Below are 59560 nucleotides of genomic sequence, written 5' to 3'. Positions count from 1 at the left end.
CACTCCCAAGTCCTTCTCCTCAGGGCTGCTCTCAATCCATTCTCCACCCAGCCTGTATTTGTGCTTGGGATTGCCCTGTCTCATGTGCAGGACCTTGCATTTAGCCTGGTTGAACTTCATGAGGTTTGCATTGTCCCACCTCTCCAGCCTGTCAAGGTCCCTCTGGATGGCATCCCTGCCCTCCAGCCTGTCAACCACACCATACAGCTTACTGTCGTCAGCGAACTTGCTGAGGGTGCACTCTATCCCACAGGGGATTCTACGAACCAGAAGATATGGAATGTTACTTCTAAAGCCCATGTCCCTTAATTAATAATAAAACACTTGAAAAATGGACTAAAACTAATACTATCATAATTAGGGACTTTGTTCATGTTATTTGTTTTACGTGCCTGATAACTCAGTGCTGCTATGACTCAGCAATGCTATTAAAAAAATGCTAGTAACAGATATTATGACCTGAGATAAATTATCCTCTCCAGGGAGGCTTAAAGCTGTGTAAAGCCAAGGTCTGGTAGGAAACTAAAATCAAGAACTGAAGCAATGTGAAACTCCTAAAACTAGACTGATAAACCTTGACAGCATTGGTAGTCAAGTCTAGCTCTCAAGTTCAGCCACATATTAGATAAAATGTATTACTTCCCATGAACAATAGTCTGCAACAAGAGATGTTTTCTGCCCTGATAAGTGAAGATACGTCATCAAGCTTCCAACAGTCTTCAGATTGCATCAGTGGTATTTGGGCAAAAAAAATCTCATTACTCCATGGGAGCTGATTATTTTAAATAAAGTACTGAAACTTGTCAAAATATACGGTGTCACTTTTTGGGAAGTAAATTAAACAAAGCTTAAAATGGATGAGGGTGAGTCACTGACAGAAATTTATTTTTCCTGAATTTCTAGTTTTTGCGACACCTCTCTGTTATCAGCTACAAACAATATATTCTGGTTCTGATTGCACAAGGAAAACAGTGGATGTTATAAAGGTAGGCTTGCAGGAGTGGCCTGTAACTGAGATTAAAGTTTAATCTACATTAGTCTAATACAAAGAGTAAGCATACTGAGCAAAGGACTGAATATGCTCTTCTCTGAAAGAACCTGCTTGGATGAGAAATACAGAGAGCAGCTGTTCGAACCTGACGCTTTAGTTCACAGGTGAAGTTCTGCTAATGGCTTGACATGGAAGATCTGGGTTATGGATTTGAAACCCTCATGACTTAAAGTGGTTCTGAGTGCATAAAGAAGAAATTAAGATCTGGACAAGAGTAGCTTTTTAGATGAAAAAATAACCCAAACAAAATAAATTGTCCAGTTTATGAGAGAGGAGATAAAGATGTTGTGCTCTCCTCTCTGAAGGAAGGCAAATTTGGAGGGTTTGTTGGGGGATAAAGGTATGTGTGGGGGGTTTTGTTTTGTTTTGTTTTGTTTTTCTTTAATGTCTTATCCTTTTGTTTTGACAGAAAAAAAAAAGAATGTTGTTGCTTTTTGCTTTTTGCTTTTCTTTGTCTTTTTCTTTAAACTTAGGTTTCTGTGTCACTTGTTGGCTGGGACACAGCCATCCTTACACATGACCTAGTCTTCCATTAGGGATTGCACAAGCTGTCTCTTGGCAGTGTCTCACGTACGACAAAAATAAATGAACATGGAGGTACATACAACATTTGTGATACATCATCAGGGTGAATGCAATGTGTAGCTGCCCCCCAGAGAGCATTAACCATCTATTATTGCAGGTGTCAAGGAAAGGTAAGTCGTTTATCTACAGCAATAAGTGACAATGATTGCATGCTTAGCCCTGTTCTGCACCATAACTTGTTCCCTTACCCTGCCAGCAGCACTGACTGCATGAATGCACCCAACCTCAGCACAACTAAAGGCGCAGTGTCCCCTCTCCAAGCCCTGTTTCCCCAGCAGAGAAAGCAGCCCTAAGAGGAGACTTCCTGACTTGGCATTTCTATCAGCAAGAGAGTGAAAGATGAAGGTGGGATCAGGGCAGCATAAGTGTTGTGAATGCTTAGGGGAAGAATGTCTTGGGAGCAGCTTGAAAGTGCTGGGATTTTGTGGACTGCTGGGATTTTGCGATTGGGAGTACTGGGATTTTGTTGACCTCCCTGTTCTGGTTTTGTTTAGTGAGGGGGGGGCCTAAGGTGGTAGCTTCCGTAGGAAACTGCTAGAAGTTGCTCCCCTTTGTTCAGTGGACTCGGCCGGGCCTAGGGCAGACCTGCTGCTGGCCAAGGCCGAGCCGATTGGTAGCAGAATGTCCCGTGATAACGCCTCTGCGATAACGTATTGAAGAAAGGGAAAACAGAAAAAAAAAAAAAGAGAAGATGTGAAGAACCTGAGCGGGGGCAGAGAGGGGCAGACGTGAGTCTTGTGGGTTTTGCAGGCCTCACTCGCCAGGCAGCCATCTGGGCCTGACTCGGCCCAACCTGGCTGCAAGAAGTGGAGAGGAGGTGAGATGTGAAGAGAACCTGAGAGGCATCTGCCTGCTTGTTGTGAAGAATTTTTCTTCTGAGAGGAATGGCTGCAGACGCCAAGGTCAGTGAAGGAGGAAGGGGAGGAGTAATGTTGCTCCTGGCAGAGATTCCCCTGCAGCCTGTGGTGACGACCATGGTGGGGCAGGCTGTCCTCCTGCAGCCCATGGAGGTCCACGGAGGGGCAGAGATCCACCTGCAGCCTGTGGAGGACCCCACGCCAGAGCAGGTGGAGGCCTGAAGGAGGCTGGGGCCCGTGGAGGGCCTGCTGGGGCAGCTGTTCTGGAGGGACTGCACCCCGTGGAAGAGATGACCCACAGTGGAGCAGTTTCACGAAGGACTGTGGCTCGTGGGAGGGACCCCACAATGGAGCAGGGGAGGAATGTGAGAAGTTCTTCCCCCGAGGAGGAAGCAGCGGCGTAAAACAACGCATGATGAACTGACTGTAACCCCCATTCCCTCTTCCCCGCTGTGCCGCTCGGGAGGAGGAAGGTAGTAGAGATAATGTTAAGCCTGGGAAGAGGGACGAGTGGGGGGAGGTTATCTTGTTCTTTGTCTCATCATCCTGCTGTTTTTAGTAATAAATGCATAGTTTTCCCCAAGTCGAGTCTGTTTTGCCCGTAACAGTAACTTTAAGGAGTTTCTCCCTGTCCTTATCTCAAACCTTGAGCCGTTTTTCTTATATTATCTCTCCCTATTCTCTCGGAGGTTGGGGATGTGAGAGAGAGACTGCATAGTCTGGTTCCAATCGGGGCTGAACTACGACACCTCCCTCAGCCATTACTCTGTTATACAAGGCAATTGCCTCCTTTGGTGACACCTGCAGACAGTCCTGGTTATTAGGTTAACTGATACAGTTGTGGGAAAAACTACAAGCTTCCAGGCACTCAATGTTTCCTTTTAATGGTTTTCCTTTTTACTGCCTGCTTTTACACTTCAGGAAACAAACTGGTCTTCAGAATTATTTGGAAGCATTAAAATGTATTTTGTCTCCTGTGGCCTTAAAAATGACAGTATGATATATCTGTTGCTTCATATTCTCTCCTCTTCTCAATCTAAACCCACCAAGAGAAAGAGGAAGAGAATATGGGTGAAATATTTCAGTCACTGGCTATGTAATTTTTACTTTCCATTATCAAATTCTCAATGCTTTCCAGACCTGTAGTGTCAGACAGATAAATAAAAGACACGTGGGATATCAGTATCAGTTCTAGCTAACTGCAGTAACTTGACACAAAAAAAAACCAGAAAAGAAAGGTATAACATCATACAGCACTGCAGCTGTAAATGGAGATGTGACACAATGGGGAAGAGATTGGTGTTCAGGGGTGTAGGACAGAGATGAAGAGACAAAAAGACCACCTAAAAAAAAATCCAACAGAGAAACAATGACACCGACACCAGACCTTCTGATAAAACCAACAAGCTACCGTTGGCATGTGGTACTGGACATCATAAAACCACTCTACACTGAGTGTACTGCAGTTGCTTACTTGCAATTTAAAAATAAATCACAATGAAAAAGCAGTAATTGTCAAACACTTATCACATGAACCAAGTTAAACCAGTCATGTGATAGCCGGGGGACAGGCTAAAGAGTTGGTTGGGATTTCTGCCAGTGCCTGTTATTTAAGTGATATTTTTTAACAATGGCCCTGTATTTCTCAAGCTGCTAAGCAGTAAGCCCCTTGTAAGGAAATAAAAAAGAAGCATGCACTTAAGCACGAGATTTCTTAACTGGATATGGTAAGGATACACAAGAAGCAGTTAACAGCCCTCAGTGAGATGCTGTAAAGTTTATTTCTTTATGTCGCCTTGCTTTTCAGCTTTGTTTGGCATCTACAAGGCATAAGTTTTCCTATCCATATTGGAGACATAACTGACCGGAGAGAAACCCAGTGCACAGGAGGAAGGAAACCAGACTGGAAATCGTCTGGAAAAATAGGGAATGAAGAGTGACAGATGTGCACGTGCAGAGGGTAACAAACAAAGGCAGATTTGGAGCGGAGGTAGTCAACTGCAGGAAATTACTTATCAGTAGCAGACATAAGCTTTTTCTCCTGTTTTTTTGACCTATAGAAGGATGACTTTTGCAAACCTGTGAAGTCACATGAAATTCACCTCATACATTGTTTCTCCACATACCCAGGAGTAGGGGAACACGTACTTCTAACTGGCAAGGTGCCACGGCTTCTGTGCTGCTCCATGACCTGCCATCTGGCTGAACGTGGTGCCTGCAGATCACAGCATAGAAAACAGCCAGACACCGTGCTGAGCCTCCAGTAGGAACATACCCAACCTCTGAGTCCCTACATATCAAGCAGTCCTGATAAGTGACACACTCACCAAATGCACTGCAAGACTGCCGTTCTGGTTTCAGTCCACAGATTCTCCCAAAATCTGGAAAAAAAAAATATCTGTTGAGGAATGTCGGACAAGGGGGTAGGGATTCCTCTCACACTTGCAGCTGCAATGTAAAACCCTGGACTTACAGACATCAAGCTGTGGAGCTTAGTGGCAGGCCCTGGTTTTCTGCATATGCTTGTCTTAGCAGGTAAAGTTCCTACAGAAATAAATTATCCTCCTCAACAACAACAACAACAAAACAAGGAGGAGAGGTACTGCCTCCTTGTGCACTCTTTATGGAATTATATTATGAGCTAGCACACAAAGCTATTACTCTGAACAAGTTGGGAATGTAGGCAATTTCTCTCTGTACACAGAGAAAAAGAAATCTGCTCACTGTAGCCCCTAACTTCATATATGCATGCGAGTGCAGAACTGCCAGAGTACTTGATCAGAATAGATATCCAAGGCATTGGTAGACAGATGGGCGTTTGATTTCCCTGTGCTCTCCAGGAATTGAGAAGCAAGCTCTCCTCCGTGTTTTGATTCAGCACAAGTGACTTTTTCAGGTTTCTCTACAGTTGATTACTTTTATCTCTGATCTTCTATTACTATTCTTCTTTAAACTTTATTTTTTCCAGAAGTGCTCACAGATAAGTCAAAAAAGGTTGCAGACAGATGAGTTCAGGTGTATTTTTATACTTTTTATATCTAGTTGTTTTTTCTAGCAAGTTAACTGATGACATCCATCTTCATTTCCTCACATCTGCGTCACTCAGAGAAGTGAAAAAGTTACAACCTGACATTTCAGAATCTTGAAATATTCTTTGTTTTATGCAGGTATGACCATCCTTGGAGCAGAGAATAGGTATTAATGCTTGGCTTTGGAGGTCAATGATCAGCTTTTCCATGTTACCTCCTTGAACTCTATTAATTATTTATTAATTATTCTGAGATTTTTAAAATCAGTATTTCAGCTTAGTAAATTAGTTTATTAAGTGACAATTTGATTACATGGTCGTGTTACTGATGCACATAGGAGCAGATTTTCCCAGAAGGACTAAGTGGATTAAAGTTCCTTGCATTTACATCACTCAACGAGGCATACATAGTGGCTCTGCTTAAATAAGAGCTCTTTGGTACTGAGCCTGAATTAATGCCTCACCATGCTGAGCAGATGGGTAAAATATTTGAGAGGGCAATAAAACTTCACCTGCATACAGGTCAACTAGTATGCCTCAAGAACAAAGAAAGGAGCCATGGGGCTGAATGTGCTGTTGACACCATCTGGATGTAATACTTTAGACCCTAAAAAGCAGCTTTTTAAATTGTCTCTCAAGCTTTAATGATATGAATCCCATCACCTCACACTAGTGCAAAGGCACTTAAACCACAGCTAAAGATGTTTGTAAGCTAATCTTTCTGACTGCACTGAAATGGGTTTGAAGCCCTTTCCCTGTCAGCCCTACCTGAGAAGCAGTTCAAGAAGATGCTGCCATGTAGCTACTGAAGGCAGCAACTCAGCTGAGGCGCAATAGCTGACTGTAAGAGAAAGCTTAGTCCTGTCCAAGGCAAAGCCAGACAGGTTAATTAAGCTGTATGTAATGATGGTGTAAGATATTCTTTAACTGGAACGCTCATAGCTGCTAACAGCCCACCTGGCCTGGCAGGTGGACACTAGCAAGTGGCAGCATCTATGAATGCCTTGGTGGGCTGCTGTCACAAACCCCGCTCTGCTAGGCGAGCAGTTGGGCACACACGTAAGGCTGAAACAGTCAGGCAGACAGCAGCAAGGAGGACGAGGACATTTTTTCTCTGCGGGCTCCGCAGAAGCGCAGCACAGGGCAGAGAGAGCAGGCTGAGCACATTTGGATGTCTCCAACACTGGGCTCCATGGCCAAAGCCCAAGACCACAGGTAGGCTTTCCCTATGCATGTTTCTGACTTTCTAGCAATGATACATTATAAACATTTATTTAGGACGCAGAAGCAGCACATGAAATTTTCACCAGAGCTTTAGGCAACCGTTATCCAGCCCAAGGTGTGTGTGGCCTGCAGGCTGGAGGAAGCCTGTCAGGTGCCCGGGGGGATGCGGTAGCTGAAGGCCCCCCCGGGGTGGTCTGCCCGGCTCTGAGGACAGCGCGGGGAGCCTCCCAGGCTGAGCGGCGAGGGGGCCGCGGGGGTCCGCCCCACACCGGGCAGCGCAGGTCCCGCTCGAGTCACAATCGGCGGCGGGGAACTCTTCTGTGAGGCCTCGCTTTCCACCCGGACGCCGCCGATGAGGACCGCCCCCACTCCCGCCGTTGCCTGGTAACTCCGGTTAACGAGGCGAGGTGCGGCGGCGAAAGCGGCCCGGTGCGGCAGCGCGCCGGCGGGCAGGGGCGGCGTGCCGCGATGCTGGACCCGGACAGCGGGCTCTCCCTCGCTATAGCGCGGATCGTGCAGCGGCTGAAGGGCTCCAGCCTCCACTCCCAGCTGGAGCGACAGGCCCGGGTGAGCCCCGACTTGGCGCTGTGCCCACGGACCCGCCTCCCTTCTCCCCCCCTCGCTCCCCCCGGCGCTTTGTTCCCGGCCGTCGGCCCGGCCCAGACAGTGCCGCCTCCGCCGGGGCAGGGGGGCTGGGCCCGGGCCTGGGCCTGGGCCTGGGCGTGGGCTTGGGCGTGGGCCTGCGGCTCCCTTTCCTCCCTCCCCGTCTGGGCCGGAGAGCGGTCTGCTTGGTTTCTAGAGCTGTGTGTATAGTTTCTTCCCTTGGGACTGAAGGATTTCGCAGTGAATATGTAGACTATCCTCTTGAAATCTCACTGCTTCGAATAGTTCCCAAAATGAATCGCTTTGTCTTTTAATCTCCAATTTATAAAGCTTTAATTCCCTCCCCCACCTCCTCCTGTAGAGTGCCCCTGAGAAAATGAGGATTTGGTGAAAGGAGGTGAAAATAAATGCAAAACGCATATGGAAGTACATTTTTGTATCTGGGAAAACAATTGCTTTTTTTTTTTAATGTTTAGTAACTTATTTGCACTTCAAACCAGATTTTCATATTTGAGCTGAACTTCATTTAGGATATTTCCTATTAAAATTGTGTCAATTTTCATGATCATGATAACATAGTACTGGTGCTATAATGATTACTTTGTGTCACTGAAATATTTTGGGTTGGGTTTTATAAAACCTTGAGGTTTGGTTTTGTTTTGGCTTGGTTTTTTTTTTGTAAACAGTGCTTAAAATTTTAAATTTTTTTTTTAGGATAGAATGTCCATTATCTGACTTAGTTTTGTTAGGTTTTTAGATGAAACATTTTTTTTTCTGAATGTCTCAAAAGCTTTCCATAGCAAGTGACATCACTGTATGCTTTTTTTTTTCTTTTTCCCTTCTTTTTAAACATCTATTATCTTGGTTTCTAAATGCAATTTTAAACATACATCTGCTTTGCTCCTCTTGACTGACTGTTCTCTAAATATGTGAGTAAGCAAATGTGCATGACTTGAAGAGGGTTGGAATTATAAAAGAATATAGACTTTGAGTTCTACTAAGTGTGGGGGGGATTCAGCATCCCAAGAAGATGGCCTGACATGGTGTGGAGAGTCAAATTCAAGACCTTGTCCTCAACAAAGGAAGTTATGGGATTTAACAACTCCATTACTGATTATAATAAAACATGTACATGCTCACCTCTGCTTTCATTCTTTTGTCATTGTCTCCTGTAAGGCCTGATTTCAGAGTCATCTGACACCGTGCACGTTTGCTTTGAAATGTGAGAAAGATTGTTGTGAGGAGTTGGGGTGTTTAAATGCTGCTGGTGGATAGTTGTTTTGTGCAGCCATTTTGTAGAGGTGGACACTGAGGACCTTAGCAGTGCCCTTCCACGGTGGTGTCTGATGTTTAAAAGGGCAGTGAAATGCGTAAATCCCTCCCTGAGTATAGCATATCAGTGCAAGCTGAAACTCTGTGTAGTCTGAAAGCGTAGAGGCAACCTGTAAAATTAATAAAACAGTGTAATGACCACAGCCAAATCTGTAGTGATAGCTTCGCTGAACACTGGTGTAGTACAGATTTCTTGAAGAAGAAAAGAACTTAGTGTATATATAGGTCAGAAGATTATTCTAGTCATATGAAGTGCTAAGAGGAAAGAAAATAAACAGGACAATGATATTCAGGTTGATTCTTAAGTAGATGTTTGAAGTAGGAAATGAAATCAGAGCTGTAATTCAGCGTAGGTGTGAAAGACTGGAAAGTCTTTAGATGCACTAACCAGAGGATTCCTCAGTGTAGAGGATGCATCTTTTGGAGCTTGTACTTGAAATTAGTAGGGCCAAATGTGCACTCTGTTTGTCAGGAATCTGTATGTTCTCCTTGATCTGGAATTTTTAAATTGGTCTTGCATGCATTTATGTTTTTTCATGTCCAGTATAGACTTGTTTTACTTATAATGCTTGTATAGGCATGGTATCGCTATGCTATGCAGTTGCAGAGTCCCTGTCAGTGAGCAAGTGCCTTGTCTTTGCTCCATCCCTTAGCAGCTATACAGAATTCTGAAGATTTCTGAATTTTTACCACTCTCTGTAGTAAGATATTACTTGATTTCCCTCCTATTAGACGGAATATTTCTGAAGTTGCGTTATAAATACGAAATCTTTGCTGTTGCTATGCGTCACACCTGAATTCCAGTTTATCAGTAGGATGTGGCATGTTTTATGTCTGCTGGTTAACAGTCAGTTTGTGAACAATACTTAGTCTGCACTGGTTGCAGTATTGATCTACAGATGGTCTCATTTTAGGCAATTTTAAGCTGGTTTTGGGGACGTGTACTGTTTTTTGAAAAATCTTTTGAGGCAGTGCATCAGAATAAAACTCACTTACTGTTTTGGATATTTATACTACGGTTATACTTTACCTTTACGAAGATTGCTCTTTATGTGTCAGTGTAGAAAACTATGTTGCTGATACTCATTCCTCACAAATATTTACCATCTCTGTAAACATGAGAGTCAGAATGGATCCAAAGGTCCATTATAGTATTGCCTGAAATTTTTGAGAGGTTATGTAGCCTCACAAACAGTACTTTAACTATTAACAAAAACTCTGTTTTGTAATTTAATCTCTGCTTTTAATGTTTAGAAAGGAGACCTCAAAATGAACAGTTTCTTTTATGAGCTAATAGAATTTTGGAGAAAACACAATATCCGGCCATTATTTGTGAGGACTGATAGAGTAGCCCTGTGGGTATGAACTGATCACGCCAGCACTATGCTTGACTGTCACTAGCAGCCTGACCTAGTGTCAAGGACTGTGATACACAATCTCTTTGAAATAAGTTTGGCATGGGCACCACATGATTTGCTGTCACAGCTTTAGCTCTGTGGGTACCAAGACAATCATATTTTTTGTCCTGAGGACTGAAGTAGAGGTAGTCATATGCTTGTTAGTGATGATTTGGAAAATAAATGTTATTGTTGATTGATTGATTGATTTTGTAGGTTTAGTTTTGGTATGTTGATAATGCGCCTGCAGTTAATACAAAGAGATTAATGCAGGAAAGAGTGTGAATGTGCCTGTCATTTGCTTTGGAATTTCTTCTGAGCATACTTTTTAGTGGGTTTGAAAGGAAAGAGTGACAGGTACAAAGAGCCAAAATATTAGATAGTAGCTTTTCAACAAGTAGAATTGCTGCTGGGGTTATTGGAGTACTGGAGGAGAAATGTGATCTCAGTTTCTCAGGCACAACTTTCACTCTTTGAGTTTGTAACCAGATTTGTTTGCTTTTGTCTTTTTTTTTCTCTTCCCTTTCTGAAATGTAAATGGAAAAACTGAGACGTGGACATCTTCAATCACAAAAATGCAGTTTGAAAACAAATTTTTATGTGAAAACTTGCTAAAATTTAGTTTCAGGAAAATCTTTTGTCAGTGAACTGACAAAAGTGACCAAAAAAACTGTTATAAAAATAGAACAGTTCAAAGACATGAAAAAAGTGCTACTTTTTAGCACGCTTTCATTTGCAGACAATTCAGAAACTTTGGTTTTCATAATGTTTAAAGAAAGACAGGTTTTAATTAATTAAGACTAATCAATCTTAATTTTTGTCCTCTCCATATGTCTAATAGAAATCAGTCTGAGTTGCCTGAATCCTCTAGTTGCCAGGGGCAAATAACAAGTAAAGTTAGGAAAAAAAAAAACACAACAAGAACCAAACAAAAGCTTCAGTAGTTTATTCCTAAAGAACTTTTCTAAAAAAAAAGAGTAAAAGTGGTAACCTGAGTAAGAATCAGCCCTGACACCCTATCCCACTCCACTCTGATAATTAAGTCTGGGAGTGGGGTAAGATTTTAGGAAGTACCTGAAGGTATGAACAAGGTGTGGAGAGGAAATATTCTAGGATATGTCACAATCAGAATGATTGTCCAGAGGAGAGGACTCTGCCGTCACTCTTTGAACAGACCTGTGACTAGCACCAGAAAGGTTTACAGAAAATATTAATCAAAGTGAGAGGTAAGGGTCTTCACAAGACTTTAAATAGGGCAAAGAAGGAGAGGAGCTTGCTTTGGGAGCGCTAGGAACGTTGCAGCTGGGATATTGCCCTACTCTGTGCTTCTAAAAGGAGTACAGGTAAACATCTTTGAATAATTTATGTGGAGTGAATGGTTTGCAAGAAATCTGAGGGTATTATTTTAATGACATTTTTCTCCAACAGTTAAAAAAAGAAATTTATACTAATCCCTACTTAAGTAAAAGATCAAATTAAGAAGGAGAATGTTTCTGTGAAATGTAGCATTTATTTAATAAAACTTAGCAAATAAACGTAGGCTCATGAGTCATCATAGATAATTAATGATTTCCTTTTCGTGCATTGTATTTGACAAAGGGCTTACTATCCCCTCCTGACAGAGCTTGTGCTTTGGTTTAAATGCTTCAGCAGTAACATTTGGAGTGCAGCGAATTTTAAATTCAATGCAGTTTTGAATACATTGAACAGATTATGGAGTTCAGAAACAATGCAAGCTTGGTTTGCGGATTATTATTTTTTTTAGTAATGTAGGTTATGTGTTTCACATTGTATACATTGCATGTGTATATTTTATTTGTGGCACTAATTTTATGTTCAAATAAAACCTAGAAAAATTATTAAAACATCGAAATTATATTATTAAAAATGTATCCTCCATATCTTATGGGAGAACATAACATTTGAATCTGTTTATTCCTGTATAAGGCTAATTAAAGTTCTCTGTTTCAACTGCTAGGTTGTTTTTACTTGTATAAGAAAGTTCACAATACTTTTTCCCTTAGTGTAATTATTGTGGAAATGTAGAACAGTTGGAAAATTGTCAATGTAATCAGGGTTTTATACTTACTGAAATTTGTTTAGTTATGCTCAGAATGATTCCTCTTTCTGTTACAGAAATGTATAAACCAAAACCAGTCACTCCCTTAAATTTGTAGGATTTTAAGTGTTTATAGAGTGTTTACGTTGAAATTGTTGTGGTTGTACTTGAAGTGGTTTTTAACAAGTCGGCTTGATCCTGATAAAATGTAGTTATGGCAGAATGGAGTATGTGAGAAAAGGTGAATATTAGCTTTCATTGCATTTACTTCTGCTAATGTTGGACTATATTTGGTGTAGTGTTTTATTGTAATTTGGGAAATAATTGCAATAAAAGCTAAAAACGTTGTGTGCTTATGCAAAACTGTAGTGAATAATAATAAATGCTCTGAGATTGTACAAACTTGTCTAAAGCAAAAAGACTTTGAAGAGAAATTATGGTGGATAGCCTTTAAAAATATTTAGATTATGTAAAGTTATTTGCAGAACTGTTTGCAGCAGGATAAAAATATGTGTTCATCTGATGCAGTTCCACATTTCAGTATAGTTGGATCACTTCTCCGCAGTGTTTATTCTTGTTGAGAAAAGCGATGGTTTAACGCTGGAGTTATGCTGGAACACTTTGTTCTGGGAAGCCTCCTCTTTGTAGTGTGTTGCTGGTCCTCTGGCTATTTTCCTATACTTCAAGTGCTGTGCCTTGATGGCTGATCTGTCCTCTTGCATGAACCATGCTGCTCCAGTCATGATGACTGAACGCCATTTACAAATTTAGATGCTAATTTGCAAATAGATTTGTCTCTTTGTGGTCAGTTGTTTTACGAATCAATTTAGCATGCCCACCAACTTTTTCCACCAAGCACTGTGCTATCCTTTTGCTTGCTTTCAGCCAGATCAATGTCAAGTATCTGGATTTTCTTCCATCTTGGCATCCAAATAGAGAAAGTGTAATACATTTAGAGTGTGATGGTGACTGCCCAGATCTCAGCAAGATACCTTACCGAAATCAAAGGCAAAGAAGATGTGCACAGAACATAAATACAAAGGATTCCTAATGATACCTTAGCCACCTTTCAGAAGGTTTGGCAAAAATTTGAAAGTCCCCAAACTATCCTTTCTCTTCTGTACAGCTGAAGGACAAGAGAGTGCCAACAAATGCTGTAATGATAGCTTGTTTTATGAAGGATCAGTTGCTTCTTGATTTGCAAGAAGCTGACAAAGACTGTAGATAAACTTGGACACCCAACACCTGAACCCCGGTGGCCTATCCATAAGAATATGCACAATGCCACTTATATTGGAAGAGAAACTGGTAGGTGTTAACATTTGATGAAGTCATTTGTTATTGCTTGCTGAATTATGCTGCATTCATCCCTGTCTTTTTTCAGGACTCTGTGTTGGCCTGACTGAGGCTCTGAATAGCATGATTCCTTCTCTTGTCTGGCTGTCACTCTGTGCCTTCGTGGGTCGTTCCCCTGTATTGCTCACACTCCTTTACCTTGCTTCTGATAGCCTCCTCATAGTACCAGATGTTTATCGAAAGGAAGATGCCTGTTCATCACGATACGTGTGTTGAATTTGGCAAGCCTATAGTTCAAGCTGGGTATATGCTGCGTTTTGGTCGTGCAGGAAATTAATTCAGTTCATCAATACAAATTTCAACAAGGTGGTTTTTTTTCCAAGAAACCTTAGCCAGGCATTTTTATCTGATGAAATCATAGTCATGCTTTTATATAAATAAAAATTTGTTAACGTATTTTTGATTCTACCAAAAAAACATAGTGGATGAAAATGCAAATAATACTTAGGCAATACATTGTGTCAAGTGGTTTGCAACAAAGAAACCCTATCAAAATACTTAAATGTTTTTTGCAAAGTAATGCAACACAAAAATAAGTTAGACCTGTTAGTCCAACAGGAAAATAAAAGTATATGGGAGACCCGATCTAGTAATTTTGGAACATCAGCTCTGCTAAGTCTCCTTGACTCCTCAATTTAGTGCCCATAACCACCCGTGTAAATTCCAAAAAGGTATCATTCTGTTAAGTTGCAGCAAAGCAATTCTGAAGGGATTTCCTTTGGTAGGGAATTCATACCAAAATAAGTATTTTCTTCTTTGATTATATTATACAGAGCTAGAGTATGTTCTGTGTTAGAACTGGCTGCAGCTGCTAGCTGAACCGACTGCCAGATTCTTCCCTTTCAGGTATCTAATTTCCGATTTGACAAGTGATCGGCAGTCCAGTATGCAGTGAGACCTTAACAGTAACAGTTTCTGTGGCTCTGTAGCTCTGCGTAGCACTGTATCGATCATAAACCAGAAGTAAACAAAAGGAAGAGTGGAAATGGGAGGAAGATTTGGCAATTGCATCTTGAAATGATGAGTGGGGACAGAAGTGCCCCCATAATTTGAGGGGGAGTTTTCGTGTTTCTTATATGAAAATTTGTCTCAGTAGGGCGTTTTGTAGCCAAGAGAAGGAAAAGGACACAGGAAACAGGCTAAAAATATAAGTTTTTATAAATTTAAGATTAGCATAGGAATATTTGCTACAGCAGGGCTAGGAATAGTGAAATAAAACTTGACTGAATAGATGGGCATGAAGAGGTGAAGGGAACTGATGGAGATCGATGCAGTAACATAATCCTTGGAGAAAGTTTTCTCCCAAGTGGTGTCCTGCTTCTGTTTCGACTGCCACCCTGCTACATACAAAAGAGTCACTGTTTTTTTGCTCTGCAGCTGGGAAACAGGCTCTGTTGGGAACAGCAGTTTACAAGACACTCCTCTGTTGTATCTTTTGGCATGGAAAATGGGAAGTTGACTGTGTGGACTGAATGTCTTTATCCCCTCTAATGCAATATGCTGTATCAGTTTCCAGAATTTCCAGGAAAGCACAAGAAAAAAGGGTTGTCAATATGAGTGTCAGACCCTCCTTAATAAGCCAAAAGCTCACAACTTTTGCAGATGTGTGAACAGCAGAGAATTAAAATACTATTCTCCTGATTGCACTTTTGTTACTTCTTGCACTGTTTAGAGTGTCGAGACAGTGAACCCACTCTTTAATAGATTGTAAAGCTTTTTTGTTGTTGTTGTTGTGATTCATCATTTGTCAATGAATTGTATTTGTCAGGATTTTTTTTGTATATGTAAAAACGATTTTGAAGGATGTGTACCAGGCCCCACAGGTAAACACCTCATGGACTTTGAGATTAAAATTGGCCATATTTAACCCAGAAGACAAAAGTTGAACATTTACAAAAATGTGTGCAAAAACATCTGAGAAACAGTAAGGCACAATCTGCCCGGTTTGATGCATGTTACTTTATTTAAAATTCATACAGGAGAAGTACAAAACCATTGCCTTGCAGGAGAAAAAAAGTTAAACTCAGGCTGACATATGTCAGTCCAAAATGGACTTGGGACTCTCCATCAAAGTAGGCTCAGAAATAATACCTCATAAAGTACTCCTCGAATATGCTGCATAAAAGAGTATTTTGTGAGCTGCCCAAGGGGTCCCATGAAAATCTTTCTTTATTTCCCTGCCTTTAGTGATGATCCTTTGCCAGCTTTTACCATTGTGTTGAACAGAATATTTGTTTGTCACTTGACGTGAGGGTTATGCAACTCACCACACCTTACGATTTGTGCTTATGATCACCTTTCTTTCTCAAAAAGCATGCTTACAATCTCTTGCGATGGGATTGCTGATAGAAGCCTGAGGATTATAAAACATGATTTTAGGAGGCTGGTGAAGTTAGTTGATGGAGCGGGCATACAAGTAGTGTTTGCCAGTATTCCTTTGGTGGCAGGGACAAACACTGAGATAAGCAGAAAAAGCCATCTTATAAATGCATGGCTGAGAGGCTGGTGCAAACGCAAAAATTTTGGTTCTTTGATCACGGGGCGGTCTACTCGGCACCTGGCCTGAGGTCGGCTGATGGGAATTGCCTGTCTCCAAAAGGGAAACGGATACTTGCCCAGGAGCTGGCGGGACTTATGGAGAGAGCTTTAAACTAGATAGGAAGGGGGAAGGGGATAAAGCCAGGCCTGCTAGAGATCGGCCTGGGGAAGTGGTATTGGGATTAGGAGAGAGGCGAGGGGCTCAGCTGAGGTGCGTCTACACTAATGCATGCAGCATGGGGAACAAGCAAGAAGAGTTGGAAGCCATAGTGCGGCAGGCAAACTATGACCTAGTTGCCATAACAGAAACATGGTGGGATTGCTCCCATGACTGGAGCGCTGCAATGGATGGCTACAAACTCTTCAGGAGGGACAGGCAAGGAAGGAGGGGTGGTGGTGTGGCTCTCTACATTAGGGAATCCTTTTCTGCTACTGAGATTGTGACTGGGGATGATAACATTGAATCCCTATGGGTAAAGATCAGAGGAAGGGCTGACAAAGCAGACATCCTGGTGGGCGTCTGTTATAGACCGCCAAACCAGGATGAAGAGACAGATGAGGTATTCTACAAACAGCTGGTACGAGCTGCACGGTCGTCAGCCCTTGTCCTCATGGGGGACTTCAACTTCCCTGACATATGCTGGGAGTACAGCACAGCACAGAAGAAGCAGTCTAGGAGGTTTTTGGAGTGCATAGAGGATGCCTTCCTAATGCAGTTGGTCAGAGAGCCCACGAGAGCAACTGCCCCGCTAGACCTGCTGTTCGCAAACAGGGAAGGTCTGGTGGGAGATGTGGAGGTTGGGGGCTGCCTTGGACAGAGTGACCATGAAATGATAAATTTCTCAATTCATGGTGGAGCTTGGAGGGGGAATAGTAAAACTGCTACCTTGGACTTCCGGAGGGCGGACTTTGAATTGTTCAAGAGACCAGTAGGGGGAGTCCCCTGGCATTCAGTCTTAGCGAACAAAGGGGTCCAAGAGAGCTGGTTGCTCTTCAAGAAGGGAGTCTTAAGGGCGCAGGAGCAGGCGGTCCCCCTGAGCCGCAAAATGAGCCGGCGGGGAAGAAGACCGGCGTGGATGAATAGGGAGCTATTCTTGAGGCTCCGGGAGAAAAAGAGAATCTACCGCCTGTGGAAGGAGGGACGGGCAACTGAGAATGAATACAAGGAAGTCGTTAGGATGTGTAGAGGTGAAATCAGAAAGGCAAAAGCCCAGCTTGAATTTAACCTGGCCACTGGGGTGAAAAGGAATAAGAAACTCTTTTATAAATACATTAACAGTAAGAGGAGGACAAAGGAGAATATCCACTCTTTGCTGGATGAGGCTGGAAATGTGACCACTGAGGATAAGGAAAAGGCGGAGGTTCTGAATGCCTTCTTTACGTCTGTCTTTAAAGGTCAGACCAGTTATCCTCAGGGTACTCCTCTCCCTGACCTGGTAATCTCGGCTGGGGAGCACGCTAACCCCCCTGTGATTCTGGAAGAAACAGTCAGAGACTTACTACTCCAACTGGACTGCCACAAGTCCATGGGGCCGGATGAGATCCACCCAAGAGTGCTGAGGAAACTGGCAGAGGTGATAGCCGAGCTGCTTTCCATCATCTATCAGCGCTCCTTGTTGACTGGTGAGGTCCCGGAAGACTGGAGGATTGCCAACGTGACTCCCATTTACAAGAAAGGTTGTAAGGAGGATCTGGGGAACTACAGGCCTGTTAGCCTGACCTCGGTTACAGGGAAGGTTATGGAACAGATAGTCTTGAGGGAGATCGTGCGGCATGTGTGGGATGGCCGGGGGATCAGGCCTAGCCAGCATGGGTTCATGAAGGGCAGGTCCTGTTTGACCAACCTGATCTCCTTTTATGATCAAGTGACCCATCTGCTGGATGAGGGAAAGGCTGTTGATGTGGTCTACCTAGACTTCAGCAAAGCCTTTGACACTGTCTCCCACGGTATTCTCCTGCAGAAGCTGGCAGCCCATGGCTTGGATGGGTACACTCTTGGCTGGGTAAGGAGCTGGCTGGAGGGCCGGGCTCAGAGAGTGGTGGTGAATGGAGTTAAATCCAGCTGGCTACCGGTCACAAATGGTGTTCCCCAGGGGTCGGTGCTGGGGCCTGTCCTCTTCAATATCTTTATTGATGATCTGGATGAGGGCATTGAGTGCACCCTCAGTAAGTTTGCAGATGACACCAAATTGGCTGGGAGTGTGGATCTGCCTGGGGGTAGCGAGGCCCTACAGAGGGATCTGGACAGGCTGGAGAGCTGGGCTGAAGCCAATGGGATGAGGTTCAACAAGACCAAATGCCGAGTCCTGCGCTTCGGCCACAACAACCCCAGGCAGCGCTATAGGCTTCGGGCGGAGTGGCTGGAGGACTGTGTGGAGGAAACGGACCTGGGGGTACTGATTGATGCTCGGCTGAGCATGAGCCGACAGTGTGCCCGGGTGGCCAAGAAGGCCAACGGCATCCTGGCTTGCATCAAAAACAGTGTTACTAGCAGGAACAGGGAGGTAATTGTCCCCCTGTACTCGGCACTGGTGAGGCCGCACCTCGAGTACTGTGTTCAGTTTTGGGCCCCTCACTGCAAGAAAGACATTGAGGCCCTGGAACGCGTTCAGAGGAGGGCTACGAAGCTGGTGAGGGGTCTGGAGCACAGGCCTTATGAGGAGCCGCTGAGGGAGCTGGGATTGTTCAGTCTGGAGAAGAGGAGGCTCAGGGGAGACCTTATAGCTCTCTATAACTTCCTGAAGGGAGGTTGTAGTGAGCTAGGGGTCGGCCTTTTCTCTCGTGTAGACAGTGATAGAACTAGAGGCAATGGTTTCAAGCTGCGCCAGGGGAGATTCAGGCTGGACATTAGGAAATATTACTTCTCGGAAAGGGTAGTCAGGCACTGGAATGCACTGCCCAGGGAGGTGGTGGAGTCACCGACCATGGGGGTGTTCAAGAAACGTTTGGATGTTGTGTTGAGGGATATGATTTAGCTGAGAAGTATTGGTGATGGTTGGACTGGATGATCTTTTAGGTCTTTTCCAATCTTGATAATAATTCTGTAATTCTGTGATTCTTTGCTATTGCAGTCCATAAACCAAATATAATCACCTGTAATGGCAAGGTGACTGAAAGTAAGAGTAGAAATGCTACTGCTGTCAGTCTCTGCATTATTGGCCGTTCCCCCTTTCAGTGAGTGAAAATGGAAAGATTTCCTTCAAATTCTGCGTTGTGAATTCATCTAGACCAACTCTTCCAGCAAGCTGTGCAGCACAGCAAATACCCTTTTCTGTGTTTAAACTGTAAGGCAAATTATAGGGTTGTGGAGTTTGTTAGCTTTGTGTGATGGACCTAAAGCATGCCATGCTGTCAACAGTGCTGTTAGGGCTGGCAAACTGCACAGGCTGGTGACAGTTTATTTTTAATAGCAGCATCATTTACTGCAGTAGAGTTAGCAGCTGATGCACCTACAGCACAATGCTGAATAGCTTTTGGTAAGAGATATCTCACGTTTCTAGGTAGATGATGTGGCACTGTGCCTCTAACGTATACTTTGAGCTGTCACAGCAGTGGAGCGAGTTGCACACAGATCTCCCAGTGTTATTTTCAATTTAGCAGCCAGGATTGCTGTTCTTTTCTAAACCTCTAGCTTTATCCTCTGATGTTAATCAGCTATTGCCACACTCCATGTTTAGGAAAATAGGTATTAAAAGTCACTCCTGAGTTTCTGATTGTTGTCCTTTGGACATTTGTGGTCTGTTTGTTTTCTCCTCTTGATCTAGCTATAGAAGAAGGAGATGCTGTAGCAGCTGCTCCTACTGTTGCTGAAAAATCTGCAGCAACACCTGCATGGTAATATCATGGTACGGTTGTGCAGCTGGTTGGCGCCTGACTGTGTGTGTCGAGCGCATTTCGTTGCAAGAGGCTGTATAGACCTGGTAGTCGCAGCTGCAGTAGGGAGTGTTTGGTGCACAGTTTTCATTTGAAATTTGAAGATGGCATTTCTTATCTTAAAGAAGTGAACTATGGGAGGTTAAGTGAGAAGTTGTGGAACATTTTCAGTTTTATTCTTTCATGTAGAATACAGTGAGTGACTCCTAGTTATTTACTTGTGTAGTTTATAACCAATCCTTTATTGTGTAGACTCTAGCATTTGTGTTAAGTATTGTGCTAAGCTGCTCAGAATATTAAGCATATTTGTCACTGGATACTCCCTCTCCCTTCTTCCCTCTCCTTCCCCATATACACCTTTTAGCACTGATGTAAAAGCAAAGACATTCAATGAGGAAAAAGTTGGCTGGTATTTTGTCTGCAATTACCATTGTCAAGTTATTTTGCTAAACTGCTAAAGTAGTTTGCTTTATGTGTAACTTTAAGCATGTACGTTTCTTGTTTTGTAACTTAAAATACACAGTTTACTTTCTTTTTAGTGCTTGCTTTATGCTTATTTATTTATTCATTTATTTATTTTTCATGTTAGGTTAGCCTACACAAACCAGAAATTAAATTGGAATCACTAAAAGAAGATATTAAGGATTTTCTGAAGACATCAGGTTTGTAATACTTTATTGATAACATTTGTGGATAGTGTAGGTCTATGTAAGAATATATGGCATACATGATGAAAACAGTAGTTTGTGCAGCTTGGTGTCTCGTTGCTGACAGTGGCCAGAAGCAGACATTCAGTGATTCCAGATTATTAAACAAGATAGAGAAAATTTAAAAGGAAAAAGTTTTATAAGATACTGGTAATTTTTTTTTTTTTAAGTTCTTAATGATGCAAGAGTTCAGTTACTTCTGAAAATGGAAATTAGCGTTCATGGAGGTACTCTTGAAAATTTTACCCTTAGTTAAATTTCCAATTTCCGTTGGAAGTTGTAGGCTGTATAACTATAATGTGAAGATTTGATGATAAATTATATAAGTGATAAGATATAATAATCATGAACACTGTGTCTATTAATCTTTATAGTTATTTTAATAATATGACAGCTTTGAAAAAATAGCATATAATTATTTAATCAAACCTTTGTTGTAATTATTTGAGCAGTAGATGGAAATAAAGGATATGCAACCTTTATACAGGTCTCAGCTTGCAGTTTTTCCTGTCTTAATTAGGTTAGAGTTTCTTCATCTCTTCCTGCCTGTCTGGTAGGTAGACATGAATTGAAGCTGGATAGAAAATTCTAGTCACTGCAAAGCAACCTCTGATTCATGTTCCATTCCTAAAGTTGTCTTCTGGATTTCTTTTTTTTTATTTTAACAGGTTGGGAAAAGAAGCTTCAGAATGCTGTTTATAGTGAACTCAACATGTGAGTTTATTTAGTATTTTTATTTAATAAATTCTACTCACATGATTTACTTTTGATTCATTTGTGTATATAGGTGTATGATGTGTTAGTATTATCTGCAAGATCTGTCATTCCAAGGGTGCCTGCTTCATTTCTGTTTTTAAAGTGCCATTATTTCTTTTTCACCCTAGTGAAAATACTGGACACAAGTACATTTTAGTGAATGAGTGAAACAAATACCACTAAATTTTTTAGTTACTTTAGTAATTTCTTTGTTTGTTTACTTCCAAAGGTACCAACAGTCATAATATAATTCTTGCGTAGCTGAGGTTGTTGCTGCAAATGAATTTTAATTATTTTCAGATGTTTATGACAGCATTGCACATATTTGTTCTATTTTTTTTTTTTTTAATCTTTAAGATATTGCATCTCTAGACTTACCAGATCAATGCTCATCATGCTTGGATAAGTTTATAAACACACTGAAATTTATAAAATTCCCTTTTTAGTGAACTTTGGATTAGACTTCTGGGAAACATAAGTTGCCTTTACATTCTGGCAAGGTGGAAAGGTGAATTTCATAACAGATATAGCCATAAATGCAACTATATAATAAGTAATGTGTATGTCAATCTATTTGTGCTAATTTAAATAAGCTTATTAGAGTTACCAGTTTTGAACAATGTGTCTTAGTAGTATGAGGGACTCGATTCAGCAAAATACTTGTAAATGTATCTGTTAGTAAGGCTTCATCTTCATCATATCTTTCAAGGGAAAAGTATTTACCTGTCTTTTGGACTAATGCTTACGCTTTCTTTGAGTTCATGGAAATAAGCTGCGAACAATGATGAAATTAGCCCTGGAAAATTGAAATTAACTAAGAATACTAGGATTCCATGAGTGCTGTGGAAAAGCCAAGAAACACCATAGCTGAATTTTGTTAGTATTGATTCCATTTTACACATAGGCACAGAGTAGTCCGGAGCAAATTAGTGGCAAGTACAAGAATGATTAGTTAAAAATGGGAAGAAATTTGGGGAGGATTTGCCAAAATCATATTATAGGAACTGATTGGATACATTTAAACAAACGAAAAATCAGGCTAACTATAAGAAAATCTTTGTGTAAATTTTGTTTCCTGAAAGACATTAGAGACAGTTAAAATGAAGCTGGATGAAATGTTTGTCAATAACTCATTGGAATCAGTCAGCTTTTATATTTTGGCGTAATGCAGTTTATGAATGGATATTCAACTTTGCTTAGGTCAACACGACAAAGTTCTAATTGCTTTGGACATGTACGTCTTCACTATTTTTAAAAGGAAATTCTCCAAAAAATAGATTGTATTTGGAAAAAAAAAAAATAATATCCTGGATAGTAAAAGTTCCAAGGAGTTATAAAGATGACATGATGTGAAGAGGATACACTTCTAAAATACCTGATTTGTTCATAGATTTATTTTACAAATATGTGAAATTATGAGGAAGTATTGTGTGTCCATAGGAAAGGATGAGGAAGAAATAGTTCTAAAAATAACATTTATTTTTAGTTTTGATCAACATACACAGTGGTTTTACTATGCTGTGGTAAAAGAAGTTATGTTTAGGTTTACAAATACGGGATTAATGAAGCAAAATAAAAATCTGAACATTTGAAATATACTGTACTTTCTTTAAGGTTTCCTTCGCCTTGTCATCCTGCAGCACCACCTGAACATATGAAAGAACCGTTAGCTTATATGAGGAAAGCACAGGTTAGTTGTTTCCAATTTTACCATTCATATCAGGTCTTTGATTGGACTATTTGAGATTTACTCTGTATAATGTTATTGTACAATTTCTAGGTTTTATATCTTAGGAAAAACATAGATTTGTAACTGCATCAAAGTTAATAATAATGTTGTATATGTGACAGTTTACATAGATACAAAAAATGCTCAAGTAATTCTCCAGCCGTGAAAAAAGCAGGATATGGTGTCAGGTAGGTGAATATTGTAGAGTATATGTCAAGAAGGAGAATTTGATTTTGTTGGGAAGAAGAAAAAAATGTAGCTATAGGTCATTTCACTTAGGGTTGTTTTTAAGAAACACAGGCAGGCAGTTTTGCAAGTAAAGACAATAGGCTGCAGAGATAGTGAGCTCTTCAGAAAGAGGACATATGTTTAGTACTTAGAAATGTGAAAGGAAGATGAAAAGTATAGAGCTAAGGAGCTTAAGGCATATTGAAGGAGAATAAGAGAGACTTGACTGTAAAAGATTAAATGAGGATTTTTGGTGTCAGGAGAAAAATTATTTTTGCTTCATTGGTTTTATTTTTTCACCAATATATGCCATTTGAAATAAATTTTTTAAATCTACATAAAAATATTTTTAAAAAAAGCTTTGGGGACATGATCTAACCAAAATATCTGAGATAAGGATAAAATTGTGTTTAACTCAGCCGTGCCTAGAAATGTATTGCAGTATTCTTTTACAAGGTATTCAACAAATTGTGTTACTTTCTCAATTGTATTATTGCTTATTCCAGTAAGTCTTATCTTGCTGTCCTGTGTTTCAGTCTTTAGCATTTGGGGACAAAGATTGTATTAAACAGGTTTTCTTCTGTGGTGTGAAATATATTGCCACAATTTACTGCCTGAAAATAATCACTCTTATTAGTTTACTGATGCGAAAACCATAGAGGTGCATCTATTTGTATGTTTGTCTGAACCAATTTAATTTGTTATTATTTTATAAAATTGTATACAGTACTTAGGGTAACCAATATTTTTAGCTCTATAGGAAAAGAACTGTTTTTCTAATAGTTTAGGAATGAGTAGAAGTCCTATCTTTACTAGTATCAAAATTTCATAGCCCTATTTCAAACAGTGTTATGCATCCGTATCCTCTGGGCTGGGTTAACCCTGGTAGGCACCTCAGCCTCTTGCTTACTCCCCACCAGGGGAATGGGGGAGAGAATCAGAAGGACAAAAGTGAGAAAACTTGTGATAAGGTCAGTTTAACAGGTACAGCAAAAGTTATGCATGCCAGCAAGCAAAACAGGAATTAATTAATTTCCCAATCAGCAGGCAAGTATTTAGCCATCTCCAGGAAAGCAGGACTTCATCGTGCATGACAGTTACTTGTGCAGACAAACGCCATAACTCCAAATGCCCTCCCCGCCTCCTTCTTTCTCCCAGCTTTTCTGGGAGTCAGTTAGGGTCAGCTGTCCTAGCTCTGTCCCCTCCCAACTTCTTGTGCACCCCTAGCCTGCTCACTGGTGGGGTAGCATGAGAAGCATGGCAATAGCAAAAACATCAACACTGTTTTGGTCACACATGCAAACCACAGCACCATACCAGCTGCTATGAAGAAAATTAGCTCTATCCCAGCCAAACTCAGTAAATCCTCTTTCAAATTGTTTCTTGAAATACAACTCTTCAGTAAAGACATATTAATCCTTTTCATAGAGAAATATTGATAAATGATGATAGTTGCATAACAGTAATAAATACAGTTAGAGAATTTTTCTAGAGAATATTTTCTAAAACCACTGAGGTATGTGTGAGCGTTTGACTTACAAGATGCACGCACTTTTATCAGTGTACATAATAGGTCCGTAACAAAACAATCATCATCAGATCAGTTGAATTTTATTCTGAGTGGTTTTTTAATCAGTTCAGTTTTATTTTGTTACTCTTTTTGATTAAAGAGCAATAAACAATGTAAAAAGCTTACAAAGTCAATGTTTCCATCATCTTGTTTGTTGTTTAAAATATTTAGAAATGGCTAACGTGCAAATATGCAGGTTGCTAATACCTTTTGGGACAGAAATAAAAATGGAAATGTAACAATTTACTTCTATTAGATATGTAAAATCTAATTAATGTTTTGAAGGTATAGGCAATGAGTCGTAACGGTGTAAGTCATTAATGTAGTAGTGCTTTTGACCCGTGTAGAAAAAGTACTGCCTTTACTATTTACATATATTTGAATATTAATGTAACATAATGTATATTTTCTAATTGTGTGCAGGAGAGCTGGTCCTATTGAGATAGATCACTAGGTACAGCTGTTCTAGTCTGTCATTGTTTACTCAACAGAGAAATACTAGGTCTTTTTTAGTTTCCTGAAAAATCTAAGATAAAATATTTAGGACCTTTCTTTAAAATGTCAGGTTATTTCACATCTCTGTTTTTTCTGAGCTTTTTGGTCTGTTTACAATTTTGGGGAGATAGCTCACCTCTTCCCACCTTGTTAAACAGCAGAATTATTGCTTAAGACGTATGCATCTTAATGCAGACAAGGTGTTAGTACTAGATTCTAGGATTAAAAATTTGAACTTTGCTGATTTGCTTTACAAAGGTAGGGCAGTTCTAAAAACTAGGGTACTAGAGCGTATTCACAAAAATTAGAATTCTGATGTACTACTTCAGGAAATCTTAATGGTAATGCAGTGTGTTCTACTTGAGTAGTAGCATCATCTGGTTACCTGAAAATACAGGGACTTGTAAAGAGAAATTGTTCTCTGGTGGGCTGCCCTTCAGGCTTCTGGGAATACAGAAGACCATAATTGTCTGTGGTTTAACCTGTTTGTCCCTTGTTTCACTAGATTCTTTACCTCCATGCTTCCAGCCAAATCTGTGAAGATCTTACTGAAGTGGAGCTTTGCTAAAGCAAATCCTTTCCTCCCAGTACTTAATTTTTCCTGTGTTCCTCTTTGTTCATTTTCAGATCTTGCATTTTCAGGAAAGTCCATACATAAACAACAGACTTGGTTAGAAAATTTCCTTGAATTACATTGCTGTATTTGCTATTGATATTCTGGTAGGTTTTTTTCCCAGCTAAGATCAGATTCCGCATATTATACTTGCTATACAGACACACAGTCAAAAAAGCATTCTGACCTGTATCTTTATGGTTATGGGCTAGAACACTCCCCAGTCCCGTTTAAAATAAAAGTAACATTACAGTTGATTTCAGTAGGAGTGTGGGTACTAGGAACTTTCTAAGGTATAGTGGAGATGTTCCTATCCGTATCCTAATTTCTCCTAGAAGAGTTAAGTAATCCCTAAAGGACATAAACCAGCTAAACTATTAATTTTCTATCTTGAAACAGACCGGTGGACTCTGCAAAAGTTAAAATGACAATACCATGTATTCTAATGCTGTTACTGTTGAAGATCTGCTTAAAGTGTCTTCCTTCAATAGTCAACTCACCTTTCCTAGTTTCTAAATCTGTTTAAGAAAATAGACTTGAGTGCTTGAATAGCTGATAAAGAAAAATGGTGTTTTCTTTGAAAAATATTGAAGTCAAAAGAAATTAGATTACATTTTGATTAGTCCTAAAAATTTCTGTTTCTTGTAACAGAAGTTGGAGTAGGGGATATTCAGATCTCTCTTAGATCATGGATTGATTTGGTTTCTTGTGTCCTAAATTAAGTTATGCCTCTTATGAGAGGCCAAATTAAAAGTTCATGAGCATCAAAATGAGAGCAGTACCAGCACAGTTTCTGTATTTCTCTTCTTTTTGAAATTTACAAGTTCTGATTAGAGAAAATGTACCAAATGAAATCTGTGTCCAAATACCTTGAATTCTATCCACAGAGTAGGTCTTTATTAGGTACACTGTGAAAGAATCACATTTTGGTCTAGTCTTCTAGAGTAAAGAATTTAAGGACTCATTATTGTGGAAAAAAACTGTCACTAATCCTGACTAGTTTATGCAGTTGTGACATATTTCTGTTTAGTTTATTTGTTGTCCACCCAGTTTAATTTAACTGCAGTCAATGTCTACAAGTTACTTTGCTACAGGATCAGATAAATCTGGTTTGTAATAGACATGTTTGAAATTGTTACCAAATTGCAGTACTGCCTTCCTCAGTTTCAACTATTTTGCTGAAGTTTATCATTGTAACAATAGCAATGCCAGCAAAGTTATTTTCTTGGTGTTAAATTCTTCATAAAATCAGAGGAATCATCTTGGAAAATTTGTTGTTCCCATCAATGAAATTACTTTATGAACTCTACGTCTGACTTTTTTTTCAATCAAGGAAACTGTGTTCTGTTTCTCCTCACTGCAAGTAACTCCACTGTCCCGAGAAGAAAGGAGGGTGTGTTGCTTGGAGAGGCTGTGTAACCCTTGCTTTTGTTTTGATTTGGTTGCTTTTATTTGAACATCTTTTACTGGGCAGTCTTGAAGGCACAGTTTATGAGTATCCAGAAGTGATTTTTTACTAACGTGTTGCATCTCCAACTCAATAAGCGGGTTAATGTCTGGTCTGGCAGCTGTCAGTCACACCGAGAGTATCGACTTGTCGCTCCTTGGAACGAGCTGCTTCTCAGTCTTGCAAAGCTGCCATCTGCCTCCTCTGTGCTTCTTTTGTAGCTTTTATATCTTGGAGCATATTTGTGGGCTTTTTCGTTGTTAATTTTGATCTTCATGATTTTATTTTTTTAAACTGCTGCTAACACCTCTATATTCTCTCCTTGTTTCCACTTTCTTACCCTGTACGGCTTAGTAGTCTTTGTGCTCTCTCACTTCTCATTTCTTCCAGCAAGAAAAACCCACTTCTCAGCAAAATAGGGTACTATAAATGCACTACACCACCTTTCCATGGGAGGAATAACCAGTTTGTGGCATAGTGTTGTGTAACTGCAGCATTTGAAAGGCATTTGAATATGATAATACAGTTAAAATACTGTACAGAATATTATTAAAAATACTGCAATTTGGAAAACATTCCTTATAGTTAATACTCAGACCTGTTTTGTTTATGCAAGAGAAGGTGAAGGGATGGCTTGATTGTGAGAAGAAATTTCTGGTGAAAGACAACTATCTCGTTTCATGGAAAAAGTAATGAGAGGATCTTGTAAATTGAAGCTAAAATGAAACAGTTATAGACAAGATACATTTTTTAATTTTTAACAGAACAATTGAACATCTGCCCTTCCCTTCATTTGCTTCCTGTCTAATAAACTGCAGTCTCTTTTAGACAGAACTTTTAACTTTGAGGAACATGTGGTTAGACAGTAACGAACTGTTGTAGAATTCATGTCTAGAGCAAATTACAAATAATAAATAGAACTAAATGACATTAAGAGGAGTCTTTTGCATTCATTTAATCGGGGTCTGACTCATCACCCACAGAAAACTAAATTAAACATAAAACCCACCAGTGCTGCTGTAATCACACAAGCAGAATTCTAAGTCAGTTGACTAGGAAGTCAATACCATTTGGCATTAACTTCAGAGGAATTATCCACGGATTAGGCAACACATGGTAAGCTGGAAATCTAATGCAATAGTTGGAAGAATCTGATTGCTCTTTAAGCTGTCCACTTGCTACTGAGGTATTGTCTACTTCTGGTTTTCTCTTTGATTAGAGAACTATTTCCTGAGCATTATTTTAGAAGAGCTATTGCTTTGAGCCTTACAGAATACCAAATTTCTAACTTTTTTAACGTCTAAGATACCTTTTGCAGAGAAAAAATTGCACTCTGTTCAGGTCACAAAGTGAAGATGGCATTCTCTGAACACAGTTGATTGCCTGCTCAAAATAATTTGAAAAATTTGTTAAATGTTGAGATATAAGGAAGCTTGGTCATTAGACATATGCCAAAAATCAGTAATTGTGAAATATGTGCTTTTTGGAGATCTGAAATGGAAACATTAACATTTTTTTGGTCCTTTATTGTTATGTAAAGAATGAAATCTCTTTACTGTTTCCATTTAAACGAGCATGTAAATATTCCCTTAATGTTTTTGCAGATGTCAGTCAGTGACTCTTGCTATCCTTTCTTGTGTGTGACTTTGAAAAGCTGCTTGTCATTACATGATAAATGGAATTGGAGGAAAAATAAATTTATGTAATTTTTTTGTGTGTGTGTTTTAGGGAAGCTGGGAGAAGCGAATTCTAAAAAGTCTAAACAGCATGTGCACAGAACTCAGTATCCCACTAGCACAGAAGGTAATGTGTTATTAACTTTCTGTTGCCAAACTGACATTATTTGCAAATTAAGCTTCGTCTTGCACACTTGTAATGTAATGTTCATTTTACACATGGTTATCAAGAGCTGCAAAGCTGGTATCCACATAATTTTAATACAGAATAATGTTCAGGTATAGTGGCAATGTATACATCAGCTCAACTTGGGAGAAGGTGAAATCTATAGATAGATCTTACTCTTTGCTGTTGCAGCAATTAGCCTCTTGAGGGAGCAGCATGTTGGAAAGCTAATTGCTACATTCATTGCTCTTAATACAGGATTTTGGTGTGCAGACTCAGCTGTGTAACTTCTAGCTGTACACAATATAGATATACTTTGTGTGCTGGAGAAAGCTATAATTGAACTGGTACTTTAGGAGAGATACTGGTACATTGCTGATTTTGTTTGTCATTCATTCTGCTCTATTTTGTTTTGGGTTTTTTTTATTAATTAGAGGCTTTAATTTTAAGGGTCATGGAATTGGGAAATAATGTTAGAATGTTTTGTTCTTTATCTTTCTCCTGTTTTATATCTATGACAGGTAGCAGAACCTCTATGGTTCATCATATGAGCTAAAGGATGCAGCTGTGTTTGCTTTTCACGACTGTGCCAGAGATAGGAGTTTGATGACAAAGTCTAGCAGCACTGTGGAATGAGGAGTAATATGAAACTGACTACTAAATAGCCTGAAATTAAGCTATTTAATGGCCTCCTTTTTTCCCTAAACTGGAACTTGGACTTTCTGTAGTAGAATATACCTTCAGGCTAGGGATAATTTTTAAGCAAAATAAGTTTGTGTTGCTAGTGCAATTTGTTTTTTGAAGTGTTATATTAATTTATGTGTTTGAAATATGTATGTTTTAACTCATTCTGTTAAAAAAAAGAGTTACTTTCTTGTGCCTTTCAGAGGCCTGTAAATGAACAGAAAGAACTGCTTAATAAATGGAATGAAATGGGAACTGATGAGCCAGGTAAGGTCAACTAAATTTATGTACATTAAATTTTTGTACATAGAAAAATGACATATACATCTTGTTTATCAGGCAAAGATTAATGTAATCACTTCAAGGTAAACTGATTTCATTCTTTTTTTTTTCTCACTGGTAATGTGTCATTATGCATAAATAAATATTCATTTCGTTGTTATTTTATTTGAAATTATTGCACTAACTTTGTATCATCATTGAGAGGCGATGATATAATGCTCCACATTCATGTGCTTTGGAGACTTACACACCTAGGGCATAGCTCCTCTTAGTGTAAGCTCAGGCTAATAGAAGGAAAATGTTCAGAACTGTGGATAATTAAGCTCAGACATTTTATTAACAAAAGATAAAAATTACACTTGCACAGAATAATCAGTCATATTATCCTTTGAAAGAGCAAGGCTAACTGCCTTAGTTCATATCCGGGTTCCTTAAAAGAAATGATTTTGCAAAGGTACTACTTTGTATTGCAGTACCACCACTGCAGTGGCACATGCTTTTCACAGGATTTTTTTTAATGACTGGTTCCTATTTTTTATTTTACAGTAGTACATTTAATTCAGCAATCTATGCTATTTACAAAAAAAAAAAAACACAATAAAAAAACCAACCCTATTTGAATACATACCTCTCCCATGTCTAAGACTGGTTTGATCTAAAGGCTTAGGTGGAATAAGTAAAAAGCTTCCTGTGACTACTGTTTACTTTGGGATTTACAAAGCTAAGGCACTAACAGTAGCGTAATCTTGGAAAGTATGTGCTGGTTGTAGCCATGATATCTGTGATAAGGTTATGTTAATCTTTGCTCTAATACGTTACTGAAATTGTGAGAGTGTGTTACAGGTACGGTTTTATCATCTCTTGGTTTTAAGATAGCATCATTTAAATCTTATTTCAGATTTAAGTCTCTTCAGGCCTGTTTATGCACCTAAAGATTTTCTTGAGGTAAGCATTTGTGAAACAATGACTCAGCCATTGACTTGCATCCGTTAGTCTTTTATGTGAAGTGGGAAAAATAATTAAGTGTATTTCAGGCTATTTGACCTTTATAGCAAGTGAAATATGGCATGGTTTTTATGACTCCATGTTTTGTTTACAAAACAAAATGCTATTGTCTCTTTTTTTAACTGCATTTTTAAATTGTACTTGTGGTAAACTTCTCTTTCTCCAAAGAGCAACCAGTTTGGAGCTAACAGTTTTGCTCTGAGAGCAATTCTCCAACTGATTTCATAAATCATTAAGCTTATAAATCACAATGTGTGAAGCTGGTAGACTGTTCGGTGGTAGATAGTAGACCTGTATGCACTTGAAATTGTAGGTCATCTATAAAGACTGTGAAGAATCAAATTGAAACTGAACTGTGTGGAATTTGACAGCTTTTGTCTGTAATCAAACCAAACTATTAAAAAGATGGTGACTGCTGAATCTGTAAAGTCAGAAATTACAGTATTACTCATAATTTTGTATGATTCCAGCACAGAACATCTCAGTAGAGCAGAATTTATTTTACCACCTGTGCCTAGGCATGGATGGTGAACAATAAACATCGTTGATGACACTGAATTTAATGGTGACACAGCAGGAGATTCTGGATTAAAATGTGATTGAAAATAAAATTTAAAAAATCAGTATCTGTATATCCTATGATTTATACAGGAAACAAATGGTCTAGAGCATGACAGCAGTGTAGAATTATAGACTTAAGATGGCCTCTTAATTTACAGAATAAAACCTAGAAATTAATACTGAATTATCAGTCAGAATTAATGTATTAATATTTCAGTGTGATTCAGTGGAAGTTTAGTGGAATGTCTTTTGTAGTGGTAGAGGAAGTTCATAGTATATCTGACTTAAGTGTAAATTGTTTCATGGTTATAAATTGTGAATGCATTTCTGAATCCAACAATAAACTTTCTGTCCATTTTATTACATTTCTAAAAAGCTCCTCTTGTTCAGTTAGTGAAAATAATATCGGAAATTTTTAATTTATTCTGTTTTCCATCACTGTACTAAAAGCCAAGTGGTGTATTTAATCTTGAATCTGTAAACAAATCTGTCTTCATTTTAGCCTTATCCAGTGACCCTCAAGGTCACTCTTTTTATACTGTTTTTTTCCAGAGTTTGCAGTTTCTTACATTAGTCTTTTAATTTACATGTCTGACAGTGAGTTGATATGATACTAGAATACTTACAGGAGTGAGAATTGTAGAAGTAGGATGTTGTGGAAGATTTTTGTTGGAGCTGGAAACTCATATTAGAAAGAATCCTTGCCAGCTGAACATTATAATATAAAAATCTATACCTATGGAATAATAGTATGTAAGAGGCTGTAAATTCCTTAATAGATCAAAGCTACTTATCTTGATGTTATGATTCCTTGTCTCTTAAATTTCATCCTTACTTTAGGTTTTCAATTCTGTAATTTTTTTTTTCTTAAATGAAAGAAGAAATTTTGGTGTATTATTATTTAGTAAGAAATTATGTTAGTAGCAAATTATATAGCACTTTGATTGAAAGCTACATAGGATTGCCAATGTAAGAATATGGATAAAAATTCTTTCAGAAAAAAAAGTGTTACTGAAGAATATATTGGATATTGTAGCCATCAGAAATATATTCCTGGCATTCAAATAGCTTTGATGAGGAAGTGAATTTTAGTTAAAACATTACTGTGTAGCCAGCACTTAATTCTATATATCGAAAATTATTTCTTCTTTTTCATTTCATAATTTGAGCTTACTTTTCAAAGTAGAATATGTTTGCTTCCTTAAAAATTTGGCTCCTTTTTATTTTGAAAATGTTTGAAAATTTGATAATTTGGGCCTATATATATGACAGTTGCAGGAAATGGTTTTATACTGAACATACGGTTTGTAATACTGATGATGTTAAGAAGAGTTGTGAATATAAATTTCTGAATACATGCAAGGAATGACAGAGGTACCATTTTTAAGGTACTGATGAATCTTCGAAACCCAAATTATGAAAATGGAGAACAGCCTAGTTTCAGGAATCATCTGGGCCTAATTCAAGTTCCTCTAAAAGTTAAAGATATTCCAGAATTGGTAAGTAGCTTTTTTTCTTACAAGAGATTTCTGTAAGAATTATTTTTCCTTGCTAATGAATAAGATTCTAACCAATAAGGAAGAAAATCAGTATCACTATAAGTTTCTCCTTTTGAAACTGAAAATCACTCTAAATACATAGTTAAAACACAGAGAATAAAAAAATTTAAGATAAAACATTTTTAATGAAAAGTAAAACATAAACAGTAAATTATCTGCTAGTAGGGAAGTTTCAGTTTTATGCCAAACAGCTTTGATTTGTGCCAGAAATACATCTCTATATGTTATTCATGTACTCATTTTTTTTCTATACAAGAAAACTTTAAATATGTAGTTTGTCTTGATTCTACAGTTTTATTTGGTGCTGTACAAGATCAATAACCTGACAATCAGTTCGCTTCTTATTTTCTTCTCAAATTAATTTTAAATCCCTTTATTGTCAGATTGTAAATGAAAGGAAATGCTTGGGTACTAGTATTATAATTGGAAAATAGGAGCATTCTTAATGCTTCACTGATAAGTCTCTTGAAGATTTTATACTACTAGAAAAACTTGCACCTGGGAAGAACTTGCACCTGGGTTGGGAAAGAGCTGGGAATTAGATATCCTTTAACCTAATTTTTTATTCACTGCTTTATTACATCCAGGTGTAGCTCATAGTTGACATGAAAACTGGGGCCTGTAACTAAAACTAGAGTAAGAGTTTATGTAAGATTCTTCTCTTTAAAAACCTGAGCTCGTATTTCATATATGCATTTAAAGAACTATGTTTGGTTTAGAAAATATTTGCATTAAGCCTTTTAGAAGAAATCTCTAGTGATTTAGAGAATTAAACATTATTAGTTACTGTTTCATGGTTTTGTTTCTTTTCAGAAAGAAGACTTCAGTGAACTAGGCTTAAATATAGGACAGTTGGGAATTGATGATTCAGCGCAAGTGCCTCCTGGTTAGCTAATGCTGTGCTTCAGTCATTAAAATAGAATACTAATGAGTAGCATACTTTGCAATTACCGAGTAATTTGTGTATTTTTTCCATAATAAACCATAAATATGTATTCTGTAACTATGATTGGAGAGGTTTTCTTATTAAAATATAGCTAATAATATGAAACATTGCAAATATGAATGGTCATCTTTGGAGAAGATTTAAAATCATCACCTTAAGTTGGAAATGTGTTAATTTCAGTGTGTTTGAACACTTTACGATCTAGAGAACAAAATCGCCTGTCCTCAAAAATACAGAAAATATCAGTAAATGTTAAGCCAACTGACAGATAGGCATATATACAAACATATTTAAAATAACTATATTTAAGAAAAGCTTACAGAAAATATCTATATATTAATATTCAGTAGCTTAAATAGTGCATAATTTCTGCTGCTTTTTCCATGTATGCATTTATTCCTACAGAAAAAGGTTTTAAAATGATCTTTCTGTATAAAAATTGAAAACATCACAGTATAATGTGATTTTACTTTTTAGATGGAAACTTAACTAATTGAAAGTCTAGGTTTGTGCAGTATAGTGCTACTTTGGCATTTGTGTCCTTCAGACAAGAAAAAATTCTGTAGTATTATTTCTTAATTTTTTGAAAAAGAACATTGATGCTGATGCAGGTTAATTTTTAGTGACATTAGCAATAAAAATCAGCTGAATGTAGTGCTGTGTAGTAAAATATAAAATACATTACTAGCTAGAGTATCTTTTTCAGTTTAATTTTTGCCATTCTTTTCTATTTCTTTATTTTCTAGAGTTCTTTGAAAATGAACATGTACGTGTTGGACAGAAAGGTATGGATCTGTTTTCATCTGTAATAAACTGTGAGTAGTTAGGACTACATTTACTAAATTTCTACCTCAATTACATATACCTTTTAGAATTTTAACAATTTAGACAGACTAATGCAAAGCATTGTCAGTAATACCATCATAATTTAGACAGAAACAGTCAGTAATACCATTGTAATTTAGACAGAGACAGAAAAGCAAGCATTTGCAGTCTACCAGTAGCTACCAGATAAGTATCTCCACAGATATTTCATTAAAAATGAAATAGGAAGCATAGAGACATAATATTTGGGTGGTAACTTAACTTATGCCACTACTGAATTTCATTTTAAAATCAAAAGACTCTGGACTCTCTTCTTTGCACACACAGTTCTCATTAGTGTAATGGGGTTTTTGCCTGTACATCGGAACAGAGTCTTTTTAATTGTTATTTGCATTTCCAGAACTTGCTAAGTATTGCTTTTTCTGTAATACTCCTTTTTCTGAAGAAGTTCTGTTGGTCTTTTTTTGTTTTTCTTTTTAGATTAAGAAATAACCTACAAAAGAAAGGGAAAGATAAAATAAATGATAATTTATTAGCTCAAGTTTGCTTATAGAAGAAACGTACAAGGGATGTTTGAAATCCATTAATATCTTCTCCTTACTGCCTCTTGTGATTCCTGACAAACATTATCATAATCAAAGTAAAAAATATAGTGAATACCATCTCAGAAGTCCTCCATCCCTTTTTTTTTTTTTTTGTTGCAGTAATGAAACAGTGACCTTTCTTTCTTTCTTCTCCTTTTGTGGTCCTCCTCCTACCCCTCATCATCTGTTTTCTTATCCAAGATCCTCTCATTAGGGTACTATCCATCTCTCTGTTCTTTTCCTGTTCTTCTAAATAAATTCCCCATCCAGACTTCCTGAGCCAGTCATTCAACTCCACAATGTAATTCTTCATTCCTCATCTGTTCTCTGTGTAAAGCAGCCTCTATTACAGAGATTGCCTTAGCTTTTCCTATATGTAAAGACCAAAAATTTTATGAAAATGTTAGTTAAAAGTCTTGACCATAAACTGAAATCTCAATTCATTCAGTGGGAATCTTACTGCATGCTCTTTTGGGTGTGGGTTGTGACTTTGGTTGCCACTGATACATTGATTTTGCTTTTATATTAGATGTATTGCCAAGTCTGAGGAATTTTCTTTATTGTATTTAGTAAAACTCATCTTGTATATAGGAAAAATGCTTTTTAGTATTTTGTATCTCAGTAAGAAACAATAAGGTAAACACTCAGGGACGCTGAGATAAATCACAATCTTTTCTAAAGTTTTGTGGGGAACGTAGGAATGTTTTTTTTTTCTTTTTACTCTCTTAATTTAGGGAAATAGGATCACACACCATCTGTGTTAGATGCAAGTTAAACAGAAAATTGGCAGACTGGTATTTAAGAACAGAGGGAAGGAGAAAGGAATCAATTAAATAGAAAGATGAGGTTTGGAATTGTAAATCTAAATCATGTCAGGACAGATATTGTGAATATCTAATTTAGTGAAATTTAGAAAAGCAAGTTGCTTCTGAGAGACTTAAGAAAAATCAGAGGATACAGATTTGGAAACCTCTGAGTATCAGCACAACACCAATCTAATGTCTAAATAATCTTACAGAAATATTCTCCTAACTCTCTCTCTGTTGTGAAAGACATTTCAGGTATGAGGGTACAGTTAATCACATAACCTTAATTGGAAAAAACACTTCTACCAGATTAGGATAGCTAAAGATCATTGTCTTTCAAGTTTATAGATTTAAGTAAGGAATGAGATAATCTGCTCTAAGATATGTACAGTACTGTATTCAGGATGAAGGCCATGTGACAAAGTAGCTTAAAGTTTCCAACACTGACCTATCTAGCCAAACCTGTCCACGTTAGAGTGTGTGTTTTATGTCAATCTGAAGGAAAAACAAAATCTTTTGAGAAAGAAAATCTTTGTCCTCCGCAGTATGTATACGAATAAGGAAAGAACATGACAGTTCACTCTGTCGTGGAAAATTCTTGTCCCCTGTGAAGATATTAGGATAGTTGATATTCATATAGTTAACATAAAAATAGGGGAGACAAAAAAACCACAACGAGTGGCCGTTTCCTATTTGAACTGAGATACCACTCATAGTTAAACAGGATTATTTTGTGGCTATATACAGCTGCTTGTTCCACTTGATGCCAGCCTACTAGTGCAACTAGCCTTGATATAGTCATAGGTACATTCTGAGAGGATACATACTGGGTGCTGGTTTATGACAGAAGGTAGTACAGCCTTGCTTATTAATACCAATTGCCTTGTTTCCCAGGGAACCACTTCAAAATTGCGTTGTGGAAACTAGACCTTTTAGATATTCTCCCAATTAGCTAATGCAATGCTTACAGCATGATAAAGCAGTTTGTAAAGTTCAACATTAAAGTACTTGATAATTTGATGAACTTTGGAAGTCTTAAGCTACATCAGTTCATTACCTGCTTTGTTTCTTACAGTTTTAGCAGAGCAAGATAGTGCTGCAGCTCAACAGTATGTTCGTCAGGGATGTCCGACAGCGCTCCGAGCTGATCTGTGGGCCCTCATTCTCAATATTTCTAATCAGCCAGAGGTAAGGAGCAAAGTTAGAGTAAAGTATGAAGATTAGGTGAAAACACAAAAGTGCAAGCACGTATCTTCTAGTCATCTTTTTCCAAAACAGAAATGCTCTACTGAGTTGTCACAGAAACTGATAAACATTTTATAGGAAATATACACGTGCCTGTAAAAAAACTACTGTGATGAAGTCTTTCAGACTCTTCCCTAATTTTTTAAGAGATATATGAGCAAAATACTGTAGAACAAACTGTTCAGGTGATCCGAGGTTTTCATATATGGTGCTATGTCTATTTATTAATATATTTGTCAGCCACACTGTTAGGCCCTTTAAAAGTTAATTCGAGTTTATAGTTGGTTTTAATATGTGTTTATACTATGCGTGAAGTGTGAATTTTAGACATTCTCAAAGGGTTAGTCTCTGCTGTGAGGGTATTGACTCAATTTACTGTTAGGTAAGCTAGAGAAAAGTACATTAGCTGTTTGATCATGAATACTCGTGTATGTGCCGTGAATTTGTCACTACTTTGAGATTGTTGAGAGAAAGCATTGGAAAACAGTAAAACACAAAATCTACCCTCCATTCTCAAAAATAACTGAAATTATCAAGTCTGTGGACAAGATATACTATGTTGGAGAAAATAATCTAAGCTAAGTGCATATGAATGTTTTTCTATCACGCTAAACTGAAACTGTGTCTTCTAATGTAACAGCTGTTGGAGCCTTTTATCTTATTTTCCAAGACACTTTTTGCATAGCAAAGTACAGTATTTGTTATACTGGCCTCTAGGTTACAGTTGTTTTATGAACTTTGGGTACTAAAACTATAAATGCCCTAAAGGGATAGGCTTTCTGACTGAGACCTAGCAGACTACCCATAGATCAGGTAGGATAGCCCATGGGTTACTATAGCTATGTCATAAGCAGAATGTCCGAAGTTCATTTTAAGGATTGCATTTACTAGTGTTTCGCAGAAGTAAGGCTGCCAGAAGTAACTACTGCCAGAATGCTAGCACCCTGAGACATTCTTCTTGCATATACTGAATATACGGCTTTATTTTTTGTAAAGTATAGAAAAGCAGTTTTCAGAGACATGTAGCTGTTTTATGGTCTACTGTATTTCATATAGACTTCATTGCTTTATCTAACACTTCTTTTCTCTACCTCTTGTGTACTATTTCTCTGCTGAAGTTGAACTATGTGGTTGCAGAGGTTTTTTTGCTGTAGTATTTCTGAATTGCAGTTTAGGGTCTATTACATTTATAGCTTTATGAATCAAAAACTCATAAGTACTGTGAATTTCCTTTCTTTAATGTACAACATTATTGAGGGTTTGGTATTGGCAGCATTGTCTGTGTTAGCATCCAATATTGTTGTTTGGAAAATTTTATTCAGTAAACCTGGGCCTCTGTATAGAGCTAATATACAGCCAAGCGAGGGATGATACTAGCAGTCTGGCATCGTAATTGTAAAAGTCATAAACTGTAGGCTCTATATGCAGGATTATTTAGAAATGCGTAAACACATTTCCTGGCAATGAATTGTTTATTGGTTTTCATTTCTAACAATACATTTTAGAGAAACTGTGTTAAAAGAGCATTTTTAAGGTTGCAAAGTCAAATGTTTAAAAGCTGAACAGTGTCACAGTTAATATTGTCTGTGCAAACAGTCTAATTTGCTGTATATTTATATATATTCTCATATCATCTTGAATCACCCAATCACAGTTTTTCCTGTGGGAAGTCTGCCTCGTTGTTTGTACAAAATGGATGACACACTTACTAAGAATCCATTTAATTTTTTTTTTATTCCTTCTATTCAATGTGTTACCCTATTGTTTATTCACTGCATGCTAGTCAAGCCATGCTTAAAAAAAAATTGTTCATTAGGCTATTCTTTCTCTATTTTTTTTTAAGTTAATGGGTGGTAAATCAATCTTGATTCTGAAAATTCCAGCATGCAGAAATTAGTAATGTTTTGCTTTACGACAACTTTTACTGAATATAATTTCCTAAGTTTAAAAACTTAATAAATAATTAATAAATAATAAATAGGTGAGGTTGTAAGTTCATAATGGAGCATGATGTAACTCATGCCTTATCAGTAGGGTTATTTAGAGTAGGATCAGTAGCTGAAGGTACCCACTGCACCATTCAAACAGCAGAGAAGCCAGTAGCAGTAATGCACTGTCGTCATCTTTGACTGGAAAAGGATGTACTCTTGAGGTAATGTTTAATTTTTTTGGTTTGTACTTGTTTCTGTTACTTCTGGTCCAAAATCTACAGCTCACCTAATTAATGCTAGTTGCCCTTCTTTAGGCTTCATCCAATTCTCACAAATCTTGGAATCTCCTTTCCAGACACCCCAATGTCAGTCTTTCTTCAGATTCCTAGTTCTATGCTTCACCCACCCATTTCTTGTATTAAATTTGAGAGGCAAGTATAGATGATGCAATCAAATGATGAGAGTAACCTAACAATGAATCATGAGCTACCTAGAGTTCAGCAGTGAGAGTGCAGCTCCTATGCTAGGGATTTCATGATAGGCCACAGACGGGCTGTGCCTGCACAGAGGCTGCTGAGTAATCCAAACATTAATTTCAAAGCAAGTGAATCACCAGATTCTGCTTAAACTAGCTTTGCTGGGTACTGCTGAAAGATACTGTTCTCTCTTGCCTGTGAGTTACTGTCAGAGCTGCCTTTTCCTTATGCTCTCAGGTGGATACAGTATGAGGTTTTTCGGTGGAGATTTTGGTATGTGGCTTCGTAAGGTCAAGAGGTGTGGCCACTGCAATCATGAAATGTACTTTGTCTCAGCTTGGAAAGATGAGCATGTTTGGAGGTGCAGTATAAAAAAAATATATATTATTTTGAGAAAAGCTATGGTCTATATAAAAATGCAACATGTTTTTAAAAAAGTAAAAAGTTTATAAATCAAGGTTACATTAAGATTTGGCAGACAGAGAAGAAGGGTTATATCAGATGAAAATGGTAAGATTTGGGGTTTGTAGGTGAAAACATTTTAGGCTAGGAAACCTACCGCACTTTTGGACACTCCTGACACTTGGTAGTAGTCAGTTGTCAGATATAAGGAGTAAATTTATGAATACAGCATGAATCTCAAGCCTCTTGTCTTACTAAGAGGCCTGGGCAGGATCTACTTGTGGTCAAGTTGTGTCTAAAAAAACTCATTTGATTCCCAAGACCTGTTTTCATTTTGCATCACAACAATCGTAATTTAAGAGAAAGTGAATGACAAGTAATGAGTTAAACTTGGTATTCCTAGAATGGTTATGATTGGTTTTGCATCGCAAGTCCCTTTTTAATAATTTCTGATTTGTTTCACAAACTTTTTCTCATGAGTTCTAGTTGAGGTGGACAGCTTTGCCTTCTGGTTATTGAACTGTTAAAATACTTAAGTGTTGTTTTACTTTGCTAATATTTGCAATGTAAATTTGCTATTAATTTTTTCAGAGTAGAGTTTTGAGTTCTTGAAATTTTAGGTCATGCTGCAATTATAACAGCAACAGCAAGCGGTGTTTTATTTTCTGAGAAATGACCAAGTTGACTCAGTGGATTTTTGTAAAAGCAAAGGAGAAACTATTATTTATGAAAAAAGAAAAGGTGATAAACTGTTTACCCTTTCTACTTTAAATCATACTGAGGAAGGTATTCAACTGAATTATAAAGAACTTCCATTCTGTTTCTGTGAGTTGCTGAAGAATCTGAGCACAGTTGTTCTTTCTTTTAAGACAGTGCTCACATCAAGTTGTTTATTCTTAACACTTTTTCAAGTGCTTGAAATATTTACACCAATTAAAACAAATTAAGGAGGAACTTTGGGAAGGATATATATTTCAGATATTGTTCATGCTGTTGGTTAAGGCTAAGTGATTCAAATCTCTGTTGAGATTCAAAACTCAGGCAATATTTGCCCTATATTCTAAGAAGTAGATTCTTTTTTAAAATTGGTACACAAATCTGAAGAGTGGGAAATGGAAAGTTTCTATACTTCAGCTTTATTGATTCCTTTGCTAAAACAAAAAGAAATTTTACAAAATGTTTTAAATATATGTGTCATTCTGGATTAACAAATATCAAATACTCTGTTCTGATTAAATCTATTTAATTTAAATGTCTTTCAGCAGTTTTTTGTTTTTCTTCTGTGGAAAATACTGTTCACTGGTTATACTAAACCATAATTTATATGTAATTGCAATTAACATAGTTCTTTGCACTTTGATTAATAATGCAGTTGAATTAAGGCATAGGAAGCTGGTAAACATTTTAGAAATTAATAACATAACAATCATAGTTCAGTATGATGCCGTAAACAAAACTGCACTAAAACTAGCACTCTAAACTCATGATGTCAGTACAGTAGAGGATAATTTATGAATATTTTTTTCTTGTATGGAAATCTGTTCTTCATACATTCAGTTAAGTCATTCTTTGCATGCCAGATCACTAAGTGATTACAACTTTTTAGTTGTGGACTTACAATAATATTTTAATAATGACAGGAAAATGGACTCTTGTAAGGCAATGTGAAACATAATGGAATGACTTCCTAATTCAGGAAGGAAAAGGTTAGTACAAAATACTAGACTAGTGATAATGTTAACTTGTGACTTGAATCCACCGTGTAACCTCAGGTGAAAGTATTTTAAGAAGAAAATTTGTTTCTGCATATAACTGTAAAGTGCTCTATATGTGTGTAGCAAGATTACTCTCTTCCTTCATACCACTTTCTTCTCCCACTTCCAAACAGCCTTTAACAATTGTACAAGGCAATTCTAGAGAATGAAACACTAGGAAATGGTAACAGGAAACCATGAGATTATTAGAATCTCTCTCCCAAGTTACAAGAGATTAGTAGTTGCATTATCTAGTACCCTTCTAGCCATGAGTTTCATTGTACCATTTCTTATGCAGGAGTACTTCCATGTACAACAGAATAGTTAATGATGGAATCTGCTTAGCATGAAAAAGAAGAGGAGGTTTTTTTATTAGCTCCTTCTGTTCTAATATATACAGTCATTTGAGATGACAAAAAAAACTTTAGACGTTATTCATTTGGCAGTGTTACACTTAATTAGCCTACAGTATCGATACTTTAAAATTGTGACTTGTCTATTACAGTATTTTTTGTAGCTCTTAAGGAGTGATGCATTCATACTGCAATTAATTTACATGTAGTAAATATTTGTGATCCTTCATAGAGAAATAGTGTACTATTTATACCTCCCCTTTTTATTTCTCAGAAAGAACAATGTAAATATTTCCCCAGTGGTAGTTATCAGTACTTAATAAATACATCTTTTGTCCTCATTTCAACTTAACAGTCTAATAATGTATTAATTCTAGTAATTTCTAAGTGTATAATATTCACCACTTGTCAGTTTTGGATTAGTACAAAGAACAGTTACAGTGTTCCCTAGCCTTGTCTTCACTTTTTTTTCTTATTCTCTCCTTCTCAAAATTTCGTCTTACTTCCTATTTGTTCTTTAAATCTTTACTCCAGATTTACTTTTTTTTTGCAAATAAATTGGCAGTAAATACTATGCAAAACTTGGAATATACAAGCATTTGTGTGGTGCCTGTAGAGACATGTTGAAGTCAAAATAGTTTTGTGCAGTGAAAAGGAGCTTCGGGACTGCTGATTTAGTTTGTAAATTTATTCCAAATCCACTGGAAACTGTGGTATTCAGTTGTAGGCGTAATGACAGAGAGGTATTTAGGGATTTAGGAATTATATATATTTTTTTTCCATTGTAATCTCTCCCTAAGAAGAAAGGGATAGAATAAGCAAAAGCAGAGAAGTGTTTGTTCTGATACCTCCCCATTGTTTCACCCTTGTATATGTTCTGTAGGCATTCAGCAAATAATTGAGATTTTTAAAAAGGTCCGAGTTCTTCGTATTCTTCACAAGATTTTTAAATATATTTATCATTTCATCTTTTTTTTTAAAAGATATTTTTTAGCAATTTGTATTAGATTAATATCAAATATTTGCAGCAACTCACTAATGCAACAAGATACGACAGAACCTATAATGGAGAGGTGCATGAAAATAGAGGGAAACAAAGGAAGAAACATAATTATTTTGAGCATTGAAAAGGTTTGAGCTGTAGACACCCAAAGGTTGGAAGATACAGATCTTTGCTTTGAATTAGTTCCTTCATTCTCATTTTATTAATTATCTGTAGGGGAGGTAATTTTATAAAGTCTCAAATATCTGCCTCATTGCTTAGGGCTTAAGCTAGAATGAACAGTGATAGAATGCTGCGTAACTTATGCAGTGGGTTTTTCAGATGAATATATGCATATGATTTTTCTTGAGGTTTTTTTTTTTCTAATTGTTAAAAATTGGCTTGGTTAGTTTAAATATAAATCAAAGTTGTATCTTAAACTGATGATGTTAATATTTTTAATTTTAGGATATCTTGTATTATGAACAGCTTAAGTCTAATGTGATTCAGCACGACCTTCTAGTGGACAGCTTGATTTACAAAGTAAGTGATTCACTAAGCACTGATTAAGTTATTTATATACTCATCACACCAGTACCTTGTTTTTTTAACATAGAAAATGTTAGGTGGTGTGATTTTAGGGAGTGTAAGAATAATTACTGTGAATTTCTTATTGTAAACTCTCTCCTTGTGCTTGCATTGGTTCTTGTGTAAGACATTTGTTTGAGTTGAGCTGTTAAGGCTTAAAGAAATGGTAACTTCATTTGAAGAAATAACTGGTTTTGCAAGGAAGAAAGCACTGGGATCCGAATGCTTCCATTTCAAGTTTCAAGTCTGAATATTTTAATCATCAAGTTAATATAGATTTTTTTATTTTTTTAAATATGGAGTATATGCTTAACTACAGCTCTTTGACGATTCAATGATGAAACAGTGTCTTCTACCACTATGTTAAGTTCTGCTTCTACAGCAGCCTGAAAAAGTGTCTTTTGGCTTCAAACTGCTGTATTTTTATATTACAGGATGTAAAGCTGACAGCAAGCAATGATGACTACTATTTTGTATTTGAGGATTATTTATATCAGGTATGTAACTATTTTTTTCTCAGAAAAGCTAAAAAGTATACTCCTGTGGGATTATGTCATCTTTGGAGTAAGGACAGCCTTTCTGTTTCATGTGTAGGCAGAGTACGGTGGGACCCTAGACAGCATCTGTTTGCTGCATTATATATACTTTCCCTTCTGAATGACAATACTGTAAGTTAATCTTGGACATTGAAACAGACTAAGCAGGACAGGCTTCTAAAACTCCTACTCTGAAGGACCCTGCACACTTTCTTTCCAGTGCTGTAAGCCAGAAAATACATAGTCAGCCATATTCTTCCCCTTTCCAGCTTTGTAATAATAAAATTATTAACAGCTGTGGCATACAAAGACTTGAGAAGTATATTCTCAGGGGTTCCAGTTTAAAAAAGAAAAATAATACTGATTTACAGTGACCTACTGCAATAAGCATAAAAGATATTGTATTGACATATTTTTAAATTTAAGACATTGATTCTGAATAAGGTAGTGATATGTATGGTTACTTTTAGGATTACTCCCATTTCAAGGCTGCTTCTAGCAATGGGGAACCCAGCTAATTTGTAACGAATTATCTTTGTTGCTGCCTGTCAAATGCCCTTAAATAGAGGAGATTACATTTATGAATTTCCTAATGTGTAGTTGATTGCAGTGTCAATATAAATGTCATGCAGCAAACTTACGATTTTCACAGTGATTTCAGTTTCATTAGTCACATCTAATAGGTTAGACTTGCTTAATGTTTTGGTTTCAAGCTATGTGAAACCAAATTATTTCTTCTTTGATAGTAATACGTAAAACTGCTAGTAGTTTAACTAAGGAAGAAACTGTCCTTAATGCTGCTTAGTCCATACAGGTATAAAAAAGATGCGTTACCATTTAAGCATATTTAAGCAATTATGTCTATGTACAATATTTTAGCATAAAAAGCATTTAAACATAAATACTTAAAATTATAACCTCATGAAGTTATAGCCTTTTTACTTAAAAATAGTTCCAATATTAAGATCTGTATCTGAATTTGTTTTTTTAATTAAAATTTGAAAAGTGACTACACAAAACCAACTCAAATATTTGTATTTATTTACTAAGATATTTACATGTAGAAGTTTTTCTTGATTTAAGGGTCAAAGATGATCTTCATTATTGTAACATCTCTTCATCATGGGATATGAAAATCTCATTCTTATTTCCACTTCATTCATTATATAGACTACTAAGGCATCTTAATTAATCATTAACTGACAGTTCCAGTCAACACAGGATTATAATCTATGAAGGAATATGAACAGTATAATACATTTAAATACATTAATACAGTATAAACTTTTGTACTAAGACCATCAGAAATATATTTTTTTCATCATTCCCAATATATAGCAGAGTTGATTATTTTAATTTTTTATCTATCTCTGTTGACTAAAAGAAGGATTGCAGAATGAAAATCATAAAACAGACTGAACTATCCTTAGTAATTTGAAGGAGAGTCACTAAAAATCTTTGAAAAATGAACTGCCTAGTTTTACTGCAAGACTTTGAGGCAAAGAATATCTCAAACTTCTAATTATTAGTTGCTCTAGTCTTGTTTGGTACTTTATGGTATTCTTCAGACTCTTTTCTAGAAGAAAGTTATCCATTTTCCTTGATAATTTTATCTTTCAACCTAATTTGCAGATGCTTTGCTGCCAAATGATTTTGTTCTGTGGCCCCTGGAAATATTTTGCAGTATGAGTCACTCTGATATGAAATATTATTTGTTAATTTCATATGATAACTGGAATTAAATATTGGCTAAATAAAATAGGTAATGAAAAAGTTAGTTTAAACCAGATAAATTATTTCTATGTTTGCACTGGCGTTGTGGGTTTTTTTTCATGACTAGTTACTGCCGCTAAGTTTTCCACGTCATTGAGCAGAGTGTGGCATTTGTCTGTGTATGACTTAACAGATGAAGCATCCATCAAAACCAGAAAATTTGGGCATAAAATAACAATAAGGATATTTGGTTGGATTATTGGTACCTCTTTAGTAGCATTCAATCCTTGTTGGGAAGAACACTGAAAAAATGTAGTTTATTTCCTTTAATATCTTTCCTTTCTTTATCCCAAAGTTTACATGGTTTTATGACTTCTTTATTACTATTGAAATAGAATACAATTACTTTTAATATAGTAATTTACTTTTGATAAAAGCTTTTGCTTTATTTTTTTCCTTTTCTCCATTCTTGGAATTCAGTAATTTTCTTTTCAGTTTTGATTATAAATATCCAGTAGTGTGCCAAACATTTCTGGACATAAAAAGGGTTTGTGCCTATGTGCAGTTTTTAGATATAGTCATAGCTTATTTTTGAGCTAGAGTCTATCTCTTATAAAGGTGCATAGTCTTAATTTAAAGACTTCCAGATACTGGTACTGGACACTGTATTCCTAAAAAAGGGGGCCTCAAATTAAGGTTACATTCTTTCCCATATGAGCAAACATAATTTATGTCCTTTTTAGATTAATTTCTTTTTCTTTTACCTCAGTTAACATATACAGAGAAGTACGTTTGCCTGTGTATTGTTATTGTCAGCTATATTTTGGCAGCTATGAAAATGACTGTGTATTGCGCAAAAATAATATTTAGCTTAAACTGTTAGAGATAAAGAAACTATCTATTTTTTAAAAGGTGTTTGTATCTGAAAAATAGTTTAGAGGTTCAAAAGAGGAAGACATCTCCAAATATGACCTGCTTTCCATCAAAAATTTTTAAAAAGCAATGATGTTCAGATGTCATAGTGTTTTGGTTTTTGCATGTTTCCTTTTGATAAATGCTGCTATCTGCAAAATTTTACAATAATTAGTGGAAGGAATAATCCGTTAATTTTTATTCACGATAAATTATGTATTTAAACACCATCTAAAACATTTCAACCTTGTGCACCTTGACCACAGTTAAAACAAACAAACAAACAAACAAACTTAAAATCTACAGGAGCAGATAGGGTTTAACTATGCAAAAAAGTCAGCAGCAAGTTGGCGTCTGTCTTACTTCTGCCCTCTTGTGTACATTCTTGACAGTGCAGTCTTTCATTGCATGAAAACATAAACGTTTTCAAGTACAATACTAGTTATTACATTTTTTACAACTGCATATAGGATGAGATTCTTTATTGTTAACTTTTTTTCTAGCAATGATTTTAGTATTGAATTTTCTTCTCAATTGCTGTAAATACTAGATATTTCATTTATTTAAACAATAAAAAATACGAATATATTTTACAAAATTCAATGTATGTTTCAGAACTTACGGGTACGAAGTGAACATTATAATCTGTGCTTTTTGAAAGAACTGAATGTCATGGAAGCATTCTGTAAAGCTCCTGGGAATGAAAGCTAATGTAAGGATCAGTCTTCTGGAACTGCACGTGTGAAAATGAAAACGTTTTGTTTGCTTCTTCACTTACTAGGACTTCCCCAAGTCATTTCTATTCAGTAACTGAATAGAAAAATAACTTAATAAACATCAAAGCAGCCAGTTGCACGCACAGTCACTAATGATGTGGCCAGAAGGGGATAAACCTGTGCTGTGAGGCAGAGAGGAGGGTTGGAGAACAGGGATATTTTACTGACAACAAATGAATGTGAAGGTAAAATGAGAGCGAGTTCAAAGCGAGCCTGGAAATTTGAACAGGAAAGTAAATTAAGTTGGTCAAGAGCTTTCAATCATATTAGCTCTCTTCAATAGTATCTAATAGGTGCTAATTAGCTGATTTTCATATGCTGTCTTTTCTACAGGTATTACTCTGTTTTTCCCGAGATACATCTGTATTGGAGCATTTTACTTACAGTAGTGCCACCCCACCCAAATCATACATACAAGGTAAAAGGAATTGTTTTAAAAAAGCTTATATAGATTTTTGTTGACTGCTGGAGTAATACAGTATGTGAATTTGCTTTATGTTCATTACACCTAGTAGACTACATTTAAAAGAACAGTAATAAAGACTTAATGTATTCAGTTGACATCTGCACAGATTCTGTTATGATATTTAGTGGCCGATCACATGAAGGCCAGATTGCAATGTTTTTCTTTTACTGTAGTTTTCTGTATATAATTCTCTATTCTTTTACCAAAATAATTTAAGGACACAACTATCACAATATGGTAAAATTTTGACAACACCTATCTTCATCAGAGCTAGAAATTTAAATACACGACATTGTCCTCTGCAACTTCAATAACTTTAGCAACTGGAAGTGATGGTAGGATGTTATCTTCCCAGAGCAGTGAGTTTTGCAGATATTTGTAGACAGGAGCAGAACATGTTGCTGAAGAACTGTGGGCTCTGTTCAAAGGTCTGGGAGAGTAGAGCTCTACCAGACAGGCTTATACTGATTTTTTTCAAAGCATGACATCTTCCAGAGTGTTAGCTTACTTTTGGGTGTTCTTTGGCTTAAGTTATCATGTGAGTCTTATTTCTCAATGATATTAAATTTATTGGTTCAGTCCACTTGCCTTTTCTGCCAGCTTCTAATGCCATACCTCTGGACTCTGTTTCCTTGCTTCTTAGATCCTCACTTGGCTTTACTCAGCGGTTCCTAATTTTTTCTTCCTTCTTGAATCATTCAGCCATCCAATCACTATTTTTTTTTTTTCTGTGTACCTTTACCTTCTGTGTTCCCATTTTCTTCCTTAGTCACTCATGTCAGTGTACTTAGCCAAACATGATCCCCATGCCAAATACATTTTTTGAATGGGATCTCTGCTGACATTTTTCATCTTGCCGCTTCTTATGTCATTAGAGGCAATGTTTGTTTTCTAATTTTTTTCTTCCCCCTTTATTGCTTTGTAGATCTTTTATTTCTCTTTAACTGAATTAGGAAGTTTTCTTTACCTTGAAACAAAGGGCTCACCTGACAGCAGAACAGCAGTGGGATCCCAGGTCTCACTTCAGGCACAGAACCATGGCAGCCCAGAAACACAGCTATAGAGAACATACTACTTATTCCTATGTAAATCTGGGGAATTAAGTTGTTGAAATCTAAATCTCTGCTGAACCTGTGCACTGTAAATCCAAAAGGCTCGTAGGTCCTATTTTTGGCTAATTTTCCAAGACGTGCTTCATGCTAAAAATACTCTCCTTCCAGATTACAACAAGCAACCTATTGAAAGGAAAAATAAAAATGTCCATCTTCCTTTCTGTTGCAGGCTTAGTGAAGCCTTGAACGTTTTTTATCTGTTTTTATATCTTTTTAAATGCCTTTCCTGTCCCCAAGTCAGTATGCCACATCATGGCAGCCTTATCCCCTTAACCTTATCCCCTCATAGAGCTTCACTGCCTTCAAGATCTGCAGCAAATACCTTTACATCTCCTAAGACAGACCCAAAGAAATCTCTGTGAGATAGCATTGCTGAAATCTTCCTTTTGCTGTTTTGTCATCCTCCCTTATTGGTGCTGCATTTTAGTTTTATATCTGACACTGTACCTATCCTATTGCATTGCTTGCTTATTTTAGACAGCATCAAATGGTCAATAACATAATTAATTATTATTTGTATAATTGTAGCTTAGAATCTACCTTTTTCATTTAAAGCTTTACACCTTTTAACAATTTAATCACAGTTTAATTGTGGTTTGATGATTCACAGGAAAACTTGGAATGGAAGAATATGCTGTTTTCTATCCTCCAAATGGTAAGAATTATACTATTGCCTCCTCTAGTGGTAGATTGAAAAGATACAGGCTTGCTTTTTTTCTCAAATACGTGATAACTTGTTTTTCTATTACAAATTATGTTTTGCTGTTATTCTGCAAAACTCCTTAATTTAAAGAAGTAAGCTGGACTGAAGCTACTCCAAAACCATATTCAGCCTCGTGTTAGTAGTTACATATAGAGTTTGTCTATGTGTGTGGGAAGGAGAAGGAAAACAATTTCTGGTGCAGCAGCTTGTGTTCCAATCTTGCATCACCACTGAGGGGATCTGAATGACACATGCTGAAACTGTCTGACCCTCAGCTTTTCAGTACTCAACAAACCACACCTTAAAGTCTTTTCCTTTCAAAATTTGTGTTCATTTTTAAAATTCAGACATAACTAATTATATAATTTTAAGTTAGTATTATTACTGTAGTTGTTATTTCAGTTAATAAAATTCTTTTTTTCAGCTCTTATTTTGACCATTTCAATCCCTGTCTTTTGAGTCCTTTCCTGGTTTTTGCACTGTGTTTGTATTTTAAGGTCAAGCTCTCTGCTCTTACTTTCAAGGCCTTATGTCACCAATCTTAAATCTGTGTCTCTGGCCTTGTCTTTTATGTCTTCCGTGTTCCAGTGGTGTCAGTTGTACCACAGTTTTGTTCCTCTTCCTTCCATTTTTCTCCCTGCAGTTCTTTGCAGCTTTGTAGCTATGAAGTGTTGTCCTTGTGACATTTTGCCAAAGCAGCTCCCTTTTACTGGTCCTATGTGAAAATAAGTGAATGGGAGCTAAGTTCAGCTGGAAAGGAGGAGAGAACTGTCATGATACAACTGCAAAGTCCTCTAAATGTTTTATCTGAGTACTACATCAATTACTAGAGGTCTTGGCCTCCTCTTTTCCTGCTCCCTCCTTGTCAGTGCATGACATTTACGCGTTGTCATTTATCTGAAATTACGTTCTGATTTCAGCAAAGCTTATATGTAGTAACTGCCTGGAAACAGAACTTTACTTGGCTTTCTAGCAACTATAGCATGTGTTTAAGTATGTTGTTGTACTGGAGTAAGTGATACAGTTCCTGTACTTAAATATTTAGAAGATTGAGATCTAAAATTGCGCGTGTTGTAACAAGAAAATATTTTATTCCTGTGGTAGGCAGAATATTATTTATAAACTTGACAAAAAAAAATACTTTTTTTTTTTTTACATGGATAAAAAGAAATATAAAAGAACAAAAAAAATATTTTTGTTTTGTAGGTGTAATTCCTTTTCATGGCTTTTCTATGTATGGTAAGTGTGACTCTCATAAACTGTTAAAATCTCAGGACTGCTTTTTTATCATATTGCAGTTTAAAGCTGTATGTACTTTTCTTCAACTTTTAAATGTGTGTATTCTGTTTCTTTGTATATGAAGACTATTGTATATAATTTTAAAAATTCCAAGCTGTTTCTATTTACTTATATTACAGCTTGCTACCATATGGGAGTTGCTTCTTTGAGAGCTAATAGCTGAGCTATACATCTTAATGTGTATGAATAGAGGGATGAAGTCTGTTGACAGTGTGTTCTTTTCTTGTGTTTCACTTCTGAGTAGACCATAAAAACATGAATTATGTTAAAGGCCTGTTGCTGTATCCATTTGCCTAGAAGATATGTTAAAGGAGCATTAAATAATAGAATGATTGTTACTTTACTGCACAGAGGAAAGCTCGAATATCAACAAGATTTCTAGGAAAAGAGCAGAAAAATCACCTCGGTTCTTGGATGTTAACAAGGCAGCTAGTGCAGAGAGACTCCAACAATATGAGACTGCTTTTCCTTTGATTTATCAAAGGTGTTTGTGGCAGCACAAGGCAAGAAGTTTTTAAGATTATACTTGAAATGGTATGTTTTGCTAATAATACAGTTTAATGATCACACAATCATTAAAATCAGACAATTTAAATATGAAATGCAAATTTCAACCTGAGTAGGGAATCTTTGAAGTAAAGTCAAAGTAAGTCTTTGACGTAAATAACAGCTTAGATAAAAACTCTTCCTTAGGTGCTCACTAAGAGGTTTTAACTTTTTCTGCATGAAACCGCTTTTCAAAATGTTTGGATTTTACTCTGCCCTTGAGAACAGTGTCTCTCAAACTGGGTGTGAGCTTCTTCCCTCCCTTCTGTCCTCTCTCTTTCCAAGGACTCAAAATATGCTGGTTGTGAAAAGGAGGGAAGCTGAAAAGCCAGGCAGCAGAAACACAGTAGTGTAGCTTCAGGCTGTGGGTACGGTAGCTGGGACCGAGCGGAGCATTCTGTGTATTCCATGCTACGCTGCTGTAGGAGGAAGTATCTGGGGTGTTATGTATATCCTGTACACTTCTGTGTGTTTGCATGCATACACTTGTAGGGTGCCAACTGTTGGCACTGTTCTGTTATCCTCCTGGCCCTTACATACATATGCATGCTGCAAAGTCTTCCACCTCCATCTTCAATCATTAAAAACGTACACACTAGTAACACCCTCTGCTTTCCTTACCCCTACGTAAATACACATTTCTGTGAACATCTCACCCTACCTTAGCACCCCGCCTCCCATAGACATATGCCAGTATTTTCTATTAAGCCACCTTCTCTGATATATGTATATGAAAATGAATTCACACGTGCATACACCCATATATATATAAATATACATATATCTATGTGCATATGTATACATATGTATGCAGACAAATGTATCCATCTTCCTAGCTTTGTGTAAATAAAACTGGAAGGGAAGGTGAATGTAGAGATAGAGACTGAGTGTGTTAAAATGTAAGCTGTCATCTGGAATGAATGCACCTGTAAAATGAAGTAGTAGATGTGATAAGTGAATAGATAAAAAGGTTGTTTACAGAAATGTATATTGAACAGCTGTCTGTGAAACGTGCTTTGAATGAATGGAGTAGCTATCGGAGAGAACTGATTATGTTTGTGCTTACAATAGTTTTATCTATATGCTAGACTTTTACAAAAAGAAAAAAAAGGACTGATGGAAAAAGAGTTTGAGAACTACTGCTTTACAAATGTAGCCAACTCTTATTTTCAATCAGGTTTACTAGAAGACTTCTAAACAGTAAACTACCAAATGTCCATGGTATTCAGATCTTATAAGAAATAAACAGGTCTCTATCAGTCTGTCATACTTATGTGATGTTATTGTGACAACCAAAAGCTATTTTTTTAATATTTTCATTTTCACAACGCCCATCTTCAAGCAGTAAACTTATTCTGGTCTTACAAATGGGGAACCAACTCAGAGATGGTCAGTAGCCCAAGGGCACATTGGAAATTATAGATAGTTGAATCAAAAACTTGCACTGTTCAACATATTGTTGCCCTACACGCCAGAGAAGCTAACCTTAAAGCGTATTTCTTATACTTTGGAAGTCAGCACTGTAGTAAGCAGGTTCTAATTAGTTTAGATTCTTGAAATATATAGAACTATTACCTAGAATGCATTGTACTCCCTTTCTTAACTTTTTACGTCAAATGGTAAACTCTATTTTAAAATATTTCTTTCTAAACAATTGTTTTAGTATTGTGTTTGTAAACTGTACTACTACAAATTACTTGTTTCTTCCTCATACTTCATGCACTTAATCATTGAACTTTTTTAGCAGTTCACAGTGTTGGGTCAATTATAATTCTTTTATCCTTTCAGTTGCTCCACTTTGTTTTCTGTACCATGAACCTTCCAAATTGTATCAGATATTCCGTGAGATGTATGTGCGTTTTTTCTTCAGACTCCATTCCATCTCTTCTCATCCCTCTGTAAGTTCATTAGGAATTAAAAGCCACTCACTTGATGTTCTGTTTGCTATGGAACAATAATATACAATGATTTTCTATGTGATTGAAATGTATCCTTTTAAATATAATGAAATATTTCAGGCAATCTTGGAAAAAAAAATATTTATGTAACTCCAGTTTGGATATTTTTGTTCTCAGTATCAGTGTTAGTCTTTCGTATAGGCTATCATGTACTTTAAAATAGTACAGTTCTCATTTTATGAGGGTGTGGGGGTTTTTTTTGAGTCAAGTCTTTTATGTAACAGGTTCCTCAGTTCAAGAAGTCACATAAATGCATATTCACTTTCTTTTTAATTAATGACATGTAAGTACATACAAATATTTTCTGGGGTAGAGGAACTGAAATATAGTCTCATATATATATACAGATATTGTTTCAGTGATATCAAGTTAATGTCTGTTTCTTTAACTCAAGTATCTTTGTGTGACAGCACATGCTTTTTAGCACTATTAGATGAATTTAAATAATTTGGTTATGTTTATGACCAGGACTAGCTGTCTTGAATGGAAGACAATTGTAAAAGTTGATTTATCCTATATTTTTGAGGAATAAAGCATAGTAAATAATTTTTTTTTCCTTCACAAAGTGCTGAATAGTTATATTACTTTTTGAAAACATTTCCTGGTTAAAAGAAAATCCTTTCCTTAATATACTATTTCAAGGCCGTGCATTATGCTTTCAGTCATTAATAGCAGGGAAACCAGTCAGACAGGATTCTATCAATTTTCATGGCAATTTTAAAAAGAAATTTAAAAATGTGTTTACATTTCACTTTTTGTAATTATCCTCATTGCTATTTTGTTTCTAGTTATCAGAGATATATTATTTATCACATCACCTGTTTTTTAGTGTATATATAGTTGTAACTGAGTTCTATTTCATCGAAGTGTGAATATTTCAAGTAGGTCATATTATAATAACCCACAAAGTACTTAGACTCTGCCATACAAATACTGTAAGTAACTGACAGCTGAAAGGGACTATCAAAATATATTATGTTGCTAATACATACATAGAATTGTAGGAGCAAGGCTTTAGTGACTGAAGGCATTAGAGCTACTTGTGCCCTGCTTACCTGAGCTGACTATATCACTAACAGTGTTTTGTTACTTGAATTAAAAATTCATGCATACTTACAAGCTGATACTGTTTTCTCAGATTTGACAGAATGAGTGTTAGTATTCAGGATATGATCTTATTTTATTAGGGCATTGTATCATTGTGTTTGCTGTTTGAGACTCTTCTACAAACTCATCTACCCCAGCTCTTTTATCACCTTCGAGAAATTGGGGCTCAGCCGTAAGTACTTCTTTCAGATTTCCTACGAATATTGCAGATTCATTGTTCTGAAAATGCTGTTCTGCAGTATTTTAATTTAAAAGATATGGGAAATAATTCAAAAGGGCAAACCTCAATGTGCCATTTTTCCTTGAAAATCAGTTGTAGTCCTTTGTCTAAGCTGCATGTATGTGCTTTGTGCATTTCTTCTGTATGCTCTGTGGAAAAGAGAGGATAATTGCTCTACGAGAAATGCTGCATTATTCAGCTAAGTTTCAGTTATTCATGTCATCTGATGGAACTAAGTGATTTATTTCCTAGGGGACAGAGACACAAAAATATGTTTGTTACAGCAGAAGCTACTGGAAGGGGAGAGAGAGGAAGAGGCTGTCATTCTATAGTGTATTCATGGCACCTGGTGCAATAGAACCTGAAAATCTTGCTATTGTAATTGGTATCCATCATAATAGCAGAAAGGATGAAATACTGGGGGTGATAATAGCTGAGGATTTCTCTAATGTGATTGTTTGGCCAGAATATTTTAATGATATTAGTACTTTGTCAAATGAGATGCTAAATAGTTTTCTGATGGCTGTTGCAAAGGAAAATATTGATTATTAATGGAGCAAGAGAAAATGGCTATTCTTCCTGGAAGAGAAATGCAGAAGAATAATGAAATATTTTCAATTTATAGAGGATCTGTCTGGTCATTATGGGAAACAGAAATATAGTAACTGTTGTTTATCATTTGTTTGCAGGCTACGAATTTCATTTAAATGGATGGTACGAGCATTTTCTGGTTATTTAGCTACAGATCAGCTCTTGCTTCTGTGGGACAGAATCCTGGGATACAACTCTCTAGAAATTCTTGCTGGTAATAGAATTATTTTTACAAAACAGGTCAAGTCCAGTTGGATGTAAGGCAAATACATGTTACCTTCAATGTATTTTGTGAAAAGAAGAAAATAGTTGCTCTTTGAATGCTGAAAGCAGATTACATACATGTCAAAAAGTATAACTTTTAGAAAACTAGAATTGCATAAATACTGCATCTCTAACAAAAATATGTGAGGTAATTTGTTTTTATGATAGCACAAAAATGCTAAGCGCTATCTGAACAGAATATGGGATGTTCTCCCAGCTTCAGTGGTAACAATAAATGAGTTCATCACCTTTCACAAAACACAAGATACTTGTTACTCATTTATGGCAAGTACTTCTTCAGTACTTAGAGCAACTGAGAGTTCCCCCAGTTTTGCTGGATTTCTTCTTTCAAAGTCCTGTCTTTTAAGATACTTTGAAAGTTTTGTACTTACTTTTTATAAAGGAAATAATGTCCTAAGATTTATGCAAGGTTTAAGATGAGAGTTCTGAAGAAGACAGACATATGTCTCCAGTTGAGTCAGTTTTTAAATATGAAGTAGGTGAATAGAAAAGATTTTGGTTCCATTTGTAAATGGAACAGCTATGTAGAGAGATATAAGATAGTACAAAAGAAATTAACATTTTCAAATGTTATATAATATTCACAACTGAAATATTGCTATTTAAATACATTAAAATTATTGGCTTAGAAATTAACTAATTGTAAATCACCTTGTCAAAAGCTAGTCATCCTAAACTCAAGCATTTTCACTCAGACTTTTCTGAAAGAATGTTCTGTTTTACCTGTCCATTTTAAAGAATGGCCAAAGAAACTCAAACACAGCCATCCATTGCATATTATTCTTCAGAATCAAAATAATAACTGAAGGGAGTGACAATTGCTATTTCACATCAAGATTAATTCTAACCACCAATTAACAGGTCAGCAACTTAAATATTGGGCATTTTCTTTCAGTCCTGGCAGCTGCTGTGTTTGCTTTCCGAGCAGTCAACCTGATGGAGGTGACATCACTGGCTGCAGCTGAAGTAAGGATAAGTTTCAGTTAGAAGAGATTGAAATAGTTTCTGATGCTTTGCCAACAAGAGTAACTTAAGCTTCACATGGCACGTGGTGCATAGTGCAAATCTTTCAGCCTAAATTCTTACCTTAGATTAAAAAAAACTAAGGAAATTGTGAGTATGCAGTACATAATACTGCTTTTCTGGAGTTAAAGGAAATAAGAGTATATTTGCTACAAAAATGCTATGTTATCAAAGTATTTTGTACAATTGGATTATTTTTTCTATTTTAATATATAATCTATGTTTGTGGGATATATTATTTTTTAAATATTGTGGAGCTTTGTACCTTTTTTCGCTATATTTTACTGTAGTTACTTCTGTGCTTTTGATACTAAAAAAAAATTTACAAGGTTATTTTTGTCAATATTGAATCTGAAATTTCACTGTGAGTACTGTCATTTTACAAATGGGAACTGAAGAAAATTACATCACTAAGATGAAGATTATTATTGTTTATGTCTAGTAATTTGTAAAAATCCATTTTTTCCCAAAAATCTGGTGATGTATTTTTCAAACTTTGAGAGCTTGTGATGGCTATTTTGGTTTTTGGTTTGGTTTTTTTTTTCCTTAACATACTTTCATGAGAAGACATTGACTATTTGAGTCATTACATTGGACTTACTTCACAAGTACTCGCCAAGCCACAGGATAAGGATTCTTAATTCCCAATTATTTTTAGAAGCAAGTTGAAATGTTAGACCCCTTATTCACCCATGATGCCATGTATATTTGAAGTAAGGCTAAAGGCTGAAATAAAATTACTTGGTTTATATATGTAAACATATGCTTTTTCTTTGAAATGTTGGAATGAAAAATAACACAATAAGGCATTCTACACACTAACATAAAACAGCATTATTTGCTTCTAGCCAGGTCTGAATCTAATTATTGTTAGTATTGTAGTCAGTATTTGAATCTTTTTTCTGAGTTCTTGACTTGCTTTAAAGAAATTTGAATCAAATGTCAAGTTTAACAAGCCCTTTTTTTTTATTCTAGGCTGTACTGGCTGACCTTTCAACCCTGAAAGTTATGCCTCTTCTTCAAATCTTCTTGTTTGCTACTGTCACTTGATCTGCTTCAACAATACTGGTACTACAATTCCAGTCTTTCTTGGGAAGCTAATCATCAACTATGCAATGTCTGCATAAAACCAAAATTAAACTGTATATATAGTATTAATTTAGAAATCATGACCTTAAAATTTTCTAACTGAAAACAATAACTTTGCACACCAGTGTGTGCAGTGCATACTACTGAATTTCACCATAACAGCAAAGGTTATTGCTTATACATTAAGAATGACTACTTGTGCAAATAAACAATATGAATCAGTGTCTAAAATGCATGTAATAGTAAATTAAATAAAGTAAATGTAATTTGTGATCTGAGTGTTGTGATGTTAATGTTACAGTTGTAAAAGCTCTCTTTTAATAGGAAATTACTTTTTCATGCTCGCAGCGTAGAGGATATCAGCTCAAATACCATCAGTTGAGAAAATAAAGATACTTTAACTTGGAAGAATTTTTTCTCATTTTCTAAGAAAAAGATAGGATCATACACCAGTTCTGCTATCTCTATCTTATTTAATATCTTCACAGAAATTTTCTCCACATTCTTTCTCATGTCGGCTACTTATTCTTTTTGTACACAGAGATGTAGTCACGCATTCGCCATTCATCTTCAGTTAGGTATACAGCTATCTCAGGCGTCTTCTGAACTCCTACCCAGAGCCCCATCAAAGGCCCCGTGTTGTAAAATATGTTCCCCTGCAGAGAAGGCCTGAGCATAGCTTCCTTCAGAACTTGTTGCAGCCAGTCCTTACATGAGCCAAACTATTCCCCTGAGGACGATGCCAAGAGTCCTTTTGCCTTGCCCCACACCTTCTTTGGGAGAGCAGTGTTACGCCTTTGCCAGTTTTCCAGGCTCTCTGATTCAACAGCTCAGGCTTCAGTTCAGAATCCAAACTCATATCGATGTGTGACAGATTGTCACTACACTGTCAGGCTGGCTCATCGTCTATTGGTGATCATACTGTTTTGTGAGGTCTTCTAGCTTTTTTCA

The 59560-nt window shown here is 36.8% G+C and overlaps 1 protein-coding gene across 2 annotated transcripts; it reads left to right on the top strand.

Moving 5' to 3' along the window:
* The first annotated feature begins 7185 nt into the window (after positions 1–7185).
* On the top strand, positions 7186–58880 carry TBC1D19 (TBC1 domain family member 19). 2 transcript variants are annotated; one of them, XM_086746635.1, is made up of 21 exons: positions 7186–7312; positions 20493–20565; positions 21279–21324; positions 22981–23056; positions 29177–29251; positions 30178–30241; positions 31155–31201; positions 33211–33321; positions 34195–34267; positions 35074–35112; positions 37618–37730; positions 44154–44228; positions 44708–44770; positions 48544–48628; positions 50399–50443; positions 51698–51730; positions 54125–54234; positions 55482–55573; positions 56311–56426; positions 57393–57463; positions 58496–58880. In XM_086746635.1, exons 1-21 carry the CDS (start codon positions 7214–7216, stop codon positions 58568–58570), a joined length of 1581 nt encoding a protein of 526 aa, XP_086602761.1. In that variant the 5' UTR covers positions 7186–7213; the 3' UTR covers positions 58571–58880. The 2 variants fall into 2 exon arrangements, with proteins under 2 accessions (XP_086602761.1, XP_086602762.1); XM_086746636.1 differs by lacking the exons at positions 7186–7312; positions 20493–20565 and adding an exon at positions 20787–20837.
* Positions 58881–59560: the final 680 nt, after the last annotated feature.

This window comes from Chlamydotis macqueenii, chromosome 4, assembly GCF_036417535.1.
Source record: "Chlamydotis macqueenii isolate bChlMac1 chromosome 4, bChlMac1.mat, whole genome shotgun sequence".
NCBI classification, from domain to species: Eukaryota; Metazoa; Chordata; class Aves; order Otidiformes; family Otididae; genus Chlamydotis; species Chlamydotis macqueenii.
This window is presented reverse-complemented; position numbering and strand designations above follow the sequence as displayed.

Excerpts from the sequence above, each read along its gene's own strand:
- TBC1D19 (XM_086746635.1), top strand. The coding sequence starts at position 7,214 with ATGCTGGACCCGGACAGCGGGCTCTCCCTCGCTATAGCGCGGATCGTG. Across the intron at positions 23,057-29,176 it reads CTTATATGAGGAAAGCACAG|GGAAGCTGGGAGAAGCGAAT; the intron begins GTTAGTTGTTTC and ends TGTGTGTTTTAG. Across the intron at positions 34,268-35,073 it reads TTCAGCGCAAGTGCCTCCTG|AGTTCTTTGAAAATGAACAT; the intron begins GTTAGCTAATGC and ends TTTATTTTCTAG.